The sequence below is a fragment of the Amaranthus tricolor genome, chromosome 5 (assembly GCF_026212465.1).
Source record: "Amaranthus tricolor cultivar Red isolate AtriRed21 chromosome 5, ASM2621246v1, whole genome shotgun sequence".
Taxonomy (NCBI): domain Eukaryota; kingdom Viridiplantae; phylum Streptophyta; class Magnoliopsida; order Caryophyllales; family Amaranthaceae; genus Amaranthus; species Amaranthus tricolor.
Genome location: NC_080051.1, coordinates 14898114 through 14970202, shown reverse-complemented (window position 1 = coordinate 14970202; position 72089 = coordinate 14898114). Strand labels below are relative to the sequence as shown.

The 72089-nt window shown below is 33.5% G+C and overlaps 4 protein-coding genes across 13 annotated transcripts in view; 1 reads left to right on the top strand and 3 right to left on the bottom strand.

Annotated features, from left to right (window-relative positions):
* Positions 1 to 218, bottom strand: part of LOC130812757 (alpha-glucan phosphorylase, H isozyme) — a 9175-nt gene extending 8957 nt beyond the window's left edge. Inside the window, exon 1 of the mRNA XM_057678340.1 lies at positions 18 to 218. The gene's annotated coding sequence lies outside the window, so the exon portion shown is untranslated. The remainder of the gene's footprint in view (positions 1 to 17) is intronic.
* Positions 219 to 23613: 23395 nt separating this feature from the next.
* Positions 23614 to 28000, bottom strand: LOC130813206 (calmodulin-binding receptor-like cytoplasmic kinase 1). Of its 4 annotated transcripts, XM_057678981.1 has the most exons (7): positions 27579 to 27685; positions 26496 to 26670; positions 26061 to 26299; positions 25791 to 25959; positions 25444 to 25533; positions 24496 to 24794; positions 23614 to 24324 (listed from the first exon to the last, which is right to left on the bottom strand). In XM_057678981.1, the coding sequence occupies exons 2-7, from the start codon at positions 26503 to 26505 to the stop codon at positions 24007 to 24009; spliced, it is 1125 nt and encodes a 374-aa protein (XP_057534964.1). In that variant the 5' UTR covers positions 26506 to 26670; positions 27579 to 27685; the 3' UTR covers positions 23614 to 24006. The 4 variants fall into 4 exon arrangements, with proteins under 4 accessions (XP_057534964.1, XP_057534961.1, XP_057534963.1 ...); XM_057678978.1 differs by lacking the exon at positions 26496 to 26670 and having other exon boundaries at positions 27579 to 28000; XM_057678980.1 differs by having other exon boundaries at positions 26496 to 27984.
* Positions 28001 to 39143: 11143 nt separating this feature from the next.
* LOC130812763 (probable anion transporter 4, chloroplastic) lies at positions 39144 to 52289 on the bottom strand. Of its 3 annotated transcripts, XR_009042117.1 has the most exons (10): positions 51654 to 52288; positions 48403 to 48629; positions 47904 to 48273; positions 47735 to 47779; positions 47465 to 47611; positions 46557 to 46694; positions 46445 to 46478; positions 46111 to 46290; positions 39822 to 39920; positions 39144 to 39705 (listed from the first exon to the last, which is right to left on the bottom strand). XR_009042117.1 is itself a non-coding variant. In XM_057678351.1 (9 exons), exons 1-9 carry the CDS (start codon positions 52197 to 52199, stop codon positions 39913 to 39915), a joined length of 1695 nt encoding a protein of 564 aa, XP_057534334.1. In that variant the 5' UTR covers positions 52200 to 52288; the 3' UTR covers positions 39144 to 39912. The 3 variants fall into 3 exon arrangements, 2 of the variants coding, with proteins under 2 accessions (XP_057534334.1, XP_057534332.1); XM_057678351.1 differs by having other exon boundaries at positions 39144 to 39920; XM_057678349.1 differs by lacking the exons at positions 39144 to 39705; positions 39822 to 39920 and adding an exon at positions 39927 to 43610 and having other exon boundaries at positions 51654 to 52289.
* An 8299-nt stretch (positions 52290 to 60588) lies between these two features.
* On the top strand, positions 60589 to 68436 carry LOC130812952 (uncharacterized). Of its 5 annotated transcripts, XR_009042144.1 has the most exons (10): positions 60589 to 61422; positions 62689 to 62777; positions 62882 to 62938; positions 63008 to 63081; positions 63732 to 63956; positions 64930 to 65043; positions 66146 to 66253; positions 66394 to 66547; positions 66801 to 66912; positions 68298 to 68405. XR_009042144.1 is itself a non-coding variant. In XM_057678609.1 (5 exons), exons 1-3 carry the CDS (start codon positions 61059 to 61061, stop codon positions 62906 to 62908), a joined length of 480 nt encoding a protein of 159 aa, XP_057534592.1. In that variant the 5' UTR covers positions 60589 to 61058; the 3' UTR covers positions 62909 to 62938; positions 63008 to 63081; positions 63732 to 63872. The 5 variants fall into 5 exon arrangements, 1 of the variants encoding a protein (XP_057534592.1); XR_009042141.1 differs by having other exon boundaries at positions 66146 to 66547; positions 68298 to 68436; XR_009042143.1 differs by having other exon boundaries at positions 62882 to 62919; positions 66146 to 66547; positions 68298 to 68399.
* The last annotated feature ends 3653 nt before the right edge of the window (positions 68437 to 72089 follow it).

Below are 72089 nucleotides of genomic sequence, written 5' to 3'. Positions count from 1 at the left end.
GTAGAAAAAGATTATACTAGAGACAATCGCGAAATGGAAACCAGACAATGAAGATGAAAATGTCGCCTAAATTGATTGATTCAAAGTTCAAGGCATTTTCGTTCGTTCAATTCACGAGAAGATCAGAGTCAGAAATATGGAGATTGGTGAAGGAGGTTGGGATTGATATTAATTTAATAATATCTTTTTTGAGAGGATGGACACGTGGAGGGTTTAAAATAGCGCTCAACGATATTTTGTATAAATAAATTATTTTTAATTTAATTATATAAATTTTGTGATTTTGCTGAAAGAGGAAAAGAAAAGAAAAAGGGTTGAAATTGAAGTATTCGTCTTTTTCCTTCAACTTGGGAGTAGGAAGTATGGAAGAAAAAAAGAATCATGTGAGATATTCTCAATAAAGTGAAGAAAAGATAAAAGGCAAATTCTATGTGAAAATCTTAAGGTTTTTGGATTTTCTACGTGGTAATCGAAATTTTTAAAAAATTCATGAGGTAATCCTGAGGTTTACCAAATTGTTCCACCATGACCTTTTTGCATATAAAACGTTAATTTTCAAGCTTAAAAGCTGTTATATGCCTATTTATACGACACATCATTTCAAATTCCATTAGTTCAACCTTTTTCCCCAAAACATAAACCGTAACTCTACAATCTTTCATCCAAATAATATTTTTCCCCCCAAATTCAAATGTGATTTGGATGAAAGATGGTAGAGTTAGGATTTATGTTTTAGGGAAAAAGGTTAAAACTGATGAAATTTAAAATGATGAGGCGTATAAATAGGCGTGCAATAGCCTTTAATCTTCGAAATTAACGTTGGCTAACGTTTTATGTGCAAAAAAAGGTCACGGTGGAACAATTTGGTAAACCTCAGGGTTACCCCGTGGATTTTTTAAAAGTTTTTGTTACCACATGAAAAATCCAAAATCTCAGGGTTATCATGTGGAATTTCCCAAAAATAAAAAAATAATGGGAGTATTAATGAAAAATAACACCCTCCAAGTTTCCAAAGATATGCTGATGATGTCCAAAAAATCACAAATGTCACTTTGAGTATTTTTATTATATAAAAATTAGCCCGTCTTCAGAAAAACTGTCTCTCTGAGAGACGTCTTTCAAATATTACAAATAATTAGAGCTGTTCAAATGTGACTCGACCCGGAAATCCGAACCGAAAACGAAAGTTAACCGACCCGAAAATATGTTTCTTTTTTTTGGTTTATCGAACCGAAATCCGAACTGAAGTTGCATCCGAACAGATTTACGACCGAAAATAGTAAAATCGAACCTGAACTACGACCGACTTTTATAACCAACATATAACCGTTAACCGAGATTACCCGAACCTAATATTGACCGACCTGAGTCATACCCGACCCGAATCATGCTCAAAACCGAACTTAATCCGACTAAAACCGACTTAACCCGAACGAATTTTTAATCGAAATGCTATAAACCTGAACCAATTTTTAACATAGAGGTATGATCGACTCATATTCAATCATCTTATTAGTTAATCTAATAAAGTAATAGAAATTTTAATAAATTAAATTTTATACATACATGGTTTCATATATTTAGAGTTAATAATCAATGGTCAATATTTATTTAACTATTTTTAATCAATTTAGATGAAAAATGATAAAACTTTAATTTTAACTTACAGTCAAACAAGTAAAAGTAATAAAGGAATAATCACTAATTGATTTGCATTTTAACTATTTTGCCTTAACTAAGGGGAATCTTATCATCAATTAAAAAATGTCTAACAACTTAATCTGATATTGACTCGATCTATAGTGCTATAAAATACAATTTACAATTTGGAGGAATTTGCATTTCCTCTTTGTTGATGGCTAAAAACAAAACATACACAATTACACCAAAATGAACTTGAAGATACTTTTGTAACGAAGACCGTTACCCGGGAACTTGATACTTGTTGTAGGCGTATACTTACTTTTCTTTTGTGATATTTCCCTATAAAAGTACTTGGGTTTGAACTTGGAAATTCACAACGAGATACAAACAACACAATACACCATTAGTACTTAAGGTATAACAAAGTGTTTGAATGACTTATTAACTTAAAAAGATTTACAAAAGCTTATAACATTTTTTAAAAAAGACAAACAAGAGAGAAAGTAAGGATAAGAAAGAATTCATAAAAAGTGTGTTTGACATCCTTCCCTAATACCCCTATTTATACTAGTCATAGTACACCAAAGGGTCATGGATTAGTAATTACCATTGATGATCAAGCTTAATTTAGATTAATTTAGATCAATCATGAATACTATGTTAATTATGGTATTCATGAGCATTATTCCAATCCATTAAACCATTGTAACATCAGAATTAAGATGGAACAAAAAAAGGAATCCAATGCTCTTAGTTCAAAGAAGTCGAAAAGGCAACAAGGCCTGGTCAGAACCAAAAGCCAACTCGGCTGTGGCCCTGACCCATAGGGAAGTTGATGAGTCGGCTTTTGCTACTGACTCGATTCCTATTTTGCCTTATTGTCTTTCCCTTTGACCTGTTTTGGACCTTGTATTTTAATACATTTTATCCCACTACTATTTGTAGTACGTAGTAATATTTCTTAGGGATTCATATACACTAAAGTCCAACATTAGACCCAGCTCATTAAAGCTTAATTAAACTAAAAATTGATAATGAGTTGACCAAATTAAAGATGGTCTCTCAAAGAGATCATCTCTTACAAGAACTTGTGCACACAAATTTGGGAGCGACCATCTCATATTGAGATTGTCTAAATGGGTCGACCCAAAAGCTAAAAATTGAAAAATACAAATTGTCTGTCTTCCAGAAATTAAAAAATAAAAATTCAATTTTGGCATTTAATTAAAGTATCAATTTTGACCTTAAAGTAAACCTTAAACAGATCAATTAAAATAAAATTTTAATTTTGACCTATAAGTGATCAATTTTGACGATAAACTACTAAAGTTCTACCTAAATATGATTTTATTTTCACAATTTCAGAACAGAGGTAATAAAATGGTATTATTATATATTTCCTCTGGATTTTATTAGCTGCTACAGTTCCTGTAGCAACTACTGTTCATCAACTGATCTTATTTGGTATATATTTTTCCATGTATAATGTAAAACATAGTCAAGTGGGGTCTTGTTTGATTCATCTTAATGCGTATTTTCATAATATTAACTTTTTAAAATTTTTATTATATGAAATTAGATATATTAAAGATTAAAATCGTGCAATTGATAGCATGAAAAACAGAAGTATACCAACTATTAAAAACCAGAGGAAGTAATTAATTTCAAACAACATATGAATGGTCAATAACACTATCAATAATAGTGTTCAAACATTGCACAATACAAGTACTCTTATTCAATGCAACATGATGATTCTAATGGAATATAAGAGAACTTGTACTCTTTAATCATCGATCAAAAATAGTAGTATTGCTCTTCCCTTAATGGTTTTCTATTCATAATGGACTTGAAAATAAAGTTGTAGGTGTAATGTTTGCTTATCCTTGATGTGAAGGCAGAGAAATTGTCAATCTTCAGTTATGTTTGTCAATTGATTCAATGAATACTCTTGGAAGTGATTAAGAGTTCATGACTGTTTTGTTATTAAAAATTTCAATTTTGATCTGAAAATGATTGATTCAGACCTTCAAGTGATCAATTATGACCGCTTATAACTTATTAAAAAATAATTTGGACCTTAAATGTATCAATTATGATGTAATACCCCGAGATTTTATGACGTCATTATTTAATATATTTTAATAACTTTTGGTGATTTTACAATTATACTAAATTATTTTTGAATCAGTTTTAATAAATTTCTTTCATACACAAATTTAAATATTAACACAATTATATTAGAAAAAAAATATAGAATTGCGATTATTAAATAAGAGGTTCGAATTAAAATTATTATTTATTAAATTTGTGAGCACACGAAGGTCCATCGCAAGAAGACGAATCTAGATAAATAAATAAATAAATAAACAAAATAAAAAGAGGTGTTAGGGTTTTAAGTAGTAACACTCATTACCTCACTAGTCGCCACTCCCTCTTCCCTCCTTCTCCTCCTTCTTTCTCTCCCTTCTCCCTCACTGCTGAGCAGCCACAACCCCCGGGAGCAGCAGCCGATAGCCTCCCACAACCACCATAAGCAGCACCGGCCTTCCTCCCCACTCCCACGTGTAGCCCCCAGCAGCAGGCGGCTGCGGTTGCATATCACAGCAGCAATCACTAGTGGAAAAAAATGTATTTGCTGCTTATCATTTGCTGCGGTTTTTGTATATACGCAGCAATAAATAGGAAATAGAATAAGAAAAAAAAAACCATTAATTGTTGCGGTTTTAGGCCTTGACCGCAGCAAATACTCAGTAGCACAATTAATTGTTGCGGTTTCTGCGGTGACTGGAGCAAATAACATACTCAAATGCCGCGGTTGATGGTGTGCCCGCAGCAAATAGTCCACGAAGAATGTCAACTGTTGCGGTTCTTGCTATGACCGCAGCAATTAAGTGTCTCAAAATGGCGCCTTTTAAATTTTAACGTATATATTTTCATGAGAAACCCTTCTGTTTCATTATACCACGCACAAACGAACACAGTACAGCGGTTTTCTTCTCCGTCCAGACTCAAACTTCAAAGTTCTACTGTTCTTGTTCATCATCAAACTTCAAACTTCGAATTTTCATAAACCCCCTACTATTCTTCTACTGTGTTCTTGTTCATCATCATTCTTCAAAACCATTTGAAACCAAAGGCATTTGGTCTTGTTCATCTTCAAAACTCACGAATTAAGGTATTATTTCTCTTTTTAATTTCAATACATACGAAAAACCTTTAAAATGTGGTTTGTTAATCTACTGCATACGAAAAACCTTCAAAACTTAAAGGTCTTGTTCATCTAATACTGCTTTAAAAATCTATTGCATACGAATTATTATTATATTTCTCTTTTTAATGTGGTTTGCATACGAATTATTCTTCTACTGCATACGAATTATGAAAATTAATGCTAATTAATTTTTTTTTCTGTGTAGATTATTACATAACCCATGAAATCAAGGTAATTTCTATTTGTTTTGTAAATTTGCAAGTTTATATTTTTATTGTTTCACTTGTAATTTAGTAATTTAATTAAAAATGTGGTTTGTTAATTAATTATTTTCATATTTACTAATTATTTGTGAATGTGGTTTGTGTGGTTTGTTAATTATTTGCATATTTTGTTAAAAATGTGGTTTGTTGTTATACTTGTCTTTAATTATTAAAATTAGAATACTTATATTTCTAAGGTTAAATGATTTAATTTTATTATTTATATTTTGAATGTTATATTTCTAAGGTTATACAATGTTAATTATTCAAAGTATATATTTTTAGGGTTAAATAGGCTGCGGGTTTGCTTCCCCACCGGCTCCACGCAGCCCTCCTCCACCACCAACATCTTGGTTCATGCCACCACCTCAATAACCACCAACCTCTTAACCAATTTCTTAGTTTCACCCATTGAAGCCATCTCTCACTTTCCAAATTGATTAATTTATTGTTTCTAATTAGAATCTACCATGTTTATGAGTTGTGTGTTGATGTGTAATAGTTTCATTGAATTTTAGTATGGGTAATAGTTACAAGTATTATCTTTGAACATGAAATGATTAGGGTTTGATTTAGAGATTTGATTACTAGTAGTGTCTGTGTGTTTGTATGCTACTTTGGTGGTGTGGTGATTAATTCAATAATCTTATAAGTTATTTTAAGACTTGGTTGATTGTTGTTGTGGTAATTAGTAATGATTTTGATTATAGTTGACTATAGAAATGGTTTTGGTTGTTAATTGGGAGTAGTAGTTGCTAATTGTTAGTGATTTAATTGTTGAGAGTTACTAATACCTCATTAGGTTGTTATTGAAGTCATGAGCATAGTGTCTAACTTATTGTTGAGAGTTGCTAAAGTTACTTGTTGTGATGTTTGATTGTAGTTTTTCTAGCTTTGGAGAATATAATAAATGATATTGCGATGTGGTAACTATGAGATTTATCATTGTCGTCATATTAGCACTATATTAACATCGTAAGATTCAAGTGTGATTTGTTATTTTTTTAAGGTAACGTGAACCAATATAACTCAAATTTGGTCGATGTAAAGGAATGATTCACATAATCCTTTTATTCTTAAATTGATGGAAAAGACTTATGTTGTTGTTGAGTAAATGATTGTGACTTGTATTGAATGAGTTGTGTGCGTGCTAGAGTAATCGAAAAGTCATGTTAAATGGGTGATAGCGGTTACTTTGGTATTTAGTTGGCATGACAAAGGAGTTAAGTAGGCTTATTAGTTGCATTCCTAACTCTATAGGTGCCCATTTCATAAGAGAAAGGTAGAACTTTAATTGGGTAATTTTTGTGACTTTTAGTCGTGCAGTGACGCTTACAGATACACCCAGTAACTAACCCTTATATACAATTTGCTTTAAGACATTGTTGTTTATTGTGACAATATACATTGTATTAAAACTATTAGGTACTAGTGAATACACTTTATATGAAGAGCTATGGACTATGAAATCCTTGCGCTTAGAATAGGTTAGAGAATGAGAGTGTTAGTAGGAGGGGACCACCCCCCTTATTTATTTAAGAATTGGATTATGCCTTACTTAGAGTTAGAATGACTCCTTTATAGCTAAATTTCATATTTTGTTTGAGTTGCGCAGTGGGTTTCGGCATTCTCCTATCCCAGGGCACTCATTAATAGTTGAAAGCGAGATTTATTCCCATTTGATAAAGTATTAGATTATGATTAGCTGGCGTGACTCAACTGGATTATGTCTAATTGATTTAATAGTCCCCTAGGTGAGATCCGACGGGATCACCGTATGGGAGGTATGAGCATACTTTTGTCATTGGGGGCCGGGTGGCCGATACCGCCCCTTGACCGAGGTGTTACCATGCGGGCCTTGCAAACCCAAATATGGTAGCCTCTTCACTGGATTAGTACCCCCAGTGTGTTAATTTTTCTCGAAGGTAGGACCCGAGAGGGTCAGCTAGAGGGGGTATGAGCTCATACTTTGCCATGGGCGTCGGGTGGCCGATAACGCCCTCGGCCGTGTCACTATGCCATGAAGTGGAGAAAAGGTCCACTGATAGAATGTTACTCATTGATAGAAAGTTTATTCATTCATAGAAAGCTTACACATTGATAGAACATTTACTCATTGATAGAAAATTTATTCAATGATAGAGTAGTTATGCGCCTAAATTAAGTTACCTTAAGGGAGTTACCAGTCCTAAAGATAGACTATTATCACACTTACTTTAAGATAGACAAGCTCTATAGGGTCATGTGTTAGGTAGTCTATAATGCCTTGGTTGAGTTGATACTACGTGTGTTTTATAAGATTTTATGTTTTGAGAAGAAGAGTGTGAAGACCTGCATTCTACCTAAGAACACAAGGTTCGGGTTGGAAAGGACGTAATGAGATTAAGAAGTATAGGTGGACGATAAACGGTTACTACGGTTACTATTTGCGCTTGTGTCTTATGAAATCATCTTATGTTGTTGTATAACATAATGTTATCTAGTAGTTGGCCTTATAATATTTGATGCTAGTTACTAACGTGTACGTGTTTGTGTTTATGTTTGATTGTTTGATGACTTTCTATGATTGTCCTGCTATGACACATTGGCCTTTGGTCTGATGTCGAGCAGCAGCAGGATCATAGACAGACGTAGCAGGTATTGGAGCTTCTCTTACATTGCATTGCATTGGGGGAGAGTGATGAGGGGGAAGCATAACCTGTGTTATACTGTTATCTTTTGGTTTTGTAGTTCTTATTTATCTTTTCTAAACTTTGGCTGTATACGTTTTGTTATAAGGCCTGGTGTCCTCCTTTGTATATTTGTATTTCCGCTGCATAGTTTATAACTTTGTATGGTTTTAAAGAGCGAAGTCATTTTAAAACGTAAGCGTTGACACTGGAACCACGATCCATGCTTGGCATGTTGATTTGAGAAGTCGGCGATGAATCATTCAGCTGTGGTGTGAGATTTTAAAGGCAATGATGCCTTAGATTAGTTTAATGTTTTATTGTGTTGATTACTCTACCACATGTTCGAGGGTTAGCAGAGATGCTGCCGAAATTTCTACTCACCTTTATAAAGTTTATTACTATTTTATTTATTTTATTTTTATGTAACACCCGAATTTCCTCCCATCCTTTGTGGTTCTGGTTTCGTATAATGGGTTGAAAATTCAGGGGTGTTACATATGACCTTAAATAGTACAAGTATTGAGCACATATTGAGAAAAACTATAATTTGGCCGATTGGGCTATCCGTCTCATATTAAGATTGTCGCTCTTAAGAGCAGCTGGTTTTATTATTCTATTTAAGAGTACACATGGATTGGGTCTAATCTGACATTAAAATCAAATCAAATGAAAATTTTAATTCTGAAAATTTTCAGACCAAACCAGACCATTTAATGCACCAGACCATATCATTCTACAAAGGTTTAGTTTGGTCTGGTCTGGTTAACGATTTTTGGCTTTTTAAATATTTTTGCTAAGATAGTGTATTTGTTTATGTGAATATTTCGCATCTTAAATTGAATCTACGTAATTCATGATTACCATTTAAAATATGATGATTCATAATTACATAATACCTAACAAAAGATATGTAATCTAATCAATTATAATGGACATAAGCATAAATTATGCGAAAATATAAAACATAAGCTTTTAATGGACAAAAATCAATTTAAATGGATAAAAATACAAATTATGTAAATCCCGGCCCTAACAAAAACTTAATGGTCATTCTCTTTATCATATCTCAATATTTAAATTTTAATAATTTTAAGTTGCATTCTGTAACAACCCGACTTACCGTTGACTGAATAGACAGGGTCATCACGGGGTTTATTTCCAAAGAAACTCAAATCTGAATTCCAAAACTTGAACAAAGGGTCATCAGTTCTAAAACATAGCTAAATCAGCTAAATCTCAATCCAATCATCTAACTAAAATACAAAGTAATCATAAAATTCATTCTAAAAGTCCAATATAACCAACACAATCAAGTCTATTACACATTTACCAAAGCCTAGTACCAAACTACAAATTCTCACGTGCTCAGCTCAATATAACATCAATGGAACTCTAATCATCACTGCTAACCCATCGTTCTCGACCGGTTCCGATCTGTAGACAGTTTAAAAGATGGAAACTACAGGGGGTCAGATTAAATTGAATGAGAAGTAACAATCAAAAACAACAAAACATAGGTTTAAAAGCAACATCAGTTCCCTAGAACTATGTGCGCACAGGGAGTCTAGTTGAGAGGTGCCCCATAGCTCCAAGGCTACGTCGCTCTCAGGTGAAACTAGTCAATATCTGAATGACAACTCGCCTCAAAAACAGGGAGTAAGGAACAATGTTCCTCAACTCCGTCAATGACCAGCTCGCAAGCCCGAACCATTGACCATATCATAATATCAATATAAGCAATCACAACAATATTTGTCTCAACAAATTTTAATTTCGAAAGAGTTTCAATAAAATTATTTTCAAGAAATGTAGTCTGGCCAGACCCCTTTAAGGGACTGTTATTACTCACCAAAAATGCTTCAAGGAGCTAAATCTGGTTCTCCGCGATCGCTAGAAAGGTTCCTCGATGATATCGCCTCCTGAAACATAACAAATCACAACATCATGAAAGAGCGTTCGATACTACAATCTAGATCAATATAACTTATTGCACCTCCTCCTAAGACTATGACTTAATCAAGGATTATATTCTAACATTTCTAATCATTAAAGGACTGTGCACTTCTAACTCAAACACTCCATATTATCAAAATATATTAACTGCAATCTAGACTTGTTTAACTCCTTTTAAAGATTACCCACTTCTCTAATTGATCTCTTTTATTTTCCAAATAAACAATATATGTACAATCATACCAAAACCAATAATACTCCTAATTCATTATAAGGATTCAAATTATTCACTACTTCCTTTAATATTAACTTTTTTCCCAATAAAATTCATACTCTCAATAATTTCATTATCTCCTAAAATCATCATCAAACAAATTTTAACCCAACATGAAATCCTCACAAATAATATCCATAAAGTCTATAATCTCAACATTCTTTAAATCCATATAAACACCCTAAGATTCACTTAATTAACATCAATCAAAATCAAGGTTCTCTTGTTCCTTTATTTTAAAAAAAGATTCTTCATAATGTATCTTGAAATCACCATTTTCATAATATACTAGTAACACTCATTCCCATAAATTTCTCAATCAAAAACTCATCTAATCAACTCATATAAATTTTCAAGATTCATCAACATTTAGGATATAGTACATGATAAAAAGAATATGCAAGTGAGAATTATACCAAAGCAAATAGCATTATATGAATAAGAATAAGTAGTAAAGATTGGTAAGAGAAAAAAAATCAAGAAGCATATACCTCTGTTGACGACAGAAAGGAAACAAAAAAAAAAGATTTCAAAAATTGATTTTCGACTTGAATCTTGATGCCTAATCAATAGGACCGAAACTCATTCCTTCCCCCTTATTTCGGCAGAATAGGGATTTGGGAAGGGGGGATTAGGCTGCTGCTTGCTATTTTCTATTTCAATGGAAGAAAATCCTAAAAAAATATTGATGTTACTTAAAAATCCAATCAAGGATGGGCTAAGGTTCGATTCTTGAAAGGAAAAATCAGAATAATAAGAGAAGAATGGAGTAAAATTACACATAGAAATTGAGAGATTCAAACCTTAGTTTTGTTTACACCAATAATTAATCATGAAGAATAGCACATTCATAGAGTTTTGGTTCACCCGAAATATTGGCAAGGAGGTTAAGATTTGCAATGAATCTTGTGAGAACTTAAGGTAGAAGATGATTGAAGTGTAGCTTTGCCCTAATTTCGAATATCAGGAGAAAGGGATTGCTTATACTGATTTCCTCTTTGGTCTCTGGTTCGAAATTGGAGAACGTGGGATTGATGCAGCTTGGTTCGAATGACTTAAAGGGAGAAGAAGATGAATGCCTGCTTCTAGACCTGGGAAAACGGTCGGTCGGTCGGGTTTTGGGTCGGATCAATTTCGGTCGGGTCATTTTCGGGTCGGGTCAGTTTCGGATCAGGTCAGTTTCAGGTCGGATCACTCTGGGTTTCGGGTAGGTTCGGATTGACCCAACGGGTTACCATAAAACATTAGAATATCCAATCGACTAATTCAACATAAAAAAAAATCACTAAAATGTCTAAAAAAAATCATTAGAGAAATTACATGTACGATTTTCAAAAAATAGTTGGTATGTCAAGTTCATTTAAGTGCAAGAAAAATAGGGGAATTAATACTTATTTTGAAAGACTTGTAATATACGCGCTTTATAAAAGTTATTTTGTTTATTATAATTGTAACGTTAGATAAAAATGACGTTAAAATTATCTTCACAATTTTCATGTTGGAAAGATATACAACTAACTAAGTACTTATTTCGTCTTATAAGATACGCGTTTTATAATTTAGGGTAGCGACATTCGTTTTTTGAAAAGCTCATTCAAACGTGCGAAACGTTCGTATAAATTATATTGATTTGCTTACTGAAATGTAGAAGAATTAAAAACTCATTTGACTGATTTAACAAGATACATGTATTCAATTAAGATGATTATAACGTCCTGTTTTTAAATAAAAATAATTACGATGGCTAAAAAGACGTTAAATACGTGTTTTTTGAGATCTATTGATGAGTTTTAGGGTTCAAGTGATATACTCAATATGTTGAGATACTTTGAAAACTAAATTTTATTTGAAATGAATTCTAACATTGAAATTACTCTAAAAATTGATATTAAATCTGTCAAAACGGGTCGGTTTTCGGTCGGGTCATTTTCGGTCGGGTAATTATCGGGTCGGTCATGTTTCGGATTAAGTTGCTTTCGGGTCGGTCGGGTTCGGGTTTTGTCGGGTCGGGTCCCGGGTTCATTTTCGGGTCGGATCAAATTTTCCCAGGTCTACCTGCTTCCTTTGGGTTCATTTGAATGAGAGAGAGGGAAGGAGGGTTTTTGGGTATTTTAATCAAATTAAAAGAAAAGGAAAAGAGAAAAGAAATTAGATTGAGAATGTTTTATTTTATGTATCTTTAAGATCATTCTCGTACTAATCATTCTCTTAAATTCAGTCGTTTTAAAATTATCAATTTCTCAAATGTTACACATTTAACATCAAAATGTATCTTACTCAATATTTAATAATTCTAATTTACTTTTTGTGTCTCTCGATTTGATCCGGTTTGATTTGCGGTTTAGACCAAACTTTGTTTGCCCTAATTCTAATATTGTTTTTTGAGTTTACGTGCTTCAAAAAAAATAATTATAATATTTTAAATTATGAGCATTTCTATTGATCACGTTTTTTGAAAGGAACCTAATAATTCATTGATAAAAATGTCATACGACATCTACAATAGATCAGTAGCAATTGATCAAATACATAAAAAATTTTAATCGAACATAATTTTATATACAAAAAGTCACGATCATTATAAAGGAGACATAACACTAAAGTCTTTTCTCTATCACATTGCTGCTTGATATAGCCTTCTCCGAGGGGGTCTTTAGATCTAGTGTGACTTTTGAAATAGAAATGAGTTTGATACTATTGGTTGTGTTAGCTGAACTGACGCTCGTGATGACGTCATTTACCTTTTTACCATCGAATTTATGACAAGACTTCAAACTTTCACCATGAGAGATTTTAAAACCAATATATGGATAGATTGAATCCAATAAACGAATAGAATAACTCTATAATATAGAAGAATGAACTTTATTTGTAACCAGAATCGAAAAAAACAAAAATAAAAAGATTGAGGCTTACCATCAACCATAAGGTTGATAGTAGTCCCAAAGTAAACAATGGAGACTGAGATTTTTTGAGAGAAAAAAAAGGAGAGGAGGAGAGAGATGGATAGTTTATACTCCTTCCTATTCAGCTTATGTATCCCATTTTCTTTTATGGTCAAGTCACCTTAATTGTCCCATTTCTATTTTTGGTATAGGTTTTTGACTTTTATGCCCATAGTAACTTTATCTTATTTTCAATTATACCCTCCATTACCCATACTAATTTTCCTTCCTTACATTAAAAAACCCATAAAAGCACTCTCTTTCCTACCCTTAGGGTTCCACTTTTAACTCTCCTTAAAAATCGTGAAAAGTCAAATGGGATTCTTAAGGTGAATAGGAGGGAGTATAATATATAAATGATAAATGACATAGGCGAAAGAGAAGATAAAGATGAAATCACAGGTAAAGCCTGTTGTGTTTTTCTAAGATGTTCACATTGTCATTTCCTTAATCTACTTCTACAAACAACTCTAACGAAGAAATTGGAAATATAGGCTAAGGAGAAGACAAAGATGAAATTTCAGGTCAAGCTTGTTAATTAGTAATACGGGTTATTAAAGTTATAAATGACATAGGCAAAGGAGAAGATAAAAATAAATTACTGGTAAAGCTCGTTGTGTTTTTCTAAGATATTCCCATTTTCATTTCCTAAATCTACTTCTTCTACAAATAACTCTAAAGAAGAAATTAGGGTAGACATTTAAATGCTCCCACAAGGCCTCCAATGCCTACTCCTCCTCATCAACGGGATATTCTGAGTATTGTCCATTCATCTCAAATTTGAAACTCAAGTTCACACTACTAGTGGTGGAGTCAATATCAATTCTTCAACATATGTGAATTAAAATTTCATCTAATGTCATGTTCGAATTGCACAAAATTTTTTTTACGCGTATTCCCAAGATACTAAACATCCCTATAAGTTGTTCGAATTTCTCTGTTTCTAAAACATAAAATAATCTCACGATGTGATCCATTTTCTATAAAATACACATAACCTCCAAATCATTATCAACATGACCATCATATTCAAAATAATTACATTCGAAACAAATCCATTAGATTAACATAAAAACTTGGACGAGACAGTCACATTATGAGACCGTCAATTTGGGCGGCCCAATTCGCGCGCGTAACAGCATCACACGCTTTCCCTGGTTTTTTCTATTTTCTAGGCATTTATCAATTTTGACCTTAAAGGTATCAATTTCAACATAAAGTTAAACTTAAATAGATCAATTAAAATAAAAAATTTCAATTTGGATCTGTAAGTGATCAATTTTGACGTTAAATTGATCAATTTCCACCTAAATATGATTCTGTTTTCACAATTTCAGAACAAAATTTAATAAAATAGTATTATTCTATCATTCTATAGATAAATTTCAAACAACAAACAAATGGTCAATAGAAATATCAATAATAGTGTTAAAACATTGCACAATACAAGTACTCTTTATTCAATGCATACGTGATGGTTTTAATGGAACATATGAGTACTTGTACTCTTTAATCACCGATTAGTAATAATGATATTGCTCTTTGGTTCAATGAATGCTCTTCGAAATAACCAAGAGTTCAAGGCTTCTTTGTTACTAAAAATTTGATCTAAATGATCAATTCAGACCTGAAAGTGATTATTTCTGATCAGTTATAACTTATAAAAAAATTCAATTTTAACCTTAAATGTATCAATTATGACCTTAAATAGATCAAGTACTAAACACATATTGAGATAAATTATAATTGGGCTATCCGTCTCATATTGAGACGGTCTCGTCCAAGACCAGCTATTAGATTAAAAGTAAAAAACAACTTAACTCTTGTTAAAATTCACATACTATACTTCACACTACCAAAAATCATGATTAAAATTAAAAAAAATAATAAATCCAAAAACAAAAACAAACCCTAACTCATAAACCATAACAAAAAAAAAATCAAGAAACAAAGTACTTAATCAATAAATAAGTACCTTAGCTTATATCAAATGTGGATAATGAAGTGAAAGTTACTGCGCAAAGTTGTGGCATGTAATTCAATGAAGAAACATTACAGTTGTTTAGAGTGTATTTGGATTGAAGGAAATAGAGGAAAAGAAAGAGGAGGGATAAAAAATCCTTTATTTGGAATAATAAAATAAGAGGAAAAAGAGTTGAAGAGAAGAGATTTAGAGGGATTGGATGGATATTTTTTGCTAAGGTTTAACATTCTCAAAGTCATAAAGATTTGAAGGGAAAAATTCTTATCTGTCTTAATTTTCCTTCCCTTCCCTCCTAAACAAACAAAAATTTCTTCGCTTTCTTTCCCTTCCCTCCCTTCCCTTTTCTTCCTTTCTTTTCTCTCCAAAGTTGCTATCCAAACATAATGTTAATGGTGTTTTAGATGGAGTAGCAATTAGGAGTGTTCACCAGTTCAAACCCGGACCGGACCGGCCGGAACCGCTTGGACCAAAAGACTGAAATTTCGAATATGCTAAGACCGGAGACCAGACCGATTCCATCCGGTCCGATCCCAGTCTAACCCGGATTCCTCCCGGTCCAGGTTTAGACCGGTAATAATTTTTGATAGTAAAAATAAATTAAAAAATGGAAGATTTTAAAATAATTTAGCAAATTAATTATTATAAAATTAAAATATTTGAATTAAAAAAAAAGCCCTTTAAATAAGTATATGCATAAAGATTGTAAATATTATTCCTCTACAAAATTACTATTATGTACATCCGGTCTCATCCGGTCTAACTCGGATTTTTTCGGATTTAAACCGGACCGGAAACCTAGAATGATGAATAAGTAAGACCCGAAGCCTGGACCAGATGCAACCGGTCCTGTTCGATTTAGGTCCGATCTCAACCGGTTCCGGTTCCGGTCCGAACCGCTGGTCTGGTCTAATTTTGCACATTCAAAATTTTTCCTTTGACTGTTAGCTCAAGAGCTTGTGAGACTTTTCAAACAGTATTCTGAAAACTGTTCTAGACCGAATAACAAATCTAAAAATTAAGTGTGAAAATAAACTTAGATAAAACAAGAGATTTATTAACGTGGTTCAGTTATAGCCTACTCCCTACCTATGGGTTCCTTTCCAACCCTTATAATTCAACCCTTTTATTAATGAACCCTAGACCACTAAGAAGATCTCTCTATCACTTTGAAGAACAATCTACAAGTTTCCTTTAATAAAAGATCTAAACCCAATCTCACAAATGAGAAAGCAAACGAATACTTCGAAAAGTAATCTAAGACTTTAAGACGTAAAAAGAAATTACTAATCTAACTCTCCTGAACTCTAAATTTTATTACAATTGTTAGAGTTAGACAAATTATAAAGAACTAGATTTACAACTCTTTTAGACTTTAAGAATCAAAGAGAATAGATAGCTAGTAGGTGTTGTGCTGTGTATTGTATGTTCTTCAATTCTTGAATGAAGCTTCACTTTATAAGTCACGCTTTCTCACTAGCCGTCGAGAACATAAAGCTTCATCTCCTTATTTATCTCAATTCTGGTTATGTTGCACTTGACTTTCAAAGCCTTGGACTGCAAGTTAGTTATACACTCCACTTGACTTATTGACCAAATGCTAATTTTTACCTTTTTCAATACTTAGAAAAACCTGTCAAGTTAATACTAGACTCAACAATAATCAAGTGTGTTCATATTTCTCTCCAAACCGTTTTTAGACTAATATATCTTATCCCAAAATTATAGAAGCGCCTTAAACTAACCTTTCCTATATTGTAGGTACTATTCACAACTCATACATAATTATCGAAAGACGGTTCCATATATTTAGAAAGGGCTATTTTTAAACAAAACTATTCTTGTTACTAAGTAAGTTACTTATTCTAATTTCAACAAACAAAACGGTGTTCATAAATATAAGTATTACTTAGTCTAATTTTATTTAACTTATAAAACATAAGACTAATTTAAACGTGAGATATTATTAGACTAAACATATTTTAACACAATTCAAAAGAATTTATACTTAATATGATTTTGAACAAATCAATCAACTAAATGTAATTACTTAATTTGGTGATTTAATTTTAATATGAGTTTTGATTATCATCACTTAAAGGACTTAAGTCTCTAGAGAACAAAGGGAGTTGGTACAAAAAAGTCAACAACCTTTATTTGTTATTACATCTAACTTGTCTATCCAACTCCTTTTTATTTGTTGTTACTAACAGCGAATAAAGACTTGACAGACTTTTTTGACCAATCTATTCCTTTGTTCGCTATTAGTAATATCAAACTAGCCTAACCACGGACCATGAGAAGCTTATTTGAAAAATTATTAGCCACAAAGTTTTTCTTTGAATTTTTTTAAAGAAAAAGGAATATCTTATTCAAAAATTTTAAAAGAATTTTACTATAAGAATCCATATGAATGGTGGAGTGGAAATACTATCGACCTTGTGGGCTATTGGACAATTTATATTTGAGTTTGTGGGTCTTTTTGGTGCAAAGTAGCTACTAGCAATTTGGGTTGCTATAAATGGTAGTAGATGTTTAGATAGTTGTGGGTAGTATTACTGTTCGACAAAAGTGATTATCATAAAAAAATTTGTTATTTTCAATAAATTTAAAACAAAAGTTAGAATAGAAGTACATAGATTTGTTAATGATTGAACTACCAATTAAAACATCAGTTTATTGCTGAATATTAAATGATCATGCAAATAACATAACACGTAGAAACTATTTTAACATACACTATAAAAGTAATAAAAAGGAGCATCTGAATTAAAAAGCAAAAGCAATTGCAAGTCAAATGAACACAAATTGTTGAGAGAGACGGTCTGTTTGAAAGACCATTTATTTGGGTCGGCACAATAATTTAAAATAAGAAAACTAAAAAACACCAAAAAAGTTAAACTCTTACTTGACATACCAAAAACACCTACTTTACAAACCATAAACACATACTTCACATGCTATAAACGCCTAGTTACATACAATAAACATCTACTATATGTACCATGAATACCTATTAGAATTACTGAAAACATAGACTTGATTAGAGCTGTTCGAAAGTGACCCGACTCGAAAACCCGAACCGAAACCGAAAGTAAACCGACCCAAAAATGTGTTCCTTTTTTAGGTTTATCGAACCGACAGTACCCGAACCGGTTGACAACCGAAAATAGGAAAGTTGAACCCGAGCTGTAACCGATTTTTATAACCGACACATAAACGTTAACCGAGATTACTCGAACCTATTAATGACCGACCTGAGTCATATCCGACCCGAATCATGCTCAAAATCGAATTTGATCCGGCTAAAACCGACTTAACCCGAACGAATTTTATATCGAACTGTTGTAGACCTGAACCAATTTTTAACATAGAAGTATGATAGACTCATATTCAATCATCTTATTAGTTAATCTAATAAAGTGTTAGATATTTTAATAAATTAAATTTTACAAATACATGGTTTCATATATTTAGAGTTAATAATCAATGGTCAATGTTTATTTAACTACTTTTAATCGAATTAGATGAAAAATTTATAGAACTTTATAATTTTAATTTTCGGTCAAACAAGTAAAAGTAACAAAGTAATAATGATTACTAATTGATTTGCATTTTAACTATTTTGCTTTAAGTAAAGGTAATCTTATCGTCAATTAAAAAATGACTAACAACTTAATCTAATATTGATTCGATCGATAGTAATTAGTAATACGTAGCCGAATTCTTTTTTTTTAAATAAAAAACCCGAACCTGATTTGTATCCGACAAAACCGAACCATTTAGTAACCGATGACAACCCGAGACCGATTGACACTCGACACGAACTTCAACCGACACCGAACCGATGCTAACACGATAGCTTGAATAACCGATCTCCAACCGAACCGTGACTAACCGACTCGATGTAACCGCCTCGAATTATGAAGGCAAATAATAACTGAAATTTAGATTAATCAAGCGGAAGCTTACTTTTGCCAACACAATTAAGGGGTTACTTAAAGGTCAAACCAATATCCAAGTATAATACTTGAATAAACCAAGCAATATAACGGTAGTCTTAACTGTCCAAAATATAGGAAAATTACGACCAAATCGAAATAAGTCCAAAGTTCAAATTACATCCTTAAATTAGTCTAAATCTAAACTAATAGTCTCTCAAATACAATAAAGAGATCTAAACAAAAGGGGAGTCATACTCCAACTCGGGTTCATCTTCCGCTCGCATATCCATTCTCCGTCGAGGTGTCATAGGGGTTTACTCTAAAAACAAAACCATTGGAAAAAACATACAAAGCATAGTATCAGCAAAAAGGCTGAGTAAATTCATTTTGAAATATGCTTTTTCATTTGATAAATCATATTATGATTCAAATCCAGTTCAATGGCTCTATAGTCATTTCAAATTCTCATTTTTCATCATAAATCATAAGATCTCAATAGATCCAAATCAATTTCAAACTCATATCATAAGTTTACATAGGTACTCTGTGAGTCATCCTGTGACTCGTTTGGTAGTCGGTCAACCGTCCGCGACATGTCCGGCAAGTGTAACACAATGGTATTGTGAAGAATACGTGCTCAGCATTGCTGAGTCGTTTAATCATGCACACAACATTTGCTGTGGCATATGTACCCGCCATTTAGGCTAAAACATTTTTTTCGTTCACATAATATATATCTTGTAATTTTAATAGCATTTGAAAGTCAAAAATATTAACTTTTTCCATATGATAAACATCTTTTATTTGCACATAGCAAAACATACTTTATTTGCGACTTAGCAAAAATCAAATCATAATATTTTCCACATGGGTAAAACATGCTTAGCATAATCATATCAATAAACATAACCTTTGTATTATATTGGGGCATCACTAGCATGTATGGAAATGCATTGTAACAAAAAGTGATTAAAGTTCAATACGATTTTTTTTAAGGAAATCACTAAAATGTTTCGTTTCAATCCTTCTTAAAGTAAATATAATTTAAAAGGGTTTTTAAATTCATTCAAAACAACTAGAATATGATTCATAAAGTCTATAAAATCGATAATTGATTTACAAAGTACATATTAATTCTCCAACAAGGCCCAAATTAATCAAGTCATTATAATACCTTATTTAAAATGAATTTAAGGTTGTCCCATCAGATTATAATTGGTTATGCGAATTTATAACGATCTTACAACTATTTTCGACAATTTGGGTATTTACCGTTATTTAAATGGCGTCTTAAATCCGTAAAATTTATAAACCATCTAATTTAAACTTAATTTATACTATGAGGCAGTAGGTTATTAATATAATTATAAATTTTTTTATATAGGTCTATTTTTACCCAAATTTAATTAACCAATTACACTTTTTAATAAATAAACATTTTCTATTAATTTGATAAATTAGTAAATAATTAATAATTTATTTTGTAAAATTATACCAAAGTTCCAGAAGTCATATAACATATTTATTAGGCCATTTGAACTTATAAAAATCATGTATGATGTTTTATTATTTTGTATAGACATTTTATTGATAAATAGAATAAAATAGGTTTAAAATTATTTGAGGGCGAATAAAATATCATAAAAATTATATGATATTCCAGAAGCTATTTTAAGGGATATAAAATTTTAAATAACCATTAAAAATCATGTGGGGTATTTTTAATAATTAATATCGTTATTTTACCGATAAACCGAATAAAATTTGTTTAAGTCCATATATGGTCACGAAAATCCATATAAGTTTTTGAACATGTATCTACTGTTTATATAAGTGTCTCATAAAATTTTCATGTCCAAAAGAAGTCATTTAGTATTTATTTTATATTTTACCGTTTTTCAACTTACCGATTATTAATAACAGCGTAAAAATTATTAAGGTTCTTAAATGTCAACGAAACCTTCCCAAACTTTTACCAATTTTACCTACTGTCCATATGAGTATGTGACAAAAATTTTGAGTCCATATGTCTTCGTTTGGTAATTATTTTATATTTTACCATTTTACAATGTACCGTTAAACAATTTAAGGATTATTCAAAAATAATAAAAAATTCCAAACTAAATATATTCTGGCCAAATCTTGTTGGAGACATTATAAAATTTTTTTATTAATTATTTTTGATGATGAAGAGTTCATCTAATACCATGTTTTATAATAAGAGTATTTAACACCTTAAAATCCATTAAAATATCAATTTAACGAATAATCTCAACAAAAAAGTATCCAAGAAATTTTCTTAACATATAGCTATTGGAAATTTCTTTTAAAATTAATTTCAAATATTTTCAAATTCATATAATCATTTCCATCACAATAACTTTCACAAAGTAGTGTTAAACATGCCGTTAAACATATAATAATTTATAAAATCAACATGCATAATGCCCACAATAATAATACATGTAATAAATTATTTCATACTCAAATTTATCATTTTCACATCATTTTTCAAGATTTAAGAACTTCTCTTTGGGAATTTTATTTTTTTTTTGTAAAAAAAAACAAGTTTATACACAAACTTTCCCAACTTGTTCTTAAATCTTTTAAAAATCACCCCATGTGACATACCTCGACTCCAAGCCTATATAATTATTCCATAAGCTCCTACACGTTCTTAGAAGCGATTCTAACTTCGGGTCCTTACCCTTCAAGTCTCAACTCCAAATCTTCAACTAAACATATTGCATTCATCCAAAAATCAATAATAATTTTGGATTTCTAACATGCACTTAACTTTTCCTAGTAAGAGTTGTTAGACTAATACTTGTGATGATTTTAATATATTTGGAGTATACTTATTATGTTGAGCAACATACTTAGTAAAGTCCCATAATTTTATTTGAATCCTTTAAGTAACAAATATATGTTTGTGGAAATACATCTTCTTACTTTCTATTATGGCCGATTTTTATAGATTTATAAGTGATGATTTTCTTAGTTTAGAGATAAAATACTCATTTTATAATGATCTTAGTTTATAGAAAGATTCATGAAAAAAAAATGTTTTACATGAACAAGTTTTAACAAAAACTAGTGGAATAAAGAAATGAACATAACTTACTCTATACTTGGTGGATTTCTTCAAGTTTGGTGTCTATGGAAAGCTCTTAAGATGAAGATTATTTTTGTGGGAGATTTGAGTTTATAAACATAAATTTTCAGAAGTTTTAAATGGGTTTTTGAAGAATATTTGATGAGAAAAGAAAGTGTTTTAGTTATTGAAAGTTTGAAGGTTTCTAGTGTTTGTTCATGGATGAACTTGGGAGCAATGTGTTGGGGTTTATGGCTGAATAATTATTCAGAAAATAGAGTGTTTTTGCTTCAAATATTTGCCTCTTGCATGCTTGTAATGATGCACAAGCTTTGGGTAGAACAAAAGGGGTTCTTGTAGAGTTTTTAGCTTGTGTATGTAAGTATACAAAGGGCTATAAGGGGGAGTATGACAGCTTTAGCATGGCTGGTTGGGGTTGTTTTTTGGTGATTTTTGTCCATCATTTGATCTATTATAGTGTAGAAAAGGTTTATCTAAGATAGTTTAAGATATGGGTAAAAATTGTTGTACATGTAACAAGTTATGTAACTTGTACTTCAAGTTTAAAAATCACTTGTAAATGTGTGAAATATTTAATTTACTCCCATCATGGTTACATAATATGCTTGGGTAATAATTAAAATTTTTTCAAACTGTTATGGGTGGTTGCTCAACTTTAAGTTTTACCTCCAAAGTTTACGTTACTTGTTACGATTCATAATCACGTTACGAATTAACAAGTTTCTAATCATTGTAGAGATATTTCAAATTACTACCATCACTAATTAAATTATAATTAGTAACGAACAAATATAAGAATAATTAGGCGCTAAAAACAACTAATGAAATCTCCTAATAATACGACTGTTTCACTCGACCCGAGTGTGACCCGTCGTAACGCACAGTCAAAAAATAACCGAACCGAATGACAACCGTTCGAAACCGACCCGATCAACCGAATGAACACCTCTAGACTTGATAGTATGTGACGTAGGTATTTATGGAATGTAAAGTAGGTATTTATAATATGTGAAATAGGTATTTATGATATGTGAATTAGGTATTTACGAAAAAAGATAAACACCTTTTTGACATACTATAAACACCTACTTCACCAAATCTCTAACACCTATTCACATACCATAAATACATACTTCACATGCTATAATTAAACACCATAATCACCGACTTCACACATTATAAACGCACATGTAAATTTTTTAAAAATATCTATTGGGCCACTTGTGAGTGAGTTGCATCTCAAGAAAATACTTTCTTACAATAGTTTCTGCAAATGAAAGGTGCCCACAAATTAAGAAAGAGATATCGCTTTTTTCTCTCAAAAACCAAAGAATCTTTACTTAGGAATATCCATTTTTGTTTGTTGTTGAGTAAATTATGGATTCTTAAGTCATGCGTCTTTATTTCATAAACACTACTTCATATTCTACTACCACATCAAACGTTACGTTTTATAAACAACTATAAAGTCGCTAAACGCTATTCGAAATGCTTTTTTGCCGAATACTACTATTTTTTTATCAATTAGCGTTTTAACCAAAATAAAACTCTAACACTACTTCAAATACTACACCGAACACAACCTATATCCACCACAGGTCGCAGGTCGCAAATAGAGGATGGAAATATATTTTTTTTGGTGAAAATGGGTGCCAGAGTACCCTGAAAATGAGCACAAATGCACAATACATATTACCTACATCCCTTTAGTTTATTTGGGAACTTTTATAAGTAATTGAGACTAACATAAAAGGACAGAGGGAGAACCTATTAAAATTTCTACATTCTTTTTGACAAAAATTGGATGTTACCATTAAATGACAATTCCAATCAGTTACCTTAACATCTATACATCAAGTAAATTTCTTCGCTGCTTGAACATAAGTATAACCTTCTGCAAGCAGTAATACCGATTAGAAAACGACTATACTAAAATGATGAGAGCTCAAAATTTACAGATGATCAAGTCATGATAGATACCAGACACCTATCTCGATTTGATTACGCAGACATTAAAGAGTAGGTCTCTCCTTCAATCCCCAATGATTCTTGCCTTACCTTTCTTGCTTCTTTTTCGAGTAAATCAACTGATCTATGAGAGGCACAGTAATTCAACTGATTTCCCTCTTTGAGTTCCTTCCGAATAGCCCACAACACTTCAACAGAATCCTTCATGGATGGTCTAGATTGCCGAACAGGCCCAGTGCATTTTTGGGCAAGTTCCAGAATGTTCTTGACTACCTTGATGGATGAAGGACTTCTGTTCAGCCTAGGATCCATTGCCAGGACTGGCATACCTTCTCTTAGCTTGTTCATAGCCTGCATATTCAGAGACCATCTTTATCTTCTTTTCAAGTTACCTTTTTTTTGGAATACATCTCCTTCACAGATTCACATCATAATATCAATGTGTATCGGTTATAAACAGCTCAACTTGTATGAAGCAAAAACATTATAAATTATGTCAGAAGTGATATTCAAGATACGTACCCATCTAATAGTAACTCTCTCTTTGACCCCTTTACATGGTTCAATTGGATGTCTTCCAGTCATCAGCTCCACAAGCAATATTCCAAAAGAGTAGACATCACTCTTTTCTGTTAACTGGTAGGACTTCATATACTCAGGATCCAAATATCCAGCTGTCCCTTTGATCTGTGTAGAAATGTGGGTCACATCAGGAACTTCTGGTACAAATCGAGCAAGGCCAAAATCTGCAACTTTGGCTCGAAGTTTCTCTGTGATGAGGATGTTTGATGCTTTTATGTCTCTGTGAATAATTGGAGGATCTGTCGATTGCAGGAGAAAAGTAAAGATCAAGGATTCATTCAATCATTTATTAGTTCACTATAACGATAAATAAATAATAATACAAAAGCGATTTCGTAAGTACTTTAGATTGTATATGACCAACCTTTGTTAGTGATATCAAAGAGGTTGTTTGCAATTGACCCTTAATGACAAATATCATTGGCAAGTGCATATAAATAAAAAGTGCTCGTGATTTAATGAGTCATTTTAAAATAGTCACTATTATACGAAACCAAAGAACTGACCCCATTATAAATGTTCAATTGAAAGCAGTGTCTAGTTGCCCACTCACAGCTTGGACACTAAAAAGCTTCCAAGACTTGATTCCAAATCAAAATCAAATAGAACATGTTGGTAATAAGTACTCTGTCAAGCAATATTTAAGTTCCTATACTCGTTTTAGGGGGTGTTCCAATTTGAAGTTCCCATTTCCTCCTATATCAATCGGCTCCCTCTCCATCATGTCAACCAATTTTCCTCACTCAAGTTATCTTACCTTTTTGAGTTTTTTCTACTTACAGCATTTCACCTTTATGGACGGTGAATTGGAAAGCCAAATGCTGGATGCAGGACTAAATTTTCTCCTAAATGGACCAAATCAAATTCACGAAATACTTAGTTACTCGCCATTATAGGTATGTAGATACGTGATTGCATGCGCTACATCAACAGAAATATCCAGTCTTTCAGCAAGCTCAAGAACCCGTCCCTGATTACCTGAATTACAGTAAAATAAAATTCAACTTTTATTTATAGTGAAGGTTTTATAATTAATCGTAAGTCCTCTTGCAGTACAACTATTCATGAGGATGAAGCATATTCCATTTACTTAGCTTCTTTATTTTTGAAAGGCCAATATGCTTTGCAAATTGTACTACCGTTTGGTAATAATCAGTATCATATAATTCCATGTTCAACCACGTGAGAAAAGGCATTATTAAAACCTTTTTAAGAACTTGCAGAAATTAACATACCATGTAAATGGTCGAAAAGTGTTCCATTTCCAACATACTCAACAACAATAATCTTTTCATCCAGGTGCTCCAGATACCCATAGAACTTCACCAGATTTAGATGTTCAATTTTCGAGTAGGCCAAGACTTCACTCTTGAATTCTTGTGCAGTTCGCTTGTCATACAATTCCTGCCAAATATCAAGTCAATCTGAACTGGAAATATGCTCTAGCATGATTGTTTACGAGTTGTTTATTTAAAAGCCAATCATTAACCAATCATATATTTTACCTTCTTTGCACGTTTTATTGCAACGAGGTTTCCATCCTTCAGCTGCCCCTTGTAAACTGTCCCAAAACCACCATCTCCAATTACATTATTTTGAGAAAAATTCTTGGTAGCTTGATTAATATCCTGAAGAGTAAAGTTTAATGAGCCAAAGACTTCTCCACTTGAGGATTCCGATGGATTGAAAGAGTCTGGTTGCCTAGTTGATGACCCTTCTTTTTGGCTTTTTGAGGAGAACCCAGCTGTAACAGAAGTATAGAGCATACATATAACTTAAAATCCCATATAATTAAGTAACTCAAAACTCATTATCTCAGCTCAAGTATCTTCGTCTAATCCTTGTCACTCAATTATGGTCATTTGGTTATCTAAGTTCATACCTCATACTTCATTTTAGTTTAAATCATAAATTTAGAGAACTATACAGTATATACTCACTCCGTGCCATTGGTTTTGTTACTCTTCTCTTTTTGGTTGTGGTCCAACATTCTCCCTCCAACTCTCATCTACAAACTCGTTATGTACCTGCATCTCATCCACATATGTTTTTCTGCCAACTCTATTTGTAAAATCTTATTCCACCACTACAAATTGATAAAGTAACATTATTATCCTGTAGCCAAATCAAAGGGATCAAAGGAGTATTCCACACGAGTACTCCGAGTCCAAGTAACACAAAAAATCAGCAGAGCACACTGATTAGACCACATAATATCAGTACAAATTGATACGAATACTTCCCTTTTCAGGTGAATTCTTCATACAAAACGAATTACAACTGATAGCACAGCTTTATCAGATTCACCAATCCTCTCACGTTTCGTGAAAATTAAACAAGAATAGCATTAGGAAAATTTTGAGCAAATTACAATTTCATATAGTAAATTATGTAGCGAATTACAATTTCAAAGTGAATTAGAAAGCGAATTACAAATTCCTAGTAAGCTATGTGGCGAAATGCAAAATCATAGCGAAACACAATTTACTGATTCACGGTGAATTATGCTGAATTACAATTCCATAGTGTTGGGATGTTTTTTCCCACGTCAACAAATTGAAGATGATATGCACACTTTTATAAGTTATTGGAGTTCTTCTTCCAAAGCCATATGATTTTGAGATAATATAATATATATGTCTTTGGCTTATGAAGTGTGTACATCTCTTATTTCCCTGTTAATATGTTCACATTCACGATAAATCAAAACTAATTTAACACAAAGTGAATTATAAAGCGAATTACAAACTCCTTGTGAGCTTACTGAAAGCTAAGTGGCGAAATACAAATTCATAGTCCATTATGTAACATAATACAAATTATAGAGTAGTAAATTATGTTGCGAATCACAAAATCATAGTGAATTACGTAGCGAATTACAATTTACAATAAATTATATTACGAATTAGACAGAACTCAGTAGTCAGTTCAATCCAAAAAATATCAACCTTAAGGGATATATAATCAACACTTCAAAACAAAAACAAAAAAAAATCAAGAAAAGGGGATTGACAAGCGCTTACATGAATTACTATGGATCTTATTTGAGTTCCTAATTCCATAACCTTGGTCAACTTCTGGAGCATCACTTTTAGAATTGTAGCCTACAGCTGAGAAAATTATGGTAAATTTCTTGAAGAATTGATAAAACAGAGAGCTGTTCTTCTGAATTTGCATCATAGATAAAGCACCGCATTGATTATGCTGAGACTTGGAGCTTGAAGAATCAAATAGATATGAGCGATTGGAGGAAGAAACAGGCGAATTCTTCATTCGCAGCTAAGGTCAAATTCTGCAGCAAAAATATGCAATTGAATATGGAAGAGAAATAAAAATAGTCTGCTGTTTCATTCATTTCTCAAGTGGATTGATAAGATTATGTACTTTAAAGTTTAAATTATGTCAGACCAGATCTATATATTATATTTACAAGATGGAAATCCAACTGTTTACTCGCTTGTCCCATAATCTTACGACACTCTAAATAAATTATACTACTATATTATTTTAAAAGTATCTTTCCGTAGATTATGAAAATTAAAAGGGTATTATTGTACATTGTCACCTTTTTCATTTTATCGTCATCTTCTAATAAAATGACGAAAATGCCTTTGGACTTAAAAATTTTAAAACCTCTATAAAACACTCAAATTTACTCAATAACACTTTTATCACTTCCAAAAACACAAAATCTACACATAAAATTAATCGGAGCTAAAGCTTTGGAATCGAAGTCGTTAACAAAAACTCGAGGTAATTTCTATTTTAATGTAATTTAAAATTCAAAAAAATAAATAAATTTACTACCAGTCGGACAAATTGTGCGACTGGTATTAATTTTTTATTTATTTTTTTTTTTTGAATTTCGAACTATAAAATTTCTTTTGTTTAATAAATTTTTTTTAGATTGTTAATTAATAAATGTTGTATTAAATTATTTTATTTTAATATATTATTATATTATGATAATGTAATTATAATAATTAGTATTGAATAAATAATTTATTTAAATGTTAACTAATTTTTTAATATAATAATAATATAGTAACTCGAAATTCAAAAAAAAAAAATAATAATAATAATGCCAGCCGCACAAAAAGTGCGACTGTACCTAGGTACAGTCGCACTTTTTGTACGACTGGTATTAATTTTTTATTTATTAATTTTTTTTTTGAATTTCGAATTATAAAATTTCTTTTGTTTAATTAATTTACTTTTTAAGTTATTGTTATCTAATAAATGTTGTATTAAATTATTTTATTTAATATATTATTATATTATGATAATGTTATTATAATAATTAGCATTGAATTTAAATAATTTATTTAAATGTTTACTAATTTGTTAATATAATAATAATATAGTAATTCGAAATTCAAAAAATAATAATAATAATAATAATACCAGTCGCACTTTTTGTACGACTAATATTTTATTTTATTATTTTTTTTTTGAATTTCAAAGTATAAAATTTCTTTTGTTTAATTAATTTATTTTTTAAGTTATTGTTATTTAATAAATGTTGTAATAAATTATTTTATTTTAATATATTATTATATTATGATAATGTTATTATAATAATTAGTTTTGAATTTAAATAATTTATTTAAATGTTTAATTATTTTTTAATAAAATAATAATATATTAATTAAAATTTAGTTGTTAATTAATTTTTAATATAATAATTGTTAATAAAATTTTATTTTAGTTGTTAATTAAATTTTAGTTGTTTAATTGTTTATTAATATAATAATTATTTATTTGTTTATATGTGTGAATTATTTTAGTTGTTAATAATTTATATGATTGTAAATGTTTATTAAATTTACTTAAATAAAATTAATATTGTAAGTGTAATTAAAATGATTATAACTTAATGTATTTTTTTTATGCTTTTAATTTTTTATTAATAGTTTATTAAAATATGAAAATTGTAGTAAGTGGCTGGACATCAGGGAAAAGGAAAAGGCTTTTTTAGAGGGTTATTGAGCGGCAATAGTTCTAGGGCGAGTTTACTGAGAGGGGATCCCCATGAGAGGGGGTTACGGGTTCAGCAAGGTGAGCCAGACAGGAACAGGCGACCAAACATAGTTAGACCTAACGTTTGAGTACCCTAGACAATGTGCGTAGTCGCTTTTGAGCGCGCAGTGATACGGTCGGCTTAGGTGGCGATGATACTGATTACGACGAGTATGTTAGTCGGGAAGAGTCTGTCGGTCATCCTGTTGATTGGACGCTCGTCAGAGAGCATGCCTGTCAGTTTAGGATTAGAGGGCATAGCACGGCTGGCACTTCTGATCACGTAGGAGTCGGCCAGGTTGAGGATGCGGCTCCATGGGGGAGGAGACGCACATAGTCCGCGGACATAAACTGGTTGATCACATCACCCCAGCCCGGGGTCCTGTTGACACCAGTTTAATACCCAGCTACGGTGGGCACGTAGCGAAGGTTATATTTGAGGGATCGAAGCGCACGCCTCCGATTTTGGATTGTCGTCCTAGGAAGAGGACGTTGGATGCGATCATCAGACTGTAGGACATGTCTGATGAGCTGTACGGGGTGTTACATGCCACTCCTCTAGGTCGTCTGCCGTACATAATGCACCAGCACATTGATCGTGCTCTTATTTCGGCCTTTGTGGAGAGGTGGCAGCCTGACACCAACACCTTCCACATGCCATGGGGGGGAGATGACTATAATGTTGCACGATGTGCAACGCATTTTAGGAGTTGGCATTGACGGTTCACTTCCCGCTGAACCTGCTGATGGTGATTGGAAGCTTGGCCTGGCCGGTCTGTTTGGGGAGCCAATGTTAGGGCTGCGTAGGAAGGGGTACATCACCAGCGGGAGTATTAACGTTGGTGAAATGTTGCAGCTATGCCACCGTTCTCAGTCTCTAGAGACTCAAGCTACTGCGTATTACATGGCTGTAGTGGGTTCCACGCTGTTGGTGGATAAGACTAGAGTCGGGATGCGACCTCACCCTATACTTGCTGTGACTACTGATCAGGATGAGATTGCTTGGGGTGAAGTGACGCTGGCATACATGTATCGCCAACTGGGTATGGCGACAAGGACTGGGTTCAAGACTATTGCTGGTTGTCTGACACTGTTGCAGACATGGATTTACGAGTACTTCCCATCCTTCCGCCCCCATCCTCGTCAAGCTGATATGCCTAACAAGACTAGGGCGGAGATGTGGTCCCCGCAGAAGCTAATCCGTGAGCTGAGCAGACTGAGAGACTATAGGAATATACTGGACTCCATGACAGAGACACAGGTTTTGTACATGACCTCACACATCGTTATACTAATTATTTTAATCTTATATTATGTTGTTTATGTTAATTTTCTTTGTAAGCAGGTGGAATGGACTCCGTACATGACCTCTCCTAGGGCTTTATTGAACGAGCACCTACGCACCGCCTATATCGGGGTATCACCTGTTTTGATATCGTGGAGGTGTATTTGCCTGAGAGGACAGTCAAACAGCTTGGTTTTGCACAGGCTATTCCCCCACCTCCCCCCCCACCGCTGAGACCTACCCAAGCTCTGCGACCGGCACAGGGTTCCTATTCAGTGACATTCACTTCTCCGTCTATGTACACGGAGATGTGGAGTAGGTTCCCCTATTGTGCCCACGTTGGTGATCAGGCACTGCGTCGAGCATCCGTTCCATCAGAGGTTGTCCCTAAGTTTATCGACAGGTTTAGAGTGTCTTCCCACACATTTCTCATCCCCGGTGAAGGACCTACTGCTGCATTTGGTGCAACGGATAACAGAGTTGAATACGTTAGTGTTTGCATTTATCTATTTCATTTTTATGTGTCATTACCGAAATTGTTGTCTATTTTTTTGATAATACAATTGTTTTGTTTGTACAGTTTGCAGCTGAATTTCTAATTCGACTTGCGCCATTGCTGAGGATGTCAGCTGCTGTTAATATGACGCCCCGAGAAAGACAGGCTGTTGATATGTATTTGGATGAACTTAGAGATTTGTTTGCCGAATGGCAAGTGTTTAGAGGGCATAGCCCTTCATAGACATTTATGTTTGTATTGATCAAGAATTTGTATTATTACACGTTACGTTTGATTCACTAACATATTTATTCACTAACATAATTATGGAATGAATACTATAAATACAATTACTACAATGAATACAATTAATAAAATGAAAACATTAAGTACAATCAATACAATAAACACAATCAACACAATAACTACACAACATTGTACTATGGACTATCTAAATTGACTGCATCTTCGGCGGTGTTATTTTGTTGTGGTCGTTGTACGCCGCACAGTCTATTCCAAAGTGATATCCTATTGCGATACTGTCTCTCTAAATTTACATGAATTGTTAGCTACTGCTCTCCAATTTTGCTGGACTGGCGGCAGTGGAGATGAACCATCATTCATTAAAAGCTGAACATAATGATTCCCGTTCACCCAAAGATTATGTACAAGTTTATTAACGCCATGCATTCCCCCTGTTCTCCTTAACGGAAGCACTAAACAATTATACATTGGATTACCATCGGCAGAGCCATAATACGCAATTACAATGTTGAGAAACATTGCTGCAGAATACAATATTGTCATTTCCATCCAGTGACTGTACGGGGCAAGTCCTTTGTTGTGGGCGGCAATTCTGTATATAGCATCCTACACCAACTCTGCTGATAGATACACGCGTGCATATTGATCTCTATGCGTTTTCATTTCCAAACTCATTACACGTCGTAAAAGAGGTCATGCATCCTCGCCCTCTAACTCTGTGACGGCAATAGCTCTAAAACCATAGTTTCCGTCACCTATAACATCAATCCAATCAAACAGGTATGGCGGAAGAATATACGGAATGTGATTTGGCCACAAAAAAAGTGAAAAATCACGACCTGCTGAACCATCTGAAAAAATAACTGTATATTAATATCATTCAATTGATCTAAAACATATATGATTATAGGAAAGGAAATACGGGTACCAGATAATGTAAAACTGAAGTTAATTCCAACTGACGATTGGTGCGATCGGTTGCTAGATCTCCCGCGTGATGAAGATCTGGATCCGGGACCCCTTGAGGATGATCTACTGTACTCGAACGCACTTTTGTTTCTCCTGAGGGTTCTGCTTGTCATTGGTGTTTCCTTCCTCGGTGGACTTGCTTATGGATCAGGTATATCGGTATCATCAGGGTGTAGTTCTTGTTCAAATACCTGAGACATGCGTCGTATAACTGCGGGGTCGGCTTTTAAAACTTCATCCACCAACGATTGAAAGTACTCTTTATCATCGGCGTTTGCGTGCCGTACTTCTTCGTTGGCGTCTTCTTCTGCCTCTAAGTACTTTAACATTTTTGAAAATGGATGTATATCGTCCAAGTACAACGCACCATTAGACCTGATTGACAAGTAACAGTAACAGTAACACGCGCAGGGTAATCTGTGGGTTCTTTAAATGACACAACCGCATTTGTCAAAAACATAACTTCCCAAGTTTAACATCCGGTTGTGCTCCATCATCAATTGTTGCAAGGCAAATATGGAAACATGACGATACAATGGTCTCAAAAAATTAAGTCGCGACATCCTTGAAATGAAATTCATAGATTTCTGCAGAGCTTATCTTATCCTCAATTGCTGATTCGTTATCTGTGCGTGTGCCCTTTTAAAGAGGGTATCAAATGAGCTATTACCGCTACCCATGTAGTACTTGAAGGAAGTGTGTAGGCTTTCAACTCTACAGGTAGTCTGGTTACCCAAGTGCAAACAGTCATTCGTCCACGCACGCACAAATTTCTCTTTGTGAGAAATCCATGTTCCAGCCAAATATCGCACGACCCTCCTCGACCAAGTAGACACAATCCCTTACTACCTATTTTCAAATTCAGGGATCGTCAGACTGTTAACCAAGGGGTTCCATTTTGTTTGCCTGAATATCTGCCCCTGTTGATTGCTCTTGCCACCGCACAATTTGTCGACCATGTTCTCCACGTCATTGCCAATATGCCATACGCATAATAAATGTCGTACTTCTGCATTAAACAGAAATTTAAAATTAATTAAGATATATATATATATATATAGTATATAGATCGAGAATAATTAATCATTAAAACCTGTTTACCTGTAAAGACAACACGAATAGCTGCAGACAAACCCTCTTCTCGATCCGTTACAATTACGTTAGGCGTCTGAACTCTGCCGTAAATATCCCTCAACCTCTCCAACACCTAAGAATAAGACACAGCCGCCTCATCTCACATCAAACAGAACGCAACCAAGAAGTTGTGATTGACTGGCGTCATTCCAATGATTTCGCAAAGGGGCCACTTTTGCTTATTAGTTTTGTACGTTGTGTCTATCACACAACATGGGGCCACGAACGTATCATCTGCATAGATGTTGGACTTGCAATCAATAATCTACTCAACTGCCCCTCACTATCCAAGTGTAACATTTGAGAAATTAATATTTTAAGACGAGTAAGTTTAAGAGAATTATCAGTGCGAGAATGATCTTAAATACACATGACATAAAATATTCTCAATTTAATTTTTCTTCTTTTCCTTTTCTTTAAAAAAAATAAAAAAAATAATAATAAAAAAAAGAATAATAGAAACTAGTTTCACGCATTCCACTATTCATCATCATCTTCAACACAAAAAATAAAATCAAATCCTTCTTTGCCTTCTCAAAACCTTCGAAACCCATGCCTCTCATCCCGTCATTCCTTGTCTTCGATTTTCAAAGAAAAACGCAGCTCTACCCATCTTCTTCATCTGATTTCGAAGCAACAATGTCCTAAACCATCTGATTTCGCTCCAAGTTCTTCAAGAAACGTAGTCCTTCGCTTGATTTTTTTTGAAAAGTAACAAACTAAAGCTAATCAGGTATAATCTACTCGATTCTTTCTTTGATTTTCGACACATTATTTCAGCATTATCTTTAGCTTTTCTCTGATTTTGAACCACTATAAGTGTAGAAGCAGCCGAAATCTTCCTCCCTTGACTTGAATTCTGCCGATTTGGGGAAGGATTGAGTGAGTTTTGGTCCTGTTGATTAAACATCAAATCCAAGCCGAAAATAAAGCATTGAACCTGAATTTTTCCGTTTCTTGCTGCTGCAAACAGAAGGTAGTCCTTCTTGATTAATAATTATGCTCTTATTCATATACTTTCCCTTGTATAATCTTTCATTCATGTGTTAAACCCTAAATGTTGTTGAATCTTAGAATGTATATGAGTTAGTTAGATGAGTTATTAAATTGGAAATTCATGGAAAATGTGTTATTAGTGACTTATGTGATGATGAGAATTTAAGTGTGGGCTATGATTTTAGTAGTAGATTATTCGAATGATTTAGTTGTGGTTAGTTCAGTGTTCTTGGATGTAATATTAACCTTTTCATATTATGGTAATAGTTAAATGTTGATTGATTGGTTGTTATTGAAGGTATCTAGGGTTCGTGTGGAAATTATTAGTTGAATGGATAAACTAGCTAAATCTTTCTTTTGGATAGTTTGTTAATCTTGTTTAGTTTCTTGGTTTTGAGTTTAGACGAACATGGAAGTGTTTGAATTGGAATACAAAGGGAATTGTGGAGACGTATAATCTTTACAAGAATATAAGCTAGACTAAAGCAAGGTTATTTATTTTGATGATATTGAGGGTTGGAGTTAGGACTTGCACAATCTCTGAAATGAGAAATATTAGAATAGAAGATGGAACTATTCTTAGGATGAGATGCAATGAGCTATATGAACCTAGTTGTAGTATCGTATGCTTTATTGTGATGCTATATTTGTTATGCTTCAGGAGGCGACATTATCGAGGAGCCCTTCTAGTGATTGCAGAGTACCAGACTTAGCTTCTTGAAGCGTTCTTTTTGGTGAGTATAGCAGTCCCTTAAGGGTCTTGCCAGACTACATTCTTGAAAATAAACTTTTTACTAAAGCTCTTTTGAAATTGGAAACTGTTGAGACAAGTGTTGTTGTGAATGCTTATGTTGATATTATGATATGGTCAATGGATCGGACTTCTTGCGAGCTGGTCATTGACGGAGTTGAGGAACATTGTTCCCGACTCCATGTTTGTGAAGCGAATTGTCATTCAGATATTGACTAGCTTCACCCGAGAGCGACATAGCCTTAGAGCTATGGGGTACCTCTCAAACTAGACTCCCTTTGCGCACATAGATCTAGGAAATTGATGTTGCTTTTAAACCTATGATTTGAGTTACTGTGTTTTGTTGTTTTGGATTGTTACTTCTCATTTAGTTTAATCTGACCTTCTGTTATTTTCAACTTTTAGTTTGTCTACAGATCGGAACCAGTCGGGAATAATGGATTAGCGGAGGTGATTAGAGGTTCCAAGGATGTATATTGAGCCGAGCACTTAGGAATTTGTAGTTTTGTATTAGAATTTTGGATAAATGTAAATTTGATTTGGCTGTGTTGGTTATATCGGACTTGCAGAGAATTGTATGATTATCCTTTGCTTTAGTTAGATGTTTGTTTTGAGATATAGCTGAGTTAGTTACGTTAAAGAGCTGGTGATCCCTTTACTCAAGTTTTGGAAGTGTGATTTCAGTTTCTTGGGAAATGAACCCCGTGATGACCCTGTTTACTCAGTCAACGGTAAGTCGGGTTGTTACACCAAGTCTGTCCAGACTACATAATTATGCTCTGTGGCCATATATAGACAGTGTTGAAGAGGAGTCCTACCATCCATCTCTTCTCTCCTTATTGACTGTCTTACATTATAAATTTGATTCATACTACCAAAAAAAACCAGGAAAATTCCTTCTAATTGAAGGCATTATAAACGCTGGTTGCATGCCAGTTGCACTGAGATCTCGTATGTGCTACCTAATATCGACAGTCATCCTATTTACTCTTATTTGACCATCTTTATACACCAAGAACGGGTGGTTATGTCTTCCTTTTTCACCAGGAAACACTCTTACCGTCCAAGTCTTTTCCCTGGTTTACGACTACAACCTAAAATCATAAATTTACACCCACAAGCCCTACTTTTGGAACCAGGTCGAGCAGCATTGTCTAAGTTATGCAAATCACCCCTTATATTACCATAACGGAGACATCTTAAGTACAAACTCACTCTAGAACGTCCTTCCTTTTGTTTAAATGAAGCACGTGTAAATTGAAAACCAATTCTTAATGCTATTTATTCAGCCCAAGCATATAAATCATCTATAAAATCAAATTCTCTATCGGTAACGAATCTATCAGAGTAATCTACATTATCCCCTAAGTTTTCAAAATCCTACAAATATAAATTTATTCATAATAATTAAAAGATTAAACTATTTAATATATTAACGATATCAATTAGTTTAATAATTCAAATTTCAATATATTAACAATATCAATACAAAAATATGAAATAAAAAAAATTTAGTAAATAAAATACATATATAAAATATAATGAATTAAAATAACATAAATAAATAATTTAAGTAAACACAAAAAAATATATAAATATATGACTAAATAAAATAAACTACTATAATATTTAATAAATAATAATAACTTCAAAAATAATTATAATAAATAAAAAGAATTATTTGTTTTTAATTTCGAATCGATTAATTACTTACCGAATCGTTATCGTGCTCGTTTTTGTATGCCATTGTTGTTCGATGTACGCTTTTAGCTTGTTTAAGTTAACGTAGTGTTTTTAGAGAATTTTGTTTAGAGAGATGTTACAGTTTTTAGAGAGTTTTTAGAGAGATAGTACCATGTTTGAATTCGTATATACTACAAGGACACCTCTGAAAATTCAATATATATAGAGTCGCGATAAAAATGTTCGGTATTACGTTCAAACTTTAAATTTAATGTTTTTAAAGTGATAATAGTGTTATTAAGTGCGATTTACATTTGTTAAGCAAGTTTTAAGTCTAGGGGCAAATTTGTAATTTCATTAGGGGGTGGCGATAAAATGTAAAGGGTGGCAAAAAATAAGGATTGGGAATTAAAATCCTGTCATGAGAATTAAAAAAAGGAAATTTCACATGGTAGCATCCAATTTATGCACTATCTAACCGCCGTAGCATTTTCCATTTAATTTATCATTTTGTAAGATTTTTCCACATGGTAGCATCCACTTTTTACTTTCAAATGTTTAATTTACAATTTTAATGTTTAATTCACCGATTAATTTATCAGCGCCCTTAAATGTTGTAACAATTAAATAGATATGTATTAGTACTTGGAATGCACCTTTTGAACTTATAAAATGCACCTTTTAAGCTTATAAAATGCACCTTTTGAATTACTCCTATTTATTAGTGATTGTAATATACCTTTGAACTTTATAATACCAATAATTTCAATGAAAATAAAATTGTTACAACATTTAAGGGCGTTGATAAATTAATCGATAAATAAAACGTGTAAATGATGAGTTAAACATTTGAGAGCAAAAATTTGATGCTACCATGTGGAAAAATCTTACAAAATGATGAATTAAACAAAAATTAACAAGAATTTAACGGAAAATGCTACGACAGTCAGATAGTGCATAAACTGGATGCTACCATGTGAAAAAATCTTTAAAAAGTACTACCACTGGCGTTTCATAAAAATTGAATGCTACCATGTGGAATTTCCCTTAAACAAAACTTACAATCACCAACTAATGATACCCTTATCAAATTCACAAATCCCGGTGATTATATAGCGAATTTAACTAATTATATGAGTCTGTCTCAAAGTAAAATGATCTCATAAAACGAATCGTATTAAATTAGGGAAAAGACCGAAGCTAGTATTGTAAAGCCAGAGAATTAATAAGATATACATCTCTATCCTCATCAAATTGCATCAAAGAGAAAGGATGTGATTTTTAAGAGAAAACAGAATATTGGTAATAAATAAAGGAAGAGGATGAATCGTATAAATGAAATTATAAGAGAGTTAAAATGTGTGAATGAGATTAAAAAAAGTGATAGATCATTGTCAAAAAATAAAATTAATACAAAATGAGAAAAATAGACTAAAATGATAATCGATCCAAAATGAGTGAGATAGAAGTACTCGTGCCCCCATGACTATGTGCACCTACGTGTACTTCATAATTTTATTTTTATTGTTGAAATAACGGACAAAAGTTCAATATTTTGTAGTTTTATTAAAAAACTGATAGAAAATTTTTTCAATAAAGAAAGTATATTAATATTATTGGGATATTTCAAATTGAAAACTGTTACAAATAGAGCAGGGTGCCAAAGGAGCATAATTATGAAACAAAAGTGGTATAATCAGTACTAAAATTATATTTGGCCACCATTTGATTTGATGATTTGACTTTATAAAACAAAACAAAATATTTAAAATGTAAAAAATATCAAGACAAACAAAATATATAGATGACAATTTGAGGAAAAAAATGTGATGCCTTTGAAATGTAGATATAATAAACTCAAAAAGAGACGTAAAAGTAAGTATTATAAAATCAGAAACTCAAAAGAGAGTATGTTGTATGGTAGAGTTTTTTATTTTTTTGCATGATAGGTTGAGGAAAAAAAAGTTCGATGAAAATCAAACACATGACCATGCATGAAGAAAGAGATACTTAATTCAAGACAAAATCCAATTCTATTACAGTAGAGTTAAAAGATCTTGATTGAAGTATATATCTAATGCACAACCACTATATAAACTATTACATAGGCAAGTGCATGAAATCCAGTAATCTGTCAAGGGTCCCAAGGATTACAACAGTAAGGGGTGCAAAAAGATTAGGGGCCTTTCTGGAGTAAATATGTTCCCCCGAGTAATCATATATTCATATCGATTTACACAGTAGTGCCCAATATATGCAACTATTAACATGGCATATGGGTAGTCCCCATACAGATCACAAAACCTCAACTGGGAAGGTAAGGGCCTGCAGAGATGAAGCTGTGGCCAATCTTTGCGTGAGTACCAAATAGACAAAATGATCAGTTCTCATCCAGGAATGGTAATCGTTTATACAGCCTTTTTGGCATTTCCAGAACACCGCTGAAAGTTAATCATTTGTCGATTCCTGGAGAAGAATCGATCAAGCTGTGGTGGGAGCTGGGTAGTTTATAACTCACAAATCACTGATGATGGCCTCTCTCCTTTCTTGTCCCTATACAATTTTTATGAATTATACACAGTTGCTTAATCACAACATGATTTCTATATTCACAGGAAGAGTGATTCACAAAATTATGTGCTTTTGGGTGAAAACAGATGCAGCCGAACCTATTCCTTCCGTTCTTCATAGGCCTCTTCAATTGTATGTTTAAGTCCATGATATTTACAGACACGTGACAGCAAACTTACAGAGCCTAGTTCATAAACCTGAAATTTAGAGAATTAACGGAGCTTATCAGTGTGAAAACATGGTGAGTGGCAGATTGTAATGACAAAGATCGAGTAAACAAAGCAGTATGTTTAGTGTTTAACGTACAGTGTTTACTACAGGAAATGCCAATGAGAAAGCTGGAGCATTTTATATTCAGGGTCACTTGGCTATGACGTTGCTTGGTTTATGATTTGTGAATCATGAAAGGCAAAGGTGTGTGGTGCACCTATTTCCTTTGGAGAATGTTTGGTTGACTATTTGTGGCACCAATTTTCCTTTTAGAGTTCCCCCAAATCTCTCCCTTAACTCTCAAGTTCCTAATGGAGGTTCGGTGAGCAGAGTTTGGAGTCCTCACACATACAGATAACATCGGGCTATGGAAATGTCCAATAATCTGATTAGTAGCTTATGGTAGCTTGCTAATACAGTTAATATAGGCAAGTAGCTAAGTGAAGATTGAAAAGTAGAAGAAGAATGTGGAGACAACTAGGCGATGATGATCAGGCAACGACTCGGCAACATCTTCTGTGAGTAATACATAAAGCTTAGATAGTTTATTTACATTCCATGTACATTATTTCATGTACTCTATTCCAATTAAAAGTTTGATTGTATTTAAGTCTCATATTGGGAACACAATAACTCAGTTCTGAATTTTGAGAAATAAAATTTAGAATATTCTAAGCAGAGTGATTGATTGTAGTTCATTTTGTGTGAGAGCAAGAGTTTAGAGTCCAGACACATCCCTTAACATCTGAACCCTTAAAAGTATTACAGGTGTTTTCGAGCTACAATGGTTGAGAAGAGACCAGTGTGTCTTGCGATTCGATCATCGTTAGTTGCTGGGGTAAGTATTCATTCTTCAAATACGCATCGCTAAGTGAGAGAGGTCTAATTTTCATTACAGTGCATGGTCGAGTTCAAGGATTTACATTGAGAAAATTCAAGTTTTGCAAGGAAATAAAAGTAGATTTTTCGTAAATTATGTCAAACTTGCAAGGCAAACATCAAAAAAATTCTTGTACTCCCTCTTTCCCTATGAGAATGCACCCAAAATGATTTGGATGAAATTTAGTGGATAGTGTAATTGGGTTGGAGAATAAGACAAAAAAAACAAGTGGATTATTAAAGTTGTTCACATGTGAACCCAAATTCCAAACCAGAATCGAAATTTATGTAGTAGACAGCTTCTGATCCAGTTGTAAATCGTACATGTCACGAGTAAACATTTTAAACCCCAAATATCGGGAAGATTAGTCCGGAACATTCTAGAAGAGATTAAATTAATCCGAAATGTCTAAAATGTTCTAGAAGAAACTAGAAAGATTTAGTGGAAATATCTAGAATGTTCTAGTAGTGACTAGAACACTCTAGAAATATCATATAAATGTAGGATAAGTCTAAAAATTCCAAAAGGTCCTAGAACATACTAGTAAAATCTTGCATATACTACAGTATTGTAGAAGTCTCTAGAACATTTTAAAAAGGATGGCTCTAGAATATTTTATAGGACTTTTTAGATTGTAAATAATGTAGAGAATTATAAAAGTTATGAGTTAAAGGGCTTGCCTATAAATAGGTACCGTTGTCATTTATATAAACTATCTTGGAAAAGCCTTGTAAAGTTCTCATAAGTAATACATATAAATATTCACTTAGCCCACAAGAAGCTTTACTACTTAGTTACTAACCTTGCCTGCTTAGTTTCGGATAAGCTTAACTTGTCTTACGACGGTAGTGTAAGCAAGTAACCTACGTGTTAAGACTAAAGAAAGAGTCTACACATGACAAACAACAGAATATGAAAATGCAACGAAAGAAAACTACAATAGGTAGGCTTCGAGTGCTGCCCAAACTCGCAAGTGGTACTTTATTTCATTCACAACATATCCCCTGAATTATCACAAAATTCTTATGAGAGAGACCACCTCAAATCGGGACCGCCTACTATATATTTTTTAAAATATTATAAGTAGATATTAAGAATGATATAAGTAGACATTTACGATATTGAAAGTAGGCATTAAGAATACGGTAAATAAACATTAAGGATAATGTAAGTATGTATTAAAAATACGGTAAGTAGGCGTTAATCTTTAATGGGCTGGGCTTCAGATACGTCTCTCAAAGAGACGATCTCTCAAGAGACTAGCTGCTGAATTATTACATCTTGAATATTCATACTAATTTTCCTTCCCTAACCTAACTAACCAAGATTAAAATCCCCAATATACCCTTTTACTAATGTATCATACCTCATCCGATCCGAACATATGTTCTTGTTTAAAGTTTATCAAACCGACATTATTCGAAACGAAATTAAATTGAACCGATTGATAATCGAAAATTGAAAAACTGAATCTAAACTGCGACCGAATTTTGTAACCAACATATAACTATTGTCCGAGATTACCCGAACCTAATAGTAACCTAACTTAGCCATATCCAACTCGATATACTCAAACCTACTAAAACCAAATTAATTTTTAGTCGAATTTTTGTAAACTCAAATCGATAATTAACTGAACTGTTGTAAACCCAAACCAATTTTTAATTGAAAACAAATCGAAAATCAAGGAAGTTAATCGAATAATCTCAGCAAATTTATATTTAATTTAATTTATCAAATAATGAATGTTTGAAAACTAATTTCCAATATTAACTTTACCATATTTCATCCAAATCATATTTTTTCCCCAAAATCCAAAGATGGTAATTCAAGTGCATTTGTTTTTCAGTAAGGTAAAGTTTTCAGAAAAGAAAATTTTTTAAGTTTCTATCTTGTCAGAAGAATTGTAATGATACAAACCTCGGAATTCTAATTTTAGAATTCAAGAGTTTGGGGGGCACATTGTATGTGCTGAAGATTTAATCTCATGGAATCTGGGAGAAGATCATTCTGGAAGAGAAGATTAGTCAACAATTTGGGAAGAAAAGTTTAGTCTTACAGTCTAGGAAAATCATTCCTTACACCAAATGATGGACTATAAAGACTCCAAGAGACACCATAAATAAGGTAACAAAAATTTCCTACTAAGAGGAGTATATTAAGAATATCAATCTCAAGAACAATTAATACTTGTGCATTGAATATAAGCTGTTTTTCAAGTACTCACGTTGATCTTCAAAAGACACTTTAAAGAAGATTAAGTACATTGTATTACACACAACAGTCCTTTTACCACAAAGCCTCACGCAAAACAAGTCCTAAGTAGTAATCCACCTTGTAGCCACAGTGCACCTGAAAGCACCTATAAGGCAAATCATCTCATTCAAATATTGGCTTGGGTGTCGGAGCAGGACCCCGGAAAAACATTCCGGGCCTCACTAACCCTTATTTATCTTACAGGAACAATAGGTATCTAGAGAGTGGTCTTATTGCATGACCTAGCTGGATAGCAAGAACAAACTTCCTAATCCAGTACAATAATCTTGGTTAAGGATAATGATCAAAGAATCAAGATCTAGTTCATTAAAGAATTGTTTCCAGTATCACACAGGAACAATTTGGCGCTAGAAGCGAAGCTTGGCAAGTTGTTTTGGTGAAGCTTGAATTGGTTCGCCGGAGAAAAGCGGCAACAGCTAACTCATATAGCTACGGCCTACGGCTAAATTGCAACTGGCATTCAGTACAGCGACATGGAATAAAAACTCCCCCGTTATGTTACGTAACCTCGTTATATAACCTATTTGAAAGTTGTCGCAACGTTAAACCTCGTTATATAACGATGCATGAACTCACGATCAAAACACTGCGTTGACCATGATGCAGCGTTTAACACCCGTTATTTTAAGGTTATAACAATATTTCACCATTACAATGTTATTTGTCTTTCTGCTAAAAATCATTAATACCCATTAACATTAATTATTACAATCACTTCTATTATAGTTACTCATATTTTTAGTTGATAAATAAAATAAATAACTAATAACTGATAAGCTAATTAATTATACGCTAAAAGAATTTCAAATATTGCAATCATAATAGCTAATTGCATATTATTGCATAATAATCGTAGTTCAACAACAAAAATGGAATTATAAGTTCAAAACTCTCTTTACGTGATTTATTATTCAAAAAAACACATTGCATCGGCCGCGATTTGCGTTATTTTTCTGTTATGGTCGTTTTCTGCGACATTGCGTTCGTTTCCGCAAACTCATCCACAACCGCGATTTTTTTTTCCATGTCCAACGACCTTTAGGCGATAGCTAAATCTGTCAGCAACTGAGTATTGTAGATTTTGTGCGCTTGTGTGGATTATTTTGTTCTTATGCTTATTACTCATGCTAGAGTGGAGATGCCTATGGAAGATTGTTTGACAACAACATACTACAAAGTTGCATAGGAATATGGCCTATGTTGAATCAAGCTATAGTAGAGATAGAGCAAATTTGTATGCATGATTGCTCGCTAGCTAATGATAATGGTCATAATAGAAACGAGGTGGTACCTTTTACCAGTGTACAAGCAAATAGAGAGTTTGAGGGTTCAAATGTACACAAACTCATCTTGTAAAAACAAAGTAGCCTTATGAAAATTAAGATTTCAAAATGGAGCTTGTGGAATTTAACATAGTCCAAATCACGTTGCGAGAATGGGAAAATTCGATTATCACGGGACAGATCGCAATATAATTTTACAGGATGATTATTGATATTTAATAAAAGTATTTATCATTTTAATTAAAAATATTAAAATATTAATTATACTAATTAATGCAATTCAACCTTATATATTAATATTAAAAGAATATTACAATTAATAAAATTACAGTAATATCGTTTACCTTATCGCCCATATATAAATAAATAAATATACTGCTAGTAAGAATTTAATATTTTTAAAAATTATGATCATAAAAAATATAGAAGTAATTAATAACTTAATTATCTACTAACAAAATAATAAAATCACAAATATAAATATTTATAAGAAAAATTTAGAAATAAAAGAGCACTTCATTATTTCAAAAACTTTTTATGAAAAATAACCAACCTTTCATGTCAAAGGCTCAAAGCTTCGCATGATAATTTTAATTAATAAATTGAAGTTCAAAAACAAAACTAGATGACAGGTAGCAAGCATAGTACACTCCACCTTACTTTTTCAGACTTAACTCCATCAGTTTTTACTTTTTACTCCAAAAGACTTCTATTTACTTTTTCAATTTACATTAACCCAAAGACTTCAGCATCCATCCGTCCTCATTCATCTGCTTCAATGTCGAGCTCTAACTTCTTTAATGGTGGATTGCTACAATCTCACGATAAAGATGAAAATCCGCCCGTATTAAGTGAGATACATCGTTTCAGAACAGTAAAATTGATCGATTTGCGTCTAGAAGCGCCGTTTTCTTACACGACGTAAAGAACGCAAGATCTCGGAACGGTGAACAGAAAATCTGTGTTAACTCGCCTATTTCGAGTTGACTCGGCCAAGTTTTAATAACATGGTTCAATTTAGTGGAAATAGCAACGATCCTAAAGTATTCCTTAACTAGCAGCATACATTAGAGAGCTACTTTGATGTTTGTAATACTCAAGGATTTGCAATTTACATTTACAAAATTGTAGTTGATTAAAACTTAAAACCACAATCGCATGGTTGGAAGGGAAATTTAGGCAATGGATTTACCCAGGAAAACTCAAGTTCAAACACTTGGGAGGTAATTGAAAAGAAAGTAGCATGTGAATATGTTTCAGTTTTATGTCAATATAAAAATTGCTGGCGCAAGTGTGTTTGATAGCCTGAGTTGCAATCAAGGCTATTGAAGAAGAAGGGACTTCTAGCAAGTGGGGTCAATAAAGGATATTATATGCTACCAGTGTAATGACAATAGTGCAAATGGTGGAATATGGATTGAGGAACTAATCAGACATGACAGAGGTTTGGAATGCTCAAGACAAGTTGGGCATGAAGATTAAAAAGTTTGGCACGGGAAACCAGCCAAACTCAATGAAGGAATTTTGAAGGGTTTTTATTTGTTTCTTTTTCTAACCAAGCATGTGAAGAACTCTAGGGAGTTTACTTTTTTTTTCCCTCAATTCCTTTCATTTCTCTTCTAGTGAACCAAACAGCCCATCATTGTATAACAACGTTGCAATAGAAATCTACAATTACACTGAATGTGAAAAATAGAAACATGCTTAATGAATCAAAAACAGAGGTATAACACTTACTGGATGCGTCAAAATCTACCAGCTCTCCAGTTGAAAATAGATTCCAGAACAAAGCAGACAAGAAATACAAGCATGATGTCAGCCACAAAAATCCTCTGAAAGATCCAAACCATTCAACAAAAAATCCAGCCCCAATTGTCCCTAGAATCGCTGCTGAAGTTCCAGCTGTAGTAGCCAGTCCTAATAACAGATAATAAACTTCATCAAGTAAGACTTCAAACACTTACGAATTGAAGAATATACCATCATTTTGTCATCTTGAATTTTATTCATGAAATTTTCCAAGTACATCAAACAAAAACTTTTAGATATCAAATGAACTAAAAATCTTTACCATGTAGGACGCCAATATATTGAGGAGCAATTTCCTGGCACCACAAGAGAACCAAATAAAAAGTCAATAAAATGATACACTGAATCCACATAAACTTTCTAAAGCAACAAACCTGTATATTGACAAGAAAACCAGAATGAGTGAATGACTTTAGTCCAACAGCTAATGTAAGCCAAGCAGAAGCTATCATTGGGCTTGAAGCTGTAGTAAGGCCAACAAGAGCAATGCCAGGACCAAAAAACCCTATTGACTGCACACAATGAACAGATCAATTGTTAATTTTTTAACAGTTTGAGGGAGCCTATAAAAAGTAAATGAAAAGGATGGATGAAGCAAATACGACGATAGTACAAAGTTTAAACTAAGTTCACAAAGATTTATAACAAGATCATCGCGACCAACCAAGTCAAATACAGAAAATATATTGCAGCAGAACTAAATCACTTTGTATCAATGTACATTTTATAAAAACATGAATGACAAAAATTTAACTAAACATGGCCTCACAAATGAGATAAAATTGGCATGACAATGGCCAACTTCATACCAATGAAATGTTTATACGAACTGAGTTGTTCAGCACCAAACATATCCTGCCAGACTAACAGGTCAATTCTCATTTGTTAACACAGACAAGCAATATCACAGGTACAAAAATGAAATATAATCAAAGTGTCTTATCAAGTTCATTAGTTGATCAAAAAATCGTAGGAGTTGATTATATATCAAGGTCGATGCCTATTTGCAAGCACCAAATTTTCCTAAAGATAAAGTATGTTCGTGGAAGCATGACTGCAAAACATGAAAAAATGGACTTAATTCAAATAAGTATGCTCCCCCTTCAAAAATTCTCAAAAGTGTGTCATACCACCTATATACACATAAATGTTTATGTAACATAACGTCAAAGGTTGAAACAAAAAAGAGGAGAGATCAGGAACTCAACTCCAAGAATTGGTACATGGGGAAAGAGAGGCAACTCACAAATAAACAAATCCCGCAAAATCATCAAGTACTGACCTGCATGATTTTTCGGGTCAAAGTGACACTTAAACCACGCTGGATTAACATATCTGACCAAGCACCTGCGAAATATCCCAAAAGGGCCATCATGGTCCAGGGAACAGCGCTAAACCAAGCCGCATGACTAAGATCAACATGATATACCTGCAAAACATTCAAATAAACAATCAATTATAGAATAATCGTATGGCATGTGATTTCCACAAAAAATAAAAAAAAAATAAAAAAATAAAAAAAAAGCAAGAATATCAAAATTTAGATCCTCACGCTCTTAAAGTATACAGGCATCCATGACAGAATAACAAAGAATCCCTGCACAGTGAAATACAACTATGACTTAATGGGGAGGTAAACAAATTTCTATTATATCAAGTGATGAAGTTAGTGTGATATGCAATACTGTAAGACGCCATAGTCATCTAGATTGAGATCTTACCCAACTATGCATGGCATTGGCAACCATAAGTGACCATGTAGGAAGCTTAGAGAGCATTCGCCTAAAAGGTGGGATCACAAAAGCTTTGTGTGTCTTCCCAGCATTGGATGGATGAGGTTTTTGCCTCTCAGACAGTATGTAATTTAATTCGTAACTAGAAATCTGTGGGCTTCTCTCTGGAATACTGGAAGTTGCAGACAGCCAAACCACAACCCAGAGAAATCCGGATAATCCAAATATCACAAATGGTCCAAAAACACCAGCATTAGACATGAGAATGGGAGAAAGTACTAGTCCAATAGCACTTCCAAGCTGAAACCCAGCCATTGCTATACCAACAGCTTTTGCTCGTTCTGCTCGAGGAAACCATCTAGAAAAGTAGTAATTTTAGAAAATTAAACAATTGCATATATAAGACACAAAGAAGAGAAATAAAACCTTAAGTTAGCAGCTAAAAAACATTCACATTAATAAGGAATAGAGCATTTGGTGTTCATACTTTGATATCATGTTGTTCATTGAAGGAAGAGCTACACCTTCTGCAATTCCAAGTGTAGCTCGAATGGCAAGCAGAGCCCAAAGAGACTTTTCAGCTGCCCACGGAGTAAGAAAAGTAGCAAAAGACCACAAAGCAACACCCCATCCCATAACAGTCTTTCCCCCATAGTAATCCACTAGAGCTCCACCAGCAATTGGTGATACAAGGTATCCCCACAAAAAAGATGACTGCCATTGCAACAACAAATAAATCAGCAGCAACAAGAACAATATATTCATAAGTTTTACTTGAAATTCTCTTCTAAAAAATACAATTAATACAAAAGTAATCAAGCTAGCCTTTTGAAATATCTAAACAATTAATTCAGCCGATAACTTATGATATAAATCTTCCATAATTGTTATGTTTTCCGTCAAAAATTAGTTGCTACATTTGTTTATGGAGTAAGTTAAGGAAAGGGAAGGAAAGGGGCTAGTGAGAATCAAACCTAGGTTCCTACTAGGCAAAGTGGCAAAGTGGTACATGCTCCAACTAAAACAAGACTTGATTCTCGAATTGCTACTATTTTTGTTTTGTTTTATATGAATTCATTCTCCCATCAACCCTAAAAGACAAAAACCTAACTTACTTCACTTCCACCAACCCTATTTTAATGCTCATAGTATCCATTCAAATTGTGTATAATTTCAATGAAGATAAATATGTATTCATTTAATTTTGAAATTTCTCGTCAAATCATATGCATATCATATTTATGGTAAGTTGCATATGATGCTTGTTATTAATAGTAGGTTAAAAACAACCATTCTTTTGTTTTTATGAAGTTAAATACTTACATACATCTAATCCAAAACTTCACTCAAAAGGAAACCTAGTTGAGAGCCACTTAATGGTGTTGGGATGATGAATGATGTACACTATCCTATCTATCGTAAGTGCTAACTATCGACTCCAAAAAAGAGAATAAACCCAATGTAGCAACATATTAAGGACTTGGAAGGGAGGGAGTATTACTTTTTCGGTTTTCCTATAATTTACCAACACATTATATCAATGAAAACGATACACCACTCATTACCAACCCAAGCAACAAAATCTTTAGGCATATATGAAAAAATATTTATTTCACGAATGTCAAGAAATTCTATGATGCAGTATGCATGAACACCAAGAAGATAATGAATGACACAAGTAACATAAAATTTCAACATGCACCATGCATTTGTTCTTCTACTATTACAGGTACATAGAGGTTGTAATTGTATCATGATTTTCTCAATCCTAACACTAACTTTAAATATATCCCACTTAGGTGAAACTATCTAAGAACAATCAATGAGGTTTAGCTATATATCAGCATTTGCCTAGATCAATTTACATGCCATCTAGAGCCACAAAATAAGGAAATTTCATAACAAAATCCGAATGAGAATTCAATATCACTAAAAATTCTTTAAAAAAAAACTCAAAAAGGCTATAAATTTGTTACTATCTACCAATCAGTGACCAAATGAGCAACAGAACAACTGAAATAAACACGGGAAAATCTGAGTGAATATCAAATAACATCGGTATAAATGATAAAAGTTACCTCCTCTCCATGATTAAACAAAGTTGTTCATAAACTCGAAATCAGGCCTAGCCCTCAGGGTAGGCCAAAGGGGCCACCGCCCAGGGCCCAAGCTACAGATATTTCATTCTAAAGAGGGCCCATTTTTAAGGATTAAAAAAATAATAAAGGGTCTAATTCTAATAACTGATATGGAAACCGGAAAGTTAAATTGGAACAATAGCAAAGAAACGCGTGCTGTGCATTTACTCTTATCCATCATTTCCAAAATTCATCCATTTATTCCTTCTCCCCAAAATTAACTCTTCCATTATTTCCAAAATTTCCTCCATTGATTCCTTCTTTCCAAAATTTACTCCTCCATCATATTTCAAAATTAACTCCTTTATCAATTTTTCATTGTGTATGGCTCCTTCATCGGTGTGTATGGCGGTATTTTCCGTTGGTTTGTCTTCTCCAACCTCCCCATGACTTCATCAATTTCCATTGTAATTTTAAGTTTTTTTCAATTTCAATTGAATTTTCCATTCCCTTTTCCTTCCTAGTTTTTAATTTTGTCTTGAATTTTGATTTCAAGTTCATCCTCTGATTTTCAATTACAATATGAATTACCTCTTCATCAATTCCCATTCCTGTTTCTCTTGAATTTCAACTTTATCATCTCCCCAAATCAAGTTCAATTTCAATATTAGGTTAATTTCGATTCTTGATGTCTTAAATTTCATCTTGATTATGTAATTTCTTGATTTCTTGATTAATTGATTTGGAATATGCTTCATTTCTTGTTTTCAATTTTTGATTTCGAATCTGAATTTCATTGTGGAATTTATGATTTACTGATTCACTGCATGTTGTTTATTCGGTTCATAAATTCATTGTTGAACCTTGAATCTTATTTGCCTGCAATATCGAATCTGAATTTTGAAGTGAATATGTCAAAATATAGATTTGTTGATTTCCAATTTCAAATTCTTGATGATTGATAAGCAATATAAGTATTTTATTTCGAAAATACTTGACAAGCAATATAGGTATGTTATTTTGTTTTGAAATTATTTACTCGATTGTCGGTTTTTAATTTACTTGATTTCATATTTAAATTTCCAAATCTGAATTTCATATAAATATTGATAAGTAGTACAAGAATTTTATAAATTTTTTGAGTTGTTTATAAATTATAAGCAGTAGTTTATTGATTTTGATTTGGTTTTTTTTTTAATTATGAGGGGCCTATTTTTTTACTTTGGCCTAGGCCCATAAAATGTCAGGACCGGGCTGCTCGAAATAACAATAGGTTCTCCATAGCCTACCAATCAGTGGCCAAATGAATAACAAAAAAAGTGAAATGAACGCCGCAAAATATGCATGAACTTCGAATGACATCAATAAATCAAAATAGCTTGCAATGCAGATCTTTTTACAAGATACCGAAGAATGATCAAATAAGCAATAAAAATAGTGAAACAAAAGCCTGATAAAACTGTTGAACAACAAACACATTGTGAACATTCAGAAACACAAAATTCACTCAAAAACCGATCAATAAGTTTCAAAAATTCCAGAAACCTCAAACAATTTTTAAAAATCAAAACAAGCATAATATACAATAATCCAAAAGTCATCATCCAACCACATCTTCAATTACAAAAAAAAAATTAAAATTCAAAACTAAAGATTAAACCTGAACAACGCCAGCGAAAGCTTGACTCCAACCATTTGATAGAGAAAGAGGAACAATGGCGACCGACATAACAACACGATCAGCATTGCAAAGAGCGAGAGCTAAAGCAAGCATCATCACTACTTTTACTCTTTCAGAGGTCAAAAACTCCACAAAACTCGGCGACTCAATTTCTTCACTTTTTCCATCAACAAACGACTGCGAATCTCCGGAAGAAAACCTAGATTTTCTGGAAAGTAATTTCGGGAATTCATGTCGGAATTTGAAAGTCGGCGAAATCGGAGAATGAATACCGGCAAAGGAGGGAAGAATCAATTGATTGGTGAAGGAAACATAAGTAATTTGAGAAGAGAGAGAATGGTTATGGAAGAAAAGGAAATTAGGGTTTTGAGAAGGGGAAATTGTGCGAAAGCGAGATTTGGAATTGCATAAGAAGGAGGTTGTGTCCATGGTTTGATACCTGGATGCAAAAGTTAGTGGAGGAGGAAGGGACAGAACGTAGGCGGGTGCATTCTGAGTTAGTGACACTGGTCCACTGTTTCCCATTGATAATTGACGGTTAGTCGATGGTCATTGGCCATTGACTGGTGGCTTGTTGATCGTTGGCTATTGTTTATTGTTTGTTGCTTCTTGTTGTTGATAATTGGTAATTGGTTATCATACATGCTATTAATTTTAGGGAAATTATTAATAGTATTTTTGAGTTTTGACATTTTATCAATTGAAATCTCGTATTATTGAGGTTTTACAATCGTAATCGTTTTTAACTTCATCCGTCCTAAATCGTTCAAAACTGTTAATTTTCTTTTATATTTTAAATTGAAAAATAATAGAAAAGAAAAGAAATTAACGATTTTGGACAATTTTAGACGGAAAAAGTTTAAAAAGGTTACAGTTATACAACGCTCAATAGTACGAGGGTACCATTGATAATAAAAAAAACGTAGGGGCGTACCTTTGATATAGTGTCAAAACTCAGAAGTACCAAATTTCCCTTAATTTTATTGTATTTTAGCAAAAAGCAATTTAATTATAAGTCTGTCATTTGTCTTTTTTTCATTGAATAGTATTAATGAAATTTGACTTATTTGCATTTTTTGACTTACCATATTTACATATTTACATTTTTGGAAAAATTTATACATTAATGGATGCAATAACTCATAATTATTCCAATTATACTGTTATATATAAATGTACAATTTAGAAAATTATACTGAAAAATAGATAAAATAATGAAAATACACTGGTAAAAATTATAATGCAAAATAAATTACATTCATTCCAATTATACTGCAATTTATTAAATTACTAGAAGTACATAATTGCCCTTTTTCCAGCAATATTTGTTAAAATCTTTAATGACATAAATTCATTTAATTTATCATTAAATTCAGTCATTTACATTGTTAGATTATTATAATTACAATTTTAAATTTTATGAAAAATGTCAAAAATATTAAACCACGTGATAATTATGGAAACAAATAAATTAATGCAAAAATGTCAACCAACTTCAATCAGTGTCTAGGCAATCAGACTATCTACCAAATATAATGCAATAAAAATCAATCAACTAAAAATATTATCTGATTTTCTATAATTTGATTATTCCTTTATAAAAATAAAAATGTATAAACACTTCATGGCAAATATTACAATATGAATAGCCCCATATAGCCATTCCAATTGTTGGCTCATATTAGTGTTGTTTAATAATATTTTATAGAATAATGAATTTACAAGAAATCATAGTGAAAGGAGAACATGGAATATTAATGATTATCAATAAAAGTCAAGGACAAACAGTATCACATATTGGTATGTTCCTATGTTAGCCTTTTATAGTTATGGACAATTTTACGTCGTCATTTCTAGAGTGACTAGCAGGAAAAGACTAAGAATTCTCATATGCAACAAAGATGGTGAAATATGTCATCGTACTGAGAATGTAGTATAAATAGATGTGTTTCAAAACCTATAAACTCTTGATTAACAAGTATTTCGGGTTTCTTTATATATAATTCTTTTTCAATTACAATATACATATGTAAATACTTTATTACCCACCTTCATTTAGTATTTGTATCAGTCTAAAATTTTATTAAAATATTAACATATTTAAAAATTCGTGCATTGCACGGATTTTTATACTAGTTCTCTGTAATAAAAATGGTGAAATATGTCATCGTACTGAGAATGTAGTATAAATAGATGTGTTTCAAAACCTATAAACTCTTGATTAACAAGTATTTCGGGTTTCTTTATATATAATTCTTTTTCAATTACAATATACATATGTAAATACTTTATTACCCACCTTCATTTAGTATTTGTATCAGTCTAAAATTTTATTAAAATATTAACATATTTAAAAATTCGTGCATTGCACGGATTTTTATACTAGTTCTCTGTAATAATACCAATATAAATATACACAATGCACAAAAAAATAAAGTATTGATATTGGGAATATTTGGGAATATTGTGATTGATATCAATATTAGTACAATATCATGTGGCATTATTCTAGGATATTGGGAATATTAGCTATATGGTAATATTATCTTGTGGCGTGATTTTAGGCCAAGTTTACTTAATTAAATCATATCCTTATATAAGGATACATTGTAAATAAGGATAAGGGGGAAAAACATTTTCAGAAAATATACATTTTACTTATTCTTTCATGGTATAAGAGCAGGTTTAATTTTTTTTTCTTTTCTCATGGCTGGCGACAATGAACTGCAGCCACTACCACAGAAACTCGACTCCACCTCCTCATTCTACCTTGGCGCACATGATCGTCTAGGGGATTTTATTACTCCGGTTCGACTCAAACTTGACAACTTCAATTCATGGGCACACACCATATATATAGCTCTTTCCTCTCGTCGCAAATTCGGATTCCTCGATGGCACCATCACTGATTATGCTCCACCCGCAACAAAGGAGGATTGGGTCGTTGTTCATTGTATGCTCGTTTCATGGCTTATAAATACCATTGATCCGGAGGTAAAAAGTATGATGTCTAATTATGACAATGCCAAGCATTTATGGAATGATTTGCATGAACGGTTTTGTGTTGTCAATGGTTCTTGTATTCAACACTTAAAGTCTCAAATTAATAGATGTGAACAAACTAAAACCATGAGTGTTGCTGTTTATTTTAGTAAACTAAAAGTTTTATGGGATGCTCTTGCACAAGTTGAACCTTTGATTTGTTTTAAGTGTGGTTGGTGTACTTGCAATGATGGCAAGTAACATGAGAAAAGGCGTGAGGATGATAGGTTGCACCAATTTTTACTTGGGTTGCACTCTAATTATTATGCTCATACACGCTCCACGATTCTTGCTCAAGATCCTCAACCCTCACTAAATAAGGCATATCAACAAGTTTCACAAGAAGAACTAGTTAGTGGCCTTGATCGCGTAAGGGAGGAGACCACCCAAGCTGTCGGGTTTGCTCTTCGTACCACAGCAGGTACTGGTCGAGGACGCAGCAGCACAGTCTTGTGTTCTCACTGTCAGAAGCCGGGACACTCGTCCTCTAATTATTTTTCTCTACTTACCTGTACTCATTGTAAGAAGAAGGGTCACGATGCTGCGCGATGCTTTGACATTGTTGGGTATCCGGACGGTTGGAATGATAAAAGTAAAGATACAAAACCCACGGCTGCTCGAGGCAAAGGAGGTGTGCATGCCAATGATGCTGCTGGTCGTACTCTCGAGTCAGCATCACATGCGTCTGCCAATGCTGCTGCTGGTCGTGCTCTAGAATCAACAACACCTGCGTCCTTTTTCACACCCGAGCAATGGAGAGCTATTACGGGATTTTTCGGTAATGCTACAATACCGAAAAATCGCCTAAATGGTAAGTTTGATGTATCTTCTTAGATAATTGATTCAGGCGCTACTCAGCACGTCACAAGTGATAAGTCATGGTTACTTTCCATTCGTCACATTTATTGTTCTGTTGGTTTGCCAAACGGCAAAACCGTAGTTGCTTCTACGGAAGGATCGGTTCGTTTATCCGATACGATTACTCTTCATCATGTTCTATATGTACCTCATTTGAGTTGCAATTTACTTTCCGTCTCCCAACTTAATGATAACTTACAAACTATTGTCACATTTAATTCTAATATGTGTGTTATACAGGACCAAACGAAGGCGCTGATTGGAATGGGCACTGGGAGAGATGGATTGTACTATTTTAGCAAACATGAGATGGTGACCGCAATCGAAGCTACTTCAGCTCTAGAAATCTGGCATAGGCGTCTTGGCCATCCTTCCGAAAAAGTAATAAAGTTGTTTCCCCATGTTAGTAGTAATAAGGATCATTTAGCAAAAGATTGTGAAGTGTGTTTTCATGCCAAGCATCATAGGGATGTTTTTCCGTTAAGTGAAAATAAATGCACTAGAATATTTGAGAAAATACATTGTGATTTATGGGGGCCTTATCGACATGAATCTTCTTGTGGGGCTCGTTATTTTTTAACAATTGTTGATGACTTTTCTAGAGCTGTGTGGATTTATTAATGCTTGATAAAAACGAAGTTTTCCCAATGTTTATGGCTTTTTTTGCTATGGTCAATAGACAATTTTCTCAAACTGTTAAAATTGTTCAAAGTGATAATAGTACAGAATTAAAATGTTTGATTGATTATTTTACGGCCATCGGAATTATTTTTCAAACCTCTTGTGTGGGTACTCCACAGCAAAATGGAAGGGTCGAGCGCAAACACAAACATATTTTGAGTGTGGCACGAGCCTTGAGATTTCAAGCTCAATTGCCGATTTTTTTTGGGGGGAGTGTGTACTCGCGGCTGCTCATTTAATCAATCGCACTCCTACACCCCTCCTGTAAAATAAGACACCCTTTGAGATTCTTTTTCATAAACCACCCGCCTTTGATGCTATTCGTACCTTTGGCTGTTTATGCTTTGCTCACAATCAAAAGACCAACAGAGACAAATTTGCAAGCAAAAGTCGGAAATATGTATTCATGGGGTATCCTTTCGGGAAAAAGGGATGGAATTTATATGATCTTGAATCAAAAGAATTTTTTGTATCTCATGATGTTAACTTTATTGAAGATGTTTTTCCGTTTGGGTGTTTGGAGGATGTCAATGTTGGTTCGAATATTGTGGAACATGGGGATGTACATGAGGATTTTTGTGATTTTGGTATTTGTGATGATAACTATGACATTGAGGGGCAAGGGATTGTGCGTGATGGTTACGAAAGAAGAATACCACACCTTACGGTGCAGCAGTCCACACAAGCTCAGCCTACAACAGCTTCTGTGCCTACGCATCCTGCTGCCCCTGATACTCTTCTAGCAGAAGCTGGCTCGGGCAGCGCTGCTTCATCGTCAGTCGTGGCTGCTAATGATGTTTCGGATACCGATAACATGGGACGTGGATTTCATACAAAGTTTCCTTCGGTCAAGCTTCGTGACCACGTCACCGCATCCGTGTTTGCTAAAAGTTAGTCTTCCTCTTAACCTGCATCGTCCTCCGATCACACTGCAGGTACTCCGTATCCCTTAGCACAATATATTCACTGTGACAATTTTTCTCTACATTATCGAAAGTTTATTGCGGCTATTATTCATGGTACTGAACCCAAGTCCTTTTAAGAAGCAATAAAACATGGTGGTTGGCAGAAATCCATGCAGGAGGAAATTCAGCTCTCGAAGCTAATGGTACATGGACTTTGGAACCTCTTCCTCCCGGTAAAAAGGTTCTCGGTAGTCAGTGGGTCTACAGGACCAAATATTTGTCCAATGGCGCAGTTGAACGACTCAAATCTAGGTTGGTGGTCTTAGGTAATCATCAACAAGAAGGCATCGACTATAATGAGACATTTGCCTCGGTTGCAAAAATGACAACAGTTCGGATTTTTTTGCCATTGCTGCTTCCATAAATTGGGAGCTCCATCAAATGGATGTTCATAATGCCTTTTTGCATGGTGATCTTGCTGAAGAAGTATACATGAAATTGCCCCCTGGGTTTGAAATTTCGAATCCTTTCTTGGTATGCAGATTACATAAGTCATTGTATGGTCTCAAACAGGCTCCCACATGTTGGTTCACAAAGCTTGTCACCGCTTTGAAAACATATGGTTTTTTACAGTCCTATTCTGATTATTCTCTTTTTACATTTACTAAGGACAATATCCAGATTAATGTTTTAGTGTATGTCGATGATCTCATTATTTCTGGGAATGATTCTGCTGCATTATGTACTTTCAAAGCATATTTGAATGATTGTTTCAAAATGAAGGACCTAGGTCCTTTGAAATATTTTCTGGGCATAAAAGTGGCCTGTAGTTCTGCAGGTCTGTTTTTGTGTCAAAGGAAATATACCTTAAACATTATTTCTGAAGCTGGTTTGTTAGGGGCTAAACCAAGTAGGTTTCCCATACCGCAAAATCATAGGCTCGGCTTGGCTGATGGAGAGCTTCTACCTGATCCAGAAGTGTACCGTTGGTTGGTTGGACGTTTAAATTATCTTGCAGTCACTAGGCCGAATTTAGCCTATTCCGTAATATATTGTCTCAGTTTATGCAGGAACCACACATTGAGCATTGGGAGGCCGCTTTAAAAGTGGTTCGTTATTGGAAGGGTACCCCAAGACAGGGTATTTTGTTAAGTGCAGATTGTGATTTAACTTTGCAGGGTTGGTGTGATTCAGATTGGTCTGCTTGCCCGATCACTCGTCGATCACTTACTGGTTGGCTCGTGTTTTTGGGGCAATCTCCTGTCTCTTGGAAAACCAAGAAACAACCTACTATCTCTCTTTCTTCGGCAGAGGCTGAATACAGGTCTATGGCTGCATCAACTTGTGAGTTGAAATGGCTTAAGGCCTTGTTGTTAAGTTTGGGTGTCAGACATCCGAAAGCTATTAAGATATTTTGTGATAGTGAATCTGCCCTACATATAGCAAAGAATCCTGTTTTTCATGAACGAACCAAGCATATTGAAGTGGATTGTCATTTCGTCCGAGATGCGATTAATGACGGATTAATTTCTCCAGCTCATGTTCCTACATCATCTCAGTTGGCTGATATTTTCACAAAGGCTCTTGGCAAGAAACAGTTCGATCTATTACTCTCCAAGTTGGGCATTCTAGATCCTCATGCTTCAACTTGAGGGGGGTATTGGGAATATTTGAGAATATTGTGATTGATATCAATATTAGTTATATGGCAACAATATCATATCACATTATTCTAGGATAATTGGGAATATTAGCTATATGGTAATATTATATTGTGGTATGATTTTAGGCCAAGTTTACTTAATTAAATCATATCCTTATATAAGGATACATTGTAAACAAGGATGAGGGAGAAAAACATTTTCAAAAAATATACATTTTACTCATTCTTTCAATCTATATAAAAATATGATTTTTAAATAATAATTCAAGTTAATACTATAGTTATCAACTTTAAATATTTTCATTAAAATGTAATCATTGACATAATAATAATATATTGGTTTGATAGTAGAGAATTTAATGTAAAGAATAATGCAAATATATATATTACCTCCATATTACCTCCATCTTGCTTGCAATACAAATCTAGTTTTCGCACCGGTCGTCCTCCGGGGTGATGCCTTTACGGCCAATAACAAAATTGGGTTTTTGGATGGTTCAATATGTAGACCACCCGAAACTTCGTATGATTATGGACTATGGGCTCAACTTAACTCAATGCTCACGGCATGGCTGCAAAATACTCTCGAGGCATCTAACTGCTCTACCGTCCCCTTAACTTAAAATATTAAAAGATATGAGGGATGAGCTTCAACAACGTTTCTCGATTGGAAACTGTCCTCGAATTAACGAACTTCAGCGTCAAATTTACACTTGTTCTAAAAATAGTGACTCAGTGGTCACTTATTATGGACGGCTTCGAAAATTATGGGAGGAAATTCAAGGGTACCTTGCTACTCCTTGCTTCTGCCCCTGTAATTGGTTCAAAAGCTAAGTTGGCCAAAGAACGAGATGACGAACGTACTCATTTATTTCTTATCAGTTTGGATTCTGCACATTACTTCCATATTTAGTCAAATATGCTAATACAAGATCTTCTTCCTCCATTAAACATGGTCTTTTCAAAAGCCATTCTATAGAATAACGAAATCTTCGACTAGTTCGCTCAAATGAATGTAAACCAGAAGCAATTGGATTTTCTGTACTAGGTCCACCTTGTCCTGGATCTTCTTTAAAGGGTCGTGGTTCTACTTCCAATAATACCTCAGTTACTTGTGTTCACTGTCATAAGCCTGGACATGATAAGGATCACTGCCTTGAGCTTATAGGATACCCTGAATGGTGGTATGCAAAAAATAGAGCAGCAGTACGAGGACTCGATGATTCTCGCAACAATCGTGGCACTCGTGGTGAGAAGACTATCGGCAGTCGTGGTGAACGTCATACTCTAGTTGCTCATGCTGTCAATGGTGCACTTCCAAGTCATTCTCATTCTCCTCTTACTAATAATGATCGAACAATGGCAACACATCATGAAAATGTTTACAAACATGGCCAACTCTTCTTCTGTTGCTAAGCAAGACGGTATGTATTATGCTCATCGTTGAATAATTGATTCTGGTTGTTCACATCATATGAGTGGTAACAAAAGCTTATTCAACGATATTAGCCATGTCCCTCCTTCTCCTGTTGGTTTGCCCAACAGAACAAAAGTTATAGCTACCGAAGCCGAAATGATAATATCGAGTGACAAATTACATATGAGTAACGTTTTATACGTTCCAGATTTGACTTGCAATTTAATTTCTGTCTCACAATTGCTTCATACTTCTTATTATAATGTTACATTCACTGACACGCTACCTTTCATATAGGACCACACTTTGAGGACCCTGATTGGAGTGGGTGAACATTGCGATGGCGTGTATTGGTTCAAGTCCACAACGAACATTCATGCCTATCAGACTACTGTTTTGAGTACCCCCAGAGCTTTGGCATCAACGACTTGGACTTCCGTCTTGCAAAGTTTTTTCTTTTCTCCCAGTTTTTTCCAAAAATAAACAATCCTCTAGTTTACACAAACTTTCTTGTCCTTGTGATATTTGCTTGCGTGCTTATCAAACTCGTAATGATCCGATTAGTGAAAATAGAGCTAATGATTTGTTTGATTTAATACATTGCGATATTCGGGGTTCCTTCTAATTGTGGTGCATATTACTTTCTTACGATTGTTGATGATTTTTCTCGTGATGTTTGGTATATTTGATATCTGCCAAGAGCAAAGTCAAACAATTCATCCAATATTTTTACGCAATGGTTCACACTCAATTTAATAGAAGTATAAAACTCTTGCGTAGTGACAATGACTTAGAATTTACTTCTCTACGTTAATTCTATGCTACAAAGGGAATTATACATCAAACATCTTGTGTTGACACCCAACAAAATGGTCCCGTTGAGCGTAAACACCAACATATCCTTAATGTGGCTAGAGCCTTGTGTTTTCAAACTAATCTACCTTTTAAACTCTAATACACCAGGATTCCAAACTACAACAACTGTACCACCGCCTGATAGCTCAAATAGTTCTTCTGTAACTAAAGATTCCTCTGCTACTCATGCCTCTCCGTCCATGGATAAAGGAAATTGTCTTCGACAACCATCAAGTTGTCTCAAAGGATACATAACCAATACAGTTCAAATTCTTCCAACACCGGTCGCATATTCCACTTCACCAACTCCCTCAACACGGTCCTCAGGTACTCCTTATTCTTTAGCTTATTATGTAAATTATGGTAATTTTTGAGAGACACAAATATGTTTTGGCAGCTATCACTGCTGGCAATGAACCCTCCTCTTTTTCTGAACACTTTCTGGCTCCTTATTCTCATTCGCGATGAAATTCTTAATGGCTATTCAGACCTCCTATATTCACATGGGTGAACAATTAGCTGACTTACTCACTAAAGCCCTTGGCAAATCCTAGTTGTGCATTCTTCTTCCCAAGGCACAAATTATTCTTGGTATTTTTAGCATTATTCTTCAAATATATTTCGTAGTTGTTTATGCTATGTAATTATTTTGTCGGTATTTTGTAACCTTAATTAACTTGTGTTTAGGTTGTATTTAAGAGATGGTTTCCTCTCTTCTTTGAATACAGAAAACAACTTTCATTCTCATACTATCTTAATTAATTTGGCATAAATAATAGGAGTAATAAAATTTAAATAACTAATAAATTTGTTTATATTAAAAATATAATATCAAATAATATTTTAGAGGTGTTGAAACAGCCTTTTGTATACAACATTTTCAGTGATTAACGCTTTGATAGAAATTTAATTATTTGTAAAATGATATTTATGGTAATCATTGATATGAAACTTTAAATCTAATCATAATATTTGGCAACATCTTGTAATTGATATTATCATCATTTTATATTCAAAGATCATTCTATGTTTTCTATATTGTCTTTAATAGCTCATTCATCCAATTATTGTTGTCATTTAGAGCGTGTAATGGTTTCGAAAATTAATAAATTAATTAAATCAAATAAATTAATTAAGTAAATAATTAATTGGAAATATCACAAAATTGCAAAGTTACTGTTTTTGAGGAATGTATTTTTTACTAATCGCGAAAAGGCTCGCGGATCACAAGCTTTCCAAGCCAAGTTTCTATTTTAGAAAATACACAAGTCGCAGGTCGTGACTCGCTAGGTTTTGCAAAGTTCATGTTATTCAGTTTTGTTAGTTATGCTATAACTACCTACGGTTATTATGGTTATATTATCTGAATATATTGGGTTGTATGAAACTTTAGTTTATCATCAATTGTAATTCCTACCAAATATATTGGATGAAAGCCATTTGTAGTTTATGAACCACTAACTGCTTATTTGGACATTTCTGAAAGTGCAGGTTGAACTGCTGTTTTTTGCTGCAAGGTTTTCAATAGCTCCTTAATTTTGTACTTTTTGGCATCAACTTGTGTTCTTACAGTTAGTGTTCTTGGTTTCTCAGATCTGTTTACCAGAGGTATAGACATTCAAGCCGTAAATGTTGTAATCAATTTTGATTTCCTAAAGAACTCTGAAACCTATCTGCACAGAGTATGTTATGTTCTTTCTTTCTATTTGGGTTAGATTTTTTCCTTTTCTGATAAGTACTTTATACTTATTAATCTATGTGCCGTCCTGGTTGGTCGTTCTGGAAGATATGGACACCTTGGGTTGGCTGTTAATCAAAGAACATGTGAGGATCGCTTTAATTTGTAAGTGTTGATAACTGGCTTTCTTGGGAGCAACTTCAATTGGGATACTAAGCAAATCTTTTTTTTCAGAACAAAATAGAACAGGAGCTTGGACTGAAGCCAAGCAAATTCCTCCGCCTAGATCAGGGTATCTACTGCCTATGGTGAGTGAGTGAAAACAAATATTGGTAATTTCTTTATTTCCTCAAATATTGACTTCCTAGGCCATGCGAATTGAAAGTGTAAATATTTATGGTAGAAATTAAAGTCATATCAAGAAAACAAGACTGTTAGAGAATAGAAAAAAGATAATACAACTGTTAAGGGGAGGAAATGATAGCAAAACAATGGAGATGACTAAATCCTGTTTAAGATAATCAATTTTTCTGAATTTTTGTAATTTATCACAAAACTCCCTTTTTGTTAAGTGTTAGGATTATTGAATAGATACTTAATTGCTCTCCACACTAGATACATGAACAAAGTGTGCTTTCAAATGTTTGAAATGTCAACGAGAGATAACTTTAGGTTTATTTGAAGCCAATGTACTGTTAGAAATAGTTTTCATGTTGGAAGTCACAGAAGACAGTTTGTGTCGTCTTTTGGGATATGAAAATGACCTTTATTTATATTTAACCAATGTTTAACGCATTTCTTAAAAATTTTGTGTATTAGGATTGTGCCATGTAACTGCTCTATGATTTTGATCTCTTATTGGTTGGGGCATCAAGAGAATCCATATTTTGATTTCTTACTTGAAAACTCCACTTGACTAGCTTACTTATATTGCTTTCTGGAATGCACACTGTTGTAGATATATTGCTGCTGCTGCGTACAGATTATTGGATGGAAATGTGTATTGTTCTATCCTTCTCTTGGCTATCCCTCCCATCACCTACCGCACTCAAACTCCTATTTTGAAACACTGAGTTTGACGGTATCCATAGACTTTTACCTCCCGAGGAACCCTTATCTTTCAAAGGATTATAAAGCTTGCTTTCAAGGGTGTGTTTCTGCTGGCTTTAGATCTTGCTAGAGGGTGAATTGAGCTTCTTCCTGTTTTTCTCTTTTAGTTTCTATAATTATTGTATTAATTTCTCTTCCTTATTTTAGTTTCCATTTACAATGTCATATGTATATGAAATGTTTGCCAAAATCGATACGATGCTAAGAACTTTGATGAACGATAATAATAACAATGAACTAAACAAATGTTTGATAATGTACAACTTGCAAAGAGACACAACGATTTAAGGAGGTTCACCCAATGATGGCTACGTCCTCCGTCGTGTGTAGTTTCTTGTTTTATATTATATCAAATGAGTATAAAACACTCTTACAAATGAAGTATTACAATTGAGTAAGAGATAAAATCAAAAGGTTATGTGTTTGGCTTAGGGGTTGTGTTTGATGTGTTTTATGTGTGTATGAGAGCTCTCTATTTATAGGAGAGATCACACTAAGTAACATTAAGTACACTAAAACTATGAATAAATAATAATGAAATAGCCCCAAGTACTTGAAGAGTCAAAAACTGCATCCTAGGAGCATCAGAGACTTTGCTCGACCAAAACAGGGGCTCGCTCAATCGAGTGGTTTGGTCGAGCGGGCTACAGGAAGTTTCTGGTTGCATTCTGTCTGCTCGCTCGACCCACCTTGGAGCTCGCTCGGTCGAGCGAGCTGGCCGAGCGGCACTTCAGAGAGCTTCTGACAGCATTGCTCGACTTGCATAGTAGAGCATCTTGAATTAAGCCTTTGCACTTCTTCATTAAGTCCCATAACTCTTATGATTGACTCACACTTCATTACCTTATTAATCCATACTTTTAATCACCATCATAAACCACAATCATCAAGACTCAACTTTATACACCTATATTAACACACTCTTGGATTCCATCCCAAGAGTCACACATGAATGCACGCACTCAAGTCACACCATTCATGACACTATTCATAACAGTATATGTTTATTAACGTCTTTGAGAATAATGTTGCCACCTTTTTACCAGATTTTTAGGTAATTTTCAACCAGTAGTGGGTAAGCCTGCATTGTGGGAACTTGATTCAGATCAGCACTACAGTATTGAGAGGCTTACCTCATCCTTATCTGATGACCTTGGCAGGTATGGAATTTTTACATATTGCTGACTTGCTCTGTTATAAATTTGTCTAATTATCTATTCTTATGGGGTTTAACTCTAGCAAAACTTTTTAACAACTCGGTTAATCCTATATGCTATGTTATGTGGATTCCTCATTTTAATATGTTGGAATGTATCGTATGGACAAGTGAAAACTAGACTATAGCTACGTATCACAGTTGAATATATGACTGTATGAAGAGGGAGCAAAAACAGTACTGGTCTTGAGCAGTTTGTGGCATTGCTCAGTGTCCAAATTAGACATTAAACATCATATTTTGAAATTGGATGCTGATCTACAAAAAAGTAGCAGCACTCAGATATCTCTTAAACATTATCACGCGTCATGCAACTTAAAAAGTATGAAATTTAGCACTCCTAAATGACAAAATATCATGTAACAATCAGATTCAAAAGAGTTCTGTGCTTACACTGGAACTGAAGGTCACACTTATCTTCTCAATGATATCAACAAATATTCCTCTATATAAAATGGCAAGTTAATTGCTATTGCAAGTTTGCAACAGTATATTCGTATGTAATATACTGCTGACAGTAAGACTTGCTGGCTAAGAATTTCAACTTTCTTGCTTTGGGAGAGAGAAATGAAGGAGGGTGTTGTTGTGGCTTCTCCAAGATCAGAAATCTCACTACTAAAGATGTCTTTTCTCTTATTGGAATGTTCGTATTAACTTGCTGTTGGAAATTATTACCGGAACAATTCATTAGTTAGTATTGTTACTCCATTTTCCCCTCACATTAGCTTCAGGATCAAGTCTATTCTGTAATATATTCATCTCTGCGAAGGCAATAGCTTTCTAATGACTATGTGTGGTATATGTAGGAATTAAATTCTTATAGCGACCTAAAGGGTGATTATGAATGGTAGAATAAGTTGACAAACTAACAGAAACTTGCTGGTTCTTTCATTATAGAGAGTATAGAAACGTTAATGAATCATCTGCAGGTATAATAGTGAAATTTCCAGCTTGTGAGTTGGAATAAAGAAATTTCTGATTGTTTTGTGGCTTAAGTGGTGTTTTTGTTTATATTCTATTAATCAAGAGAGCTTTTGGCATTGCAGGAAACAGCACTCAATCATGTGAAATCTGCTGGCCTTTTAGGCGACATCTTTGGTTCAACTCCAGAAATGTGCAAAAGATACTTGATTTGGGTGGTTACTCGAATGCAGGTATGTATAGAATCTTTGTTCCTTCAATTAAATTATCAGGTGGGAAAACAAATGGAGTGTACGGTTGTGTTTCGAAAATTCCCAAAATACCTGACGGCTCAATCAAACAATAAAAGAAGGCAATTGATGCACCTTCGAAGGATTCAAGGGAAGAAAACAAAGGCCGATTGGCTGCTGCTGTTGATCTTCAAGAAATAAGGAAAGGAGAAGAACGTGTACACAGTTGCTGACTGCCGAACCGAAAAGAAAAAGAGTAAAAGAGACCTGCTGCTGTATTTCGAACATCAAGAAGAGGTAAGAATGGCTTCTGGAGTTATGCTTCGAAAATCAAGAAAAAAATGAAGATGATTGATGCAATTAATTTCGAAAATCAAAGAAAGAAAAGGGGACAAACATACCCACTGTTTGTTCGTTATTTTCGAAAATTAGAAGAAGATGAAGGGGTTTCTGCGAAGGAGGGAAGCCATGGATGTTGGCTTGCGAAAAGACTACCGTATTGAAATAGTTTTTGCTGTTTTTCATGAGCAAGAATCATTAACTTTTTCAGGTGTGGTATCTCCAATTCCTGGACAACCTCAATTCATGGTCACTGGACATTCTCCTCAGTTCATTCAAGGCGGTGGTTCTGACCAAACAACTGCTTGATAAGACTAATTTAGGTGAGTATTATGGTCATAAGTCTATACTTTGAATATACAAAAGATTTAAAGGAAAAAACATCTGCGAATTGTCTGATGTATAAGCAATCTGCACTTGTTAGTGTGCGGCATGAGCGTGCAAGGTACCATTTTGCAGAGGGATGTCCTCGAATGGCAGTTACATTTTCCTGTCATAGGTGATTATGACTTATGAGTATATGTTTTGCTATCAAGAGACTTTGGGTCTCATTTCTAATTTTCTATGCTTTTATAGAGAAATCTTTCGAGAGTTTTAATAAGTTGAGTTTGCAACTCCACATCAGTGATGAGTTATATGTACTCTGTGTGGGAGTTTAGGAAATAATAAATTTCTTTAGAAAAACTTATTCTTTATTTTTGTTAGTTCGAACTCTTATCTCGCTTGAGGAGATGGGTCATATAGGCTGAACTATGTCAATTTATCGTTTTGCATTTGTTGTGTTTTTGTTGAAATTAAAGTTGTTTCTCAATCCTAACCGTAAAACCCAATCTTACTGTTAGACCATAGTCTGTAAATGAAATTTTTCTAGGTGCTGCTATATTGCAACTCTGCATTTACCCCATGGACTCAAAATTTCTTTTATTTTGCTAAAAATTTGATAGGCGGGGGAATAGTGCTTATTTTGCAAATGTTACTCAGTTCTATTCGTTTTAACCAAGTTTCTTTCTCTCATATGTTTGTGACTTTATGTCTGAACTAGACATACCTGACTAGCTTTGTTCATGTTGCCACTTTTTAATACTTGTTGCTTCACTGCAAGTTGTATTAGTTCCAGTAAAACACCCCATTTTCTGTTTAATTCCTTGTCCATGATCTTCAAGAATGAAGCTTGAATTTTTGAGTCCATTACTGCAAAACACACACCAGAAGAAAATGTCCCTTATGGTTTGACACTACGCCTACTCCTATCTCGATGTGTGTTTTGTTCGCGAGGATAGAAAATGACTTATTATCTCAAGCAAGAACGTGTGAGAAGGCTTCCGATGGCGATAGGTACTAATTAGATCAGTATCCCACTAGCTTACCCAATATTGTGCTGATAGTTGGTAGTTCAACGCCACAATCAGGAGCGTAAACTTCTGTTATGTCGTCTCCTAAGGGATGATAGCTTACTGTATTGTAGCTGGTACAATTGTCCGTGCACGCCTGTGCACACTGTAACACAATGCACCCTAACCCTGCACTGTCGAAAACAGTAGGGAGTTTTGTGGCAGTCCGGTTTTTGTTGATTATATCGACTATATCTAATCTATTCTTATTTTAAACAGTACTATTGCTTAGGTGCTCTTATCTACATTTTTTGTAAAATCCATAAGTGAAAGTTTGGTTAGATTTCATCATTATAATTCTTTCTTATTCTCATCAGGCACTGGAAGCCATAGAGAAACTGCAAAGCATGGAGCTGAAATCGAATGTACTTAACATCTAAAAGTGAGTCCTGAGAACTCAAGAGCTCATATTTTATATAATCAACATCTACATATCGTAATTTTTAATTTTCGTGGAAACAACATTCTATCATTTTTAATTTATTAAATACCATTAAAAATATATCTCTAAAATTTAAATTAAACTATTAACACTCCTATTTTAATGGTCGAATGTGCAATTTAAAATTTCCTATCATTATATACACTAAATTTTTCATGCAAAATCTGTCTTAAAATCTCAAGCAAATTTTGTTTATTTTTTAAAATCAACAATTGAAGAATAGAAAGTAATTAATTGCTGAATCGAAAATACTAGAATGAAATTTAAATATGCAAAATATATACAGTACCTGTCAAAAAAGTATTGAGCAATGACGTTATCGGTTGTCAACTCCACACCCAAGGAGTAGCCGTATAGAAATAGAAGTACAAAGATTTCAGATGAAGCTTTTCAAGCTTTCTTAAGTTACACAAGAGCTGAACAAAACCATCTTAATATCCTTTCTAAATTGGATCCCTCTTTTTAGCAAATTCAAATTCTTAATAAATCCTAGATTCGATAACCAATGTAAAAATATTGATTAGCCAAAACCAAATGAGCAAGAAAGGTGAAAGCCTTTAGTTCAAAAGGCATCGTCATGTTATAACGACTTCACCGTCCATTTTTTTAACTGATAATGTGAGAATGAAATCTGGTAAACTTCAATCCAATCATTTAACCTTCCCAGCAACCTCCAAACTGACTTGATTGATCTGAATGGAACTAAGCTAAAATTGAGCTTAATTGAACTAAGCTAAATTGAAACCTAATTTTCAGATCTTGCTTGATACCTCTAAAAAACAATCACATTAGTTTTTGAGCTTTTATATAATCGTTGAACCATAATCAATAGATATCGGGTACTGATAATAGGGCTTTAGTTTTTAATAATAAAATAAAATCAAATATTGGTTCTAAATTTTAAGATACTAAACATATTTGCTTCACATTTTTTGTCGGAAAATTTCCAATCCATGTTATAATGTAGAAAACAATAATAATGCCAAAATCTCAATCTCAAAGGAATTTATTACCTAATAGAAAGGGGCTGTGCAGATGCTGGCCTTCACTACCACAAATTAAGACACATATTCCCACTGCGCGAGATCATATGCTGTTAATTCTGCTTAATGCAACTGTGGCCAACAAACTAGGCTATGAGTTTTCTTGATCACTCATTGATCCTATCTAGGTAAGTATTAGGTATAGTAGTTATAAATCTTTCTAAAATCTGAAAACTGAAACATTAGATTCAAAATTTCCCAATCCATATTAGAATGCATATAGCGGTCAAATTATGTCACTTTCAGACATCCTATCTATGCCCAGTGCTACAAAAATGAAGTCGTCAAATACTCAAAACTCAAAACACCTTATGCAATAGTTGTAATTGTGCAGAGAGAATAAGCACTCCCAGACCAATACTAACAAAACACTATTTTCTCTCTTTCATCATACAATTTATAATTGTCCTTCGTATTTCTGTTTGTTAAAGTTGAGATTCAAAGTCTATTCACTGCAAAAGTGAATTTGCTAAATAGCCAAGGCAGTATCACATATGTTACCAGGAGTCTAAGCTTCTTTAGTTCACCTCAAGTAAAGTATTGTATCTTTGACAATTTGGCATAGATATGACACTTGGACACTTTAATTGGGTTCAATATCTTGGGAGTTCTTCATAAAATAGCCAACTCAAAAACTTGGACATATATGATTGTCTGGCATGAGCATACGAGTCCAAGTAACATAGAATTGAAAAGGATGCAAAACTCATAGCATGCGTAGAAATTGCTGACCGAATAAGATCAATAAAATTTCGCTTATTTGTAAGAGCTATTCAAGACCATAATCATCATTGAACAAAGTCTATACATGAAAAAACACAGATAATGACAAAAAGCTAGTAAGTGTTTTTTTTGAAGAAATATTTAATGCCAAAAAGAAGATTACTATGAGGCACAGACCATCAACTCAATATCACAAATTTACTAACACACCAACAGTAACCACAAAGGCCAAAACTGGGCAACTGCTATATGACTAATTTACTTGTAGCTTGTATGAATAAGAACCGAGGAAAGAAAGATAGATAAAGGAAGGCGAGAAACGAGAAAGGGAAAGGGAAAGGAGGGAGACGACTAATAGAGCATTGAGAGAGAAAATAAGGGAACTAATCCAATCATGTTAGAAACAAAATTTAGCAATTACCATAAACCAAGATAAACAGAGATAACCTTTTGTTTCTCAAATTGCTCTTAGTTTCTCTAATCACGTGACAGAATACATAAAGGGAGAGGTGGGACATACAAAGTGGGGTAGAAAGAGAAAGAAAAGAAAATAGAAAGAAATAGAGTGGATATAGAAAGGATAGTAGAATCAAATTGAAAGTTCAACAAGGAGGAAAAATGGATTTCCACTGCATCTTAGCAAGACAGAAATTTTTTGTATTTGGAAAAAAAATGAAACAAAATCCCTTTATTTCGTCCACCGCATAGTTAGATATCCCAAAAAAGGGAAAATAGTTCCCAGCCTTTCTCTTTTCTTCCTTCCTCTCCAAAATAATTCATTCAAACAAGTTGTTCGTAGATGATTAAGACATGGTTAACAATAGATATGTACAGATTAAACAAAGTAACTTACTTCTTGTAGATGTTTCTCTAAAGATTTCAGGTTTGAGTCATCTTCCTTGTGATCACGAAAATAAGTGCAACAGAAAGACCCAATTCGAAGACCCAATTTGTTACAAAAATGACTTTACAAACCCTAAATCTGACCTTTAACTCCGAATCGAAAAGAACCTTAAATCTTTGAAGAAGTAGTTTCAACCAATATGAGGAAGCAAGAATAAGTACAACATAAAGACCCAATTTGTTACAATAATGACTTTAAAAACCCTAAATTTGAACTTTATTTCTAAATTGAAAAGAACCCTAAATCTCTGAAAAAGTAGTTTCAACCAACATGAGGAAGCAAGAATCTGCACAATAATCAAAGAAAGGGACTTCACCATAAAACTATGCATCAGTGTCCTTTTATTAATTCTCCAAAATTAAGAAAAAAAAAAAACAAAATTTGAATCTAACCATTTACAACATTACCTATATCAGAAACAGAACAATATGACCATCAACAGATCAGAAACAACTTCACAGTCAGCAGAAAATTCAAAACAGCAGCAGATTAGATCAAAAACCGTAAAATAAAAGTGAAGCCTAGAACTGAAAAAACAAAATAATTGGTTCAAAAACGTAAATCTGCTTATGAAATGAATAAACAATATCGAATTTAACTATTTACAACATTATATATATCAAAAATAGCACAATATGACCATCAACAGATCAGAAACAATATCACAGTCAACAGAAAATTCAAAACAGCAGCAGATTCACTAGGAAAATTAGCACAAATCATCAAAAAAAATAAAATTGAAGACCAATAATTTCCATTAGAAGTGAGAAATTGAAGATGAACGAATTAAGAGGGAAGCAAGAAGATAGTAAAAAGTAGGGAGAAGAGAGAAGTAAGAAGATGGGAAACAACAGACAAAAAGGACGCAAAAGAAGTAAAAAAAAAAATTTAAAAAAGTACCATCCATATCTTAAATTTAGAGCATTATAACTATCTTATCAAAATTAAAAGTCATATCTAACCAACAATACAATAAAGCTAATCATAAGTTACATAT

Excerpts from the sequence above, each read along its gene's own strand:
- LOC130812763 (XM_057678349.1), bottom strand. The coding sequence starts at position 52,199 with ATGGGAAACAGTGGACCAGTGTCACTAACTCAGAATGCACCCGCCTAC. Across the intron at positions 46,479-46,556 it reads GTTTTCTTGTCAATATACAG|GAAATTGCTCCTCAATATAT; the intron begins GTTTGTTGCTTT and ends TTGTGGTGCCAG. Across the intron at positions 46,291-46,444 it reads ATATATTGGCGTCCTACATG|GACTGGCTACTACAGCTGGA; the intron begins GTAAAGATTTTT and ends ATCTGTTATTAG.
- LOC130813206 (XM_057678978.1), bottom strand. The coding sequence starts at position 27,828 with ATGAAGAATTCGCCTGTTTCTTCCTCCAATCGCTCATATCTATTTGAT. Across the intron at positions 25,960-26,060 it reads CAATAAAACGTGCAAAGAAG|GAATTGTATGACAAGCGAAC; the intron begins GTAAAATATATG and ends GATATTTGGCAG. Across the intron at positions 24,795-25,443 it reads GTATCTACATACCTATAATG|ATCCTCCAATTATTCACAGA; the intron begins GCGAGTAACTAA and ends TGCAATCGACAG.
- LOC130812952 (XM_057678609.1), top strand. The coding sequence starts at position 61,059 with ATGCTACAAAGGGAATTATACATCAAACATCTTGTGTTGACACCCAAC. Across the intron at positions 61,423-62,688 it reads TCCCTCAACACGGTCCTCAG|ATCTGTTTACCAGAGGTATA; the intron begins GTACTCCTTATT and ends TTGGTTTCTCAG. Across the intron at positions 62,778-62,881 it reads CTGAAACCTATCTGCACAGA|ATATGGACACCTTGGGTTGG; the intron begins GTATGTTATGTT and ends TCGTTCTGGAAG.